Below are 63,118 nucleotides of genomic sequence, written 5' to 3'. Positions count from 1 at the left end.
TATTTAATCTATCAAAACCCTTCATGATTTTGAACACCTCGATCAAATCTCCCCTTAACCTTCTCTGCTCTGAGGAGAACAATCCCAGATTCTCCAGTCCATCCACATAACTGAAGTCCCTCATCCTTGACCTGCCGTCTCCAAAGATTTGTGTACATTCACCCTCAGGTCTCTCTGTTCCTGTATCCCCTTTAAAATTATATCATTTAGTTTATCTTGTCTCTCCTCATTTTTATTACCAAAATGTATCATTTCACACTTCTCTGTGCTGAATTTCATCTGCCATGTGTCTGCCCATTTCACCAGTCTGTCTATATCCTCCTGAAGTCTGTTACTATCCTCCACATTGTTCACCACATTCCTGAGTTTCGTGTCATCTGAAAACATTGAAATTATCCCCTCTATACCCAAGTCCAGGACATTAATATATATTAAAAAAGCAATGGTCCTAATACTGACCCCTGGGGAACACCACTGTATACTTCCCTCCAGTCTGAAAAACAACCGTTCACCACTACTCTCTGCTTTCTGTCCCTTAGCTAATTTTGTATCCACGCTGGGACTGACCCTTTAATTGTTAATTATGAAGTTGAAAGGATTCACCTCTTCACATCAGACGACAGGACCAACTGAACTGGAGTGAGGAGAGATTCCAGTTTCTGTGAACGGTCGGAGATCTGGAGAAAGCAGAGTTTTCTCAACAGCAAAACATTTGTTTCCATGGTGCAATGGTGAGCACTCTGGACTTTAAATCCAGTGATTTGAGTTCAAATCTCCGTAGAATATGAGTTCTTGTTTTCCCAGCTGTTTGGGACAAAGAAGCTGCTGCTGGACAGTTTCCTGCCTTAATCAATGAGGATCGAGCTCCTGGTCGAGATTTCAGATCATAATCTCAGCCTGTCTTTCCCTTTCCCCAATCAGCAGCAGAGAAAGTTGTTTTTCGTGCAATGCTGCGTTTCACTGCACAAAAGAATGGTGTTTGCTGAACTTTTCTCTGCAATCTGCATTCAGCAGGAAAAATTGTCGAAATTCAAAGCACTGTTTCTTGAAATGCAGGAATTGCTTGGATCGTGTTCGTGCCCTCGAGCAAAGCCCTCGAGAGTGGATTAATAAAGGAAAGACAGCACGGATTTGTTAAAGGCAAATTGTGTTTAGCTAATTTGATTGAGTTTTTTGATGAGGTGACAGAGAGGGTCGATGAGGGCCATGCGGTTGATGTTGTGTATATGGACTTTCAAAAGGCATTTGATAAAGTGCCACATAATAGGCTTATCAACAAAACTATTAACCCATGGAATAAAAGGGGCAGTGGCAGCATGGATACAAAATTGGCTAAGTGACAGGAAACAGAGAGCAGTGGTGAACGGTTGTTTTTCAGACTGGAGGGAGGTGTACAGTGGTGTTCCCCAGGGATCAGTATTAGGACCACTGATATCCTTGATATATATTAATGGTCTGGACTTGGTTATCGAGGGTATAATTTCATAGTTTGCAGGTGACACGGGGAATGTAACAAACAATGTGGAGGATAGTAACAGACTTCAGGAGGATATAGACAGACTGGTGAAATGGGCAGACACATGGCAGATGAAATTTAATGCAGAGAAATGTGAAGTGACACATTTTGGAAGAAAGAATGAGGAGAGGCAATATAAACTAAATGGTACAATTTTAAAGGGTGTACAGGAACAGAGAGACCTGGGGGTGAATGTACACAAACCTTTGAAGTTTGAAGCAAAGTTGAGAAGGCTGTTAAAAATGCAAATGAGATCCTGGGCTTTATCAACAGAGACATAGAGAACAAAAGCAAGGAAATTGTGCTTAAATTTAATAAAACACAGGTTAGGCCTCAGCTGGAGTATTGGGTTCAATTCTGGGCACCGCACTTTAGGAAGGATGTGAAGGCCTTGGAGAGGGTGTGGAAGAGATTTACTAGAATGGTTCCAGGGATGAGGGACTTCAGTTATGTGGAGAGACAAGAGAATCTGGGATTGTTCTCCTCAGAGCAGAGAAGGTTTCAACGATCTGGACTGAGAGCTCCAGTAACATGGATTGCAGTAGCAGCTCACGTGGCTGGAGGATTTTTGAATGTTATACTCAGGAATCGATCTGTGTGCACATTTTAAAAAGTGACTCCTTTCACATGGGAAACAATCTAAAACAGGCTCCACTGAGATTTTAACTCAGATCACTGGATTCAAAGTCCAGAGTGCTCCCCATTACACCATGGAAAACACACAGCAATTAAGTTGATCTCCCACCATTCAAAGACACTTGGCTCTTTTCTCAGCACGGCAATGTCGATACATCACTGACCCCTCGAGGCTGCTGGCAAACCTCTCCCACCAGCAAAACTGCAAGCACTGGACAATTCCATCTCCACACTTCCACTTTGGCTCGGCCCTTTCTCATCCATACCTTCAGCTTCCCCACTCTCCCCTCTGCTCAGTATCGATGCTCAGACAATCACACAGCTATCGTCAAGTCTATCACTTCCCTCGTCACTGCTCCTGTTTCACACTGCTCAGCGCAGCTCGTATTACAGTCTTGCCGGATAATCAGTGTATAAACGTTGTGATAACAGAACACTTGGAAGGCATTAATGGGATTGGACAAAGTCAGCATGGGTTTATGAAAGGGAAATCATGCTTAACAAATCTACTGGAGTTTTTTGAGGATGTAACTAGTAGAATAGATAGGGGAGAACCAGTGGATGTGGTGTATTTGGATTTTCAGAAGGCTTTTGATAAGGTCCCACACAAGAGGTTAGTGTGCAAAATTAAAGCACATGGGATTGGGGGGAATATACTGGCATGGATTGAGAATTGGTTGACAGACAGGAAACAGAGAGTAGGAATAAACGGGTCTTTTTCCGGGTGGCAGGCAGTGACTAGTGGGGTACCGCAGGGATCAGTGCTTGGGCCCCAGATATTCACAATATATATCAATGATTTGAATGAGGGAACGGAATGTAACATTTCCAAGTTTGCAGACGACACAAAGCTGGGGTGGAATGTGAGCTGTGAGGAGGATGCAAAGAGGCTCCAATGTGATTTAGACAAGTTGGGTGAGTGGGCAAGAACATGGCAGATGCTGTATAACGTGGATAAATGTGAGGTTTTCCACTTTGGTTGTAAAAGCAGAAAGGCAGATTATTATCTGAATGGTGATAGATTGGGAAAAGGGGAGGTGCAACGAGACCTGGGTGTCCTTGTACACCAGTCGCTGAAAGTGAGCATTCAGGTGCAGCAAGCAGTTAGGAAGGCGAATGGTATGTTGGCCTTCATTGCAAGAGGATTTGAGTACAGGAGCAGGGATGTCTTACTGCAGTTGTACAGGGCCTTGGTGAGACCACACCTGGAGTATTGTGTGCAGTTTTGGTCTCCTTATCTGAGGAAGGATGTCCTTGCTACGGAGGGAGTGCAACGAAGGTTTACCAGACTGAATCCTGGGATGGCAGGACTGACGTATGAGGAGAGATTGGGTCGACTAGGCCTGTATTCACTAGAGTTTAGAAGAATGAGAGGTGATCTCATCGAAACATATAAAATTCTAACAGGACGAGACAGACTAGATGCAGGGAGGATGTTCCCGATGGCTGGGGAGTCCAGAACCAGGGGTCACAGTCTCAGGATACGGGGTATGCCATTTAGAACCGAGATGAGGAGAAATTTCTTCACTCAGAGGGTGGTGAACCTGTGGAATTCTCGACCACAGAAGGCAGTGGAGTGGGAACAGGGTACTGAGTTGGATGATCAGCCATGATCAATTTGAATGGTGGAGCAGGCCCGAAGGGCCGAATGGCCTTCTCTTGCTCCTATTTTCTATGTTTCTATGATTCTATCACTTCCCTCATCACTGCTCCTGTTTCACACTGCTCAGCGCAGCTCGTATTACAGTCTTGCCGGATAATCAGTGTATAAACATTGCAAGGCACTGATGGAGAAAGTTTGGAGTGAAAAGGAAATGTAAACAATTCCTTCATTTCAAGAAACAGTGTTTTGAATTTCTACAAGTTTTCCTGCTGAATGCAGATTGCAGAGAAAAGTTCAGCAAACACCATTCTTTTGTGCAGTGAAACGCAGCATTGCACAAAAAACAACTTTCTCTGCTGCTGATTGGGGAAAGGGAAAGCGGAGTGACCATTGACATCACACATGGGGCAAGTGCACTCGATGTTGGTCCGTGCATGGGCACTCGTGAACTCCTCACTGAGTGTGGTTCCATGGTGTAATGGGGAGCACTCTGGACTCTGAATCCAGTGATCTGAGTTCAAATCTCAGTGGATCCTCTTTCCAATATAAACAAAATCACAATTTAAAAAATGTCTGCAGGTCAATCAATAGAATCATAAAATTTACAACACACAGTGAAGCCATTCAGCCCATTGTGGCTGTGCTGGCCAGAAAAACACAAATCCCAGTATCCAAGAATGTTATAGCACAAATGGAGGCTCATTGTTCCTGTGCTGCTCTTTGAGAGACCGATCCTATTGTTTCTTTCCATCCAATTCCCTTTTGAAAGTTACTATTGAATCTGCTTCCACCACCTTTTCAGGCAGTGAATTCCAGATCAGAACAACTCGCTGTGTAAAAAAATGTTTCCTCATGTCGCCTCTGGTTCTTTTGCCGATCACCTTAAATCTGTGTCCTCTGGTTACCGACCCTTCTGTCACTGGAAACAGTTTCTCTTTATTTACTCGATCAAAACCCTTCATGTTTTGAAAACCTGTATCAAAAATTCTCTTAACCTTTTCTGTTCTAAGGAGACAGTCAGCAGGGATTTGTTACGGGAAGGTCATATCTCACTAGCTTAATTGAATTTTTTGAGGAGGTGACAAGGAGGGTCGATGAGGGTAGTGCGTTTGATGTTGTCCACATGGATTTTAGCAAGGCTTTCGACAAGGTCCCACATGGCAGACTGGTCATAAAAATACAAGCCCATGGGATCCAAGGGAGAGTGGGTAGTTGGATCTATAATTGGCTCAGTGGCAGGAAGCAAAGGGTAATGGTCGACGGGTGTTTTTTGTGACTGGAAGGCTGTTTCCAGTGGGGTTCCACAGGGCTCAGTACTGGGTCCCTTGCTTTTTGTGATTTCTATTAATGATTTGGACTTAAATGTCAGGGGCATGATTAAGAAGTTTGCAGATGATACAAAAATTGACCATGTGGTTGATAGTGAGGAGGAAAGCTGTAGATTGCAGGAAGATATCAATGGACTGGTCAGGTGGGCAGAAAAGTGGCAAATGGAATTCAATCCAGAGACGTGAGAGGTAATGGATTTGGAGAGGGCAAACAAGGCAAGCGAATAGACAATAAATGGGAGGATACTGAGAGGTGTAGAGGAACAGAGGGACCTTGGAGTGCATGTCCACAGATCCCTGAAGGTAGCAGGGCAGGGAGATAAGGTGGTTAAGAAGGCATATGGAATACTTTCCTTTATTAGCCGAGGCATAGAATATAAGAGCAGGGAGGTTATGCTGGAACTGTATAAAACACTGGTTAGGCCACAGCTTGAGCACTGTGTACAGTTCTGGTCACCACATTACAGGAAAGATGTGATTGCACTAGAGAGGGTACAGAGGAGATTTACGAGGATGTTGCCAGGACTGGAGAATTTTAGTGATGAGGAAAGATTGGATCGGCTGGGGTTGTTTTCCTTGGAACAGAGGAGGCTGAGGGGAGATTTAATTGAGGTGTATTATGAGGGGCCTCGATAGAGTGGACAGGAAGGACCTATTTCCCTTAGCAGAGAGGTCAATAACCAGGGGGCACAGATTTAAAGTAATTGGTAGAAGGATTAGAGGGGAGCTGAGGAGAAATGTTTTCATGCAGAGGGTGGTGGGAGTCTGGAAATCACTGCCTGAAAGGGTGGAAGAGGCAGAAACCCTCAACTCATTTAAAAGGTACTTGGATATGCACTTGAAGTGCCGTAAACTACAAGGCTACGGACCAAGAGCTGGAAAGTGGGATTCGGCTGGGTTCCTCATTTTCTGCCGACACGGACATGATGGGCCGAATGGCCATTCTCTGATTCTATAATTCCAAGTTTACATCTTACAGAGAATTACATAGAAGGTACAGCACAGAAACAGGCCATTCGGCCCAACAGCTCCATGGTGCCTCCTCCCTCCACACTTCATCTCACCCTATCAGCAAATCCTTCTATTCCTTTCTCCCTCACGTGTTTATCTAGTTTCCCCTTCAATGCATCGATACGAGTCGCCTCAACTATTCCTTGTGATCGCGAGTTCCACATTCTCACCACTCTCTGGGTAAAGAAGTTTCTCCTGAAATCCCGATTGGATTTATTAATGACTATCTTATAATTCAGGTGTCATGTCCAAATGATCTGGAGTCAGGAAAGATTCCAGTTTCTGTGAATCGTGGGAGAGCTGGAGAAAGCAGAGTTTTCAGGATCAGGTAGTGTTGTTTCCACAATGTAATGGTGAGCAGTCTAGACTCTGAATCCAGTGATCTGAGTTCAAATCTCAGTGGAACCTGAATTCTTCTTGTTCCAGCTATTTGGGACGAAGAAGTATAAAAACACCTGGAAACCAATCACTGATGCTCGGTGTTTTTCTGCCTGAATCAATGAGGATCGAGCTCCTGGTCCAGATTTCAGATCATAATCTCAGCCTGTCTTTCCCTTTCCCCAATCAGCAGCAGAGAAAGTTGTTTTTTGTGCAATGCTGCGTTTCACTGCACAAAAGAATGGTGTTTGCTGAACTTTTCTCTGCAATCTGCATTCAGCAGGAAAACTTGTAGAAATTCAAATCCCTGTTTCTTGAAATGCAGGAATTGCTTGGATCGTGTTCGTGCCCTCGAGCAAAGCCCTCGAGAGTGGATTAATAAAGGAAAGGCAGCACGGATTTGTTAAAGGAAAATTGGGCGTTAAATTGGACCGTGTAACGCCCGTTGTTTCAGTGCGACACGTCCTCTCCGACATCCACGATGGCGTCTTGGATCCGCACGCACGTTTCCAGCGTGACGTGCGCCAGACGCCATCTTGGTATCGGAGTTAGTGCAGGCGCAGATAACGAACGCTGGAATCATGTAAAGTCGGGAGAAAATGGCTTCAATCAGTTTACAACGCTGATTTAAAGTGATAGACACCATTTTGGGACTTAACGCTCAACTCAACGCACAGTCTTAACCCCGACCATCTGAACGTGTCTCAGAGTGTCTGGAGGACCCCCCACCGGGGCTATTTAAAGGGACCATGCAGGATTTACAGGTTAGTGGCTGGATTATTGCTTCTGGCTGCCCAGACATTTGTAACTGTTTTTGGAGGTCTCCGAGACTCCAATACTGGGACACGGGGACATAGCCGAACATTTAGAGCCAGGACGTGCAGGAGTGAAGTTAGGAAATGATTCTACACACAAAGGGTGGGAGATGTTTGGAACACTCTTCTGTGAACGGCAGTTGATGCTCGCTCAATTGAGAATGTTAAATCTGAGATTGATAGATTTCTGTGAACCAAGGGTATTAAGGGATATGGGGCTAAGGCGGGTTTATGGAGTTAGGTCACAGGTCCACCCTGATCTGATCGAATGGTGGAACAGGATCGAGGGGCAAAATGCCATGGCCACTTGCTGACCCCTGATATGTGCCAGCTTCTCCTGCAAGAAAGCGGGACGTGTGTCTGGGTGATGTGCCTATCATGGTTGAATAGCTGCCAATGTGTGTGGCCTGTGAGTTGTGGGTGGGCGGCTTGAAACAGTGGTAATGTGTAAGGGTGAGAGGGTTGAGTACTGATGGAAAGAGTTTATTGGTATGTGGGTGATGGGGGTGTAGTGTGTGGTGCAGTTGGTAGGAGACGCCACTTGACAGTTGACCTCACTCACCTTGACCACTCATGTCAAAGCATTGAACTTCTTCCTGCACTGCATCCATGTTCATGATGCTGTGGGCCTGGCATTGACTTCGTCCCCCGCTGCCTCCCACTGCCTTTTGATGAATGTCTGGAGGGCCTCTTGCTCCCCCCTCCCTCCCCTACCCCTGCAGATATAGGATGTCCCTCCTTCTGTCCACCTCTTGCACCAAGGTCTGTAGTGCATCAGCAGAGAACCTTGGTGCACGGACTCTCATAGGCCTGGTACCCACTCAGATTGGCAGATTGGTGAGGCCTGCTGTGCAGATTGGAGGATGTGGGATTTAGCAGTGTGCAACCTTTATTCAATGTTTTGACATAACTCATCAGTGTGGGAGCTGCATCTGTGTTCTCCGTGTGCGATGTCTGATCTCCGTTCAGACTCCGTGCAGACAGCAGGCTGTTATTTTCAGCAAATAACAGGTACCAGCTCCCTTTAAGAGATTTTTCAGAGACAGTCTGACTTTAAGGGGTTGGAGCTCCCCCTGCTGGTGGAAAGTGTGAATTGCATGGAATCCTCGGCCTGATTTCCAATGCTGATTGGACGTCAGTCCTCAGGCCTGAGCAAAGTCTGGTCCTGCCTGCACCGGGACCATTGGTCGTGGGGTAATCGGGCATCGTGCTACCCCCGCCCAATAACAGGCCCGATCCAATGTTTCCATCCTATGAGTAGAAATGGGATTGAGGAGCAAAGGGAGAGACACAAATCATTAAAAGTAGAGACGCAGGTTAATAAGGCCGTAAAAAGGCAAACCAAACACTGGGGTTCATTTCAAGAGGGATAGATTTGAAAAGCAGGGAAGTTATGTTAAACTTGTATCGAACCTTGGTTAGACCACACTTGGAGTATTGGGAACAGTTCTGGTCTCCATATTATAGAAAGGATAGAGAGGCACTGGAGAAGGTGCAAAAAAGATTCACAAGGATGATACCAGAACTGAGAGGACATCCTGATCAGGAAAGGCTGAACAGACTGGGGCTCTTTTCTCTAGAAAAGAGAAGACTGAGGGGTGACCTGATCGCGGTCTTTAAGATTATGAAAGGGTTTGACAGGGTAGACGTGGAGGAGATTTTTTCACTTTTGGGGGAGACCAGAACTAGAGGTCATGTTTTCACATCTAGATCAGACACTAAAGTGACTGAGGACTGCTTTTCAAAGCAGGTCATGTCAATATTAACAAGGCAGGTAATGCCCATGAGCGTGAGAGAGAATCTGATTGGACGACTTGCATTTCTATCGCCCTTTAACATCGAAAAATGTCCCAGGGTGCTTCACAGGAGCGTAATCAAAAATATGGGATGTTGAACCAAGGGAGGAGATGTGAGGAGGGGGGGTGACCGAGAGCTCGGTCATAGAGGTTGCTTTTAAGGAGGGTCTGAAAGGAGGGGAGGGAGGTGGAGAGGCGGAGAGGTTTAGGGAGGGAACGCGAGAGCGTGGGGCCTAGGCGGCTGAAGAAAGGAAGGACCTGCATTTATATAGCACCTTTCAAGGCCTCAGGACGTCCCAAGGCAATTCACTGCCAGTGAATTACTTTCGAAGTGTCGTCACTGTTATAAACGCAGCAAGATCACAAAACAGGAATGAGGCAATGAATTTATTTGGTGATGTTGGTTGAGGGATAAATATTGGCCTGGATCCCGTGGAGAACACCCCTAACCTCCTTCGAAATATTGTCATGGGATCTTTTCCGTCCACCTGAGCGAGCAGAGGAGGCCTCAGTTTAACATCTCATCCAAAAGACGGCACCTCTGACAGTGCAGCACTCCCCCAGTACTGCACTGGGAGCGTCAGCCTGGATTAGTGTGCACAAGTCTATGGAGTGGGACATGAACCCAGAACGTTGTGGTTCAGAAAGTGTCCTGTCCACCCAAGCACAGGTCATTAATCTATAACAAAACGTGCAGTGGTCCTAATACTGACCGCTGGGGAACACCACTGTATACTTCCCTCCAGTCTGAAAAACAACCGTTCACCACTACTCTCTGCTTTCGATCCTGAAGACAATTTTGTATCCACACTGGAACTGTCCCTTTAATTGTTTAATTGATCCCAGTGACTGTGAAGAGGTCACAGAGTTGGAGAAAACACAGTAGTCATTGAAGGTTCCATGGTGTAATGGTGAGCACTCTGGACTCTGAATCCAGTGATGTGAGTTCAAATCTCAGTGGAACCTGTTTTGGATCAATCCCTGTGTTTCCCATATGAAAGGCGTCACTTTTCAAAATGTGTCCACAGATCGATTCCTGAGGAAAACATTCAAAAATCCTCCAGCCACGTGAGCTGCTCCTGCAATCCATGTTACTGGAGCTCTCAGTCCAGATCATTGCACGATGACAGATTTATTTCTTGTCTGCATCAAAGGGTCACAGAATCATAGAATGTAACAGCACAGAAGGAGGCCATTTGGCCCATCGAGCCTGTGCTGCTCTTTGAGAGACCTATCAAATTAGTCCCTCTCCCCTGCTCTTTCCCCATAACCCTGCAAATTCATCTCTTCAAATATTTATCCAATTCCCTTTTGAAAGTTACTATTGAATCTGCTTCCACCACCTTTTCAGGCAGTGAATTCCAGATCAGAACAACTCGCTGTGTAAAAAAATGTTTCCTCATGTCGCCCCTGGTTCTTTTGCCGATCACCTTAAATCTGTGTCCTCTGGTTACTGACCCTTCTGCCACTGGAAACAGTTTCTCTTTATTTACTCTATCAAAACCCTTCATGATTTCGAACACCTCGATCAAATCTCCTCTTAACCTTCTCTGTTCTAAGGAGAACAATCCCAGCTTCTCCAGTCTCTCAAAATGCGGTGCCCAGAATTGAACCCAATACTCCAGCTGAGCCGAACCAGTGTTTTATAAAAGTTTAGCGTAACTTCCTTGCTTTTGTACTCTATGCCTCTATTAATAAAGCCCAGGATCCCGAATGCTTTTTTAACCACTTTCTCAACCTGTCCTACCACCTTCAAAGATTTGTGTACATTCACCCCCAGGTCTCTCTGTTCCTGCACCTCCTTTATAATTGTACCCTCTGGTGTATTTTGCTTCTCCTCATTTTTCCTACCAAAATCTGTCACTTCTCACTTCTCTGCGTTAAATTTCATCTGCCTCATGTCCGCCCATTCCACCAGCCTGTCTATATCCTCTTGAAGTCTATCACTATCCTCCTCATTGTTTACTACACTTCCAAGTTTTGTGTCATCTGCAAATGTTGAAATTGTGCCCTGTACACCCAAGTCCAAGTCATTAATATATATCAAGAAAAGCAGTGGTCCCAGCACTGACCCCTGGGGAACACCACTGTACACCTCCCTCCAGTCCGAAAAACAACCGTTCACCACCACTCTCTGTTTCCTGTCACTCATTCACTTTCATATCCATGCTGCCACTGCCCCTTTTATTCCATGGGCTTTATCCTTGCTGACAACCTATTATGTGGCACTTTATCAAATGCCTTTTGAAAGTCCAGATACACAACATCAACCGCATTGCCCTCATCGACCCTCTCTGTTACCTCATCAAAAAACTCAATCAAGTGAATTAAACACGATTTGCCTTCAACAAATCCGTGCTGCCTTTCCTTAATTAATCCACACTTGTCCAAGTGACTGTTAATTCTGTCCCGGATTATTGTTTCTAAAAGTTTCCCCACCACTGAGGTTAAACTGACCGGCCTGTAGTTGCTGGGTTTATCCTTACACCCTTTTTTGAACAAGTGTGTAACATTTGCAATTCTCCAGTCCTCTGGAACCACCCCAGTATCTCAGGTCAGATCAGGAATCAGACCTCAGGTGAAAGGACCAACTGATCTGGAGTCAGGACAGTTTCCAGTGACTGTGAATGGTCAGAGAGATGGAGCAAGCAGAAATACAACAGTTATTGGTTCCATGGTGTAATGGTGAGCACTCTGGCATTTAAATCCAGTGACTTGAATTCAAATCTCAATCAAACCTCTGTTTGACTTGTCCCAACTGATTGGCACAAGTAATAAGGCATCTAAAAGCCAATCACTGTTGCTGGGCAGTTTTCTGCCTTAATCAATGAGGATCAAGCTCCTGGTCTCGATTTCAGATCATAATCTCAGCCTGTCTTTCCCTTTCCCCAATCAGCAGAAGAGAAAGTTGTTTTTTGTTCAATGATGTGTTTCACTGCAGAAAATGACAGATTTTTTTCTTGTCCGTGTCATAGAATCACAGTATCACAGAATGTTCCAGCACAGAAGGAGGACATTCGGCCCATCGTGCCTGTGCTGCTCTTTGAAAGAGCTACCCAATGGCAGCATGGAAATGAAATTGGCTATGGGACAGAAAGCAGAGAGTAGTGGTGAACGGTTGTTTTTCAGACTGGAGGGAAGTATACAGTGGTGTTCCCCAGGGGTCAGTATTAGGACCACTGCTCTTCTTGATATATATTAATGACCTGAACTTGGGTACAGAGGGTTTAATTTCATAGTTTTCAGATGACACGAAACTCAGGAATGTAGTAAACAATGTGGAGGATAGTAACAGACTTCAGGAGGATAGAGACAGACTGGTGAAATGGGCAGACACATGGCAGATGGAATTTAACACAGAGAAGTGTGAAGTGACACATTTTTGTCGGAAGAATGAGGAGAGGCAAAATAAACTAAATGGTACAATTTTAAAGGGGTTACAGGAACAGAGAGACCTGGGGGTGAATGTACACAAATCTTTGAAGGTGGCAGGACAGGTTGAGAAGACTGTTAAAAAAGGAATATAGGATTCTGGGCTTTATTAATAGAGGCACAGAGTACAAAAGCAAGAAGTTCCGCGAAACATTGAAAAAACACTGGTTGGTCCTCAGCTGGAGTATTGGGTTCAATTCTGGGCACCGCACTTTAGGAAGGATGTGAAGGCCTTAGAGAGGGTGTGGAAGAGATTTACTAGAATGGGACCAGGGATGAGGGACTTCAGTTATTGGATAGACTGGAGAAGCTGGGATTGTTCTCCTCAGAGCAGAGAAGGTTCAGAGGAGATTTGATCGAGGTGTTCAAAATCATGAAGGGTTTTGATAGAGTAAATAAAGAGAAACTGTTTCCAGTGACAGAAGGGTCGATAACCAGAGGACACAGATTTAAGGTGATCGGCAAAAGAACCAGAGGCGACATGAGGAAACATTTTTTTACACAGCGAGTTGTTCTGATCTGGAATTCACTGCCTGAAAAGGTGGTGGAAGCAGATTCAATAGTAACTTTCAAAAGGGAATCGGATAAATATTTCAAGGGAAAGAATTTACAGGGCTCTGGGGAAAGAGCAGGGGAGTGGGACTAATTGGATCGGTCTCTCAAAGAGCAGCACAGGCATGATGGGCCGAATGGCCTCCATTTGTGCTGTTACATTCGATGAAACAATGATATTTGATACAGACAAGAAAAAGATCAGACATTGTGTAATGATGTGGACTGAGAGCTCCAGTAACATGGATTGCAGGAGCAGCTCACGTGGCTGGAGGATTTTTGAATGTTACACTCAGGAATCGATCTGTTGACACATTTTAAAAAGTGACTCCTTTCATCTGGGAAACACAGGGATTGATCCAAAACAGGTCCCACTGAGATTTGAACTCAGATCACTGGATTCAGAGTCCAGAGTGCTCACCATTACACCATGGAACCCACACAGGGATTGAGTTGATCACCCACCATTCAAAGACACTTGGCTCTTTTCTCAGCACGGCAATGTCGATACATCACTGACCCCTCGAGGCTCCTGGCAAACCTCTCCCACCAGCAAAACTGCAAGCACTGGACAATTCCATCTCCACACTTCCACTTTGGCTCGGCCCTTTCTCATCCATACCTTCAGCTTCCCCACTCTCCCCTCTGCTCAGTATCGATGCTCAGACAATCACACAGCTACCGTCAAGTCTATCACTTCCCTCGTCACTGCTTCTGTTTCACACTGCTCAGCGCAGCTCGTATTACAGTCTTGCCGGATAATCAGTGTATAAACATTGCAAGGCACTGATGGAGAAAGTTTGGAGTGAAAAGAAAATGTAAACAATTCCTTCATTTCTAGAAACGGTGCTTTGAATTTCCACATGTTTTCCTGCTGAATGCAGATTGCAGAGAAAAGTTCAGCAAACACCATTCTTTTGTGCAGTGAAACGCAGCATTGCACAAAAAACAACTTTCTCTGCTGCTGATTGGGGAAAGGGAAAGCGGAGTGACCATTGACATCACACATGGGGCAAGTGCACTCGATGTTGGTCTGTGCATGGGCACTCGTGAACTCCTCACTGAGTGTGGTTCCATGGTGTAATGGGGAGCACTCTGGACTCTGAATCCAGCGATCTGAGTTCAAATCTCTGTGGGACCTGTTTTGGATCAATCCCTGTGTTTCCTGTATGAAAGGAATCACTATTTAAAATATGTGTTTCGGTCAATTTATAAAATGCAGAATCTTCCTCCACGGGTGCCATTTGGCCTGTTGTGTCTGTGCTGGACAGAAAAGAGCTTTTCGATCTAATTCCAGCTCTTGGTCCGTTGCCTTGTAGTTTACGGCACTTCAAGTGCATATCCAAGTGCCTTTTAAATGAGTTGAGAGTTTCTGCCTCTTCCACCCTTTCAGGCAGTGAGTTCCAGACTCCCACCACCCTCTGGGTGAAAACATTTCCCTCTAATCCTTGTACCAATTACTTTAAAATCTATGCCTTCTGCTCACTGATGTCTCTGCTAAGGGAAATAGGTCCTTCCTGTCCACTCTATCGAGGCCCCTCATAATACACCTCAATTAAATCACCCCTCAACTGCATGCCTTTTCAACCACCTTATCTACCTGTCCTGCTACCTTCAGGGATCTGTGGACATGCACTCCAAGGTCCCTCTGTTCCTCTACAGCTCTCAGTATCCTCCCATTTATTGTCCATTCCCTTGCCTTGTTTGCCCTCCCCAAATTCATTACCTCACACTTCTCTGGATTGAATTCCATTTGCCACTTTTCTGCCCACCTGACCAGTCCATTGATATCTTCCTGCAGTCGACAGCTTTCTACCTCACTATCAACCACATGGTTCATCTGCCATGTGTCTGCCCATTTCACCAGTCTGTCTATATCCTCCTGAAGTCTGTTACTATCCTCCACATTGTTCACTACATTCCCGAGTTTCGGGTCACCTGCAAACTATGAAATTATACCCTCTATGCCCAAGTCTTGGTCATTAATATACATCAAAAAGAGCAGTGGTCCTGATATCCACTCTTGGGGAACACCACAGTCTATAACCGTTCACCACTACTCTCTGCTTTCTGTCCTTTAGCCAATTTTGTATCCACGCTGGGACTGTCCCTTTAATTGTTAATTCTTAAGTTGAAAGGATTCATCTCTTCACATCAGACGACAGGACCCACTGATCTGGAGTCAGGAGAGATCAGTGACTGTGAATGGTCAGAGAGATGGAGAAAGGAAACTCTTTACAGTTTGTGGTTCCATGGTGTAATGGTGAGCTCACGAAACTCTGAATCCACCGATCTGAATTCAAATCTCGATGGACCCTGAGTTGGATCAATCCCAAACTTCCCCTTCAGTGTGGATTAATAAAGGGAATCTGAATGGCCTCATTCTGTGCTGTAACGATTCTATGATTCTTTGATTTGAAGTTTATATCTTATAGAGAATTACATAGAAGGTACAGCAGAGAAACAGGCCATTCGGCCCAACAGGTCCATGGTGCCTCCTCCCACCCGAATTCAGCTCACCCTATCAGCATATCCTTCTATTCCTTTCCCCTCATGTGTTTATTGAGCTTCCCCCTTTAAATGCATCGATACGAGTCACCTCAACTACTCCTTGTGGGAGCAAGTTCCACATTCTCACCACTCACTGGGTAAAGAAGTTTCTCCTGAATTCCCTATTGGATTTATCAGTGACTATCTTATATTTATGGCCCCGAGTTCTGGTCTCCCCACAAGTCAGAACATTTTGTCTACATTTACCCTGTCAAACCCTTTCATAATCTTAAAGACCTCTATCAGGTCACCCCTCAGTCTTCACTTTTCCGGAGAAAAGAGTCCCAGCCTGTTCAATCTTTCCTGATAGGTATAACCTCTCAGTTCTTGGATCATTCGAGTAAATCTTTTTTTCACCCTCTCCAATGATTCTATACACTTTTTATAACATGGAGACCAGAACTGTTCCCAATGCTCCAAGTGTGGTCTAACCAAGGTTCTATCCAAGTTTAACATAACTTCCCTGCTTTTCAATTCTATCCCTCTAGAAATGAATCCCAGTGCTCGATCTTCCTCTCTCTCCAAACTTTCTTCATCAGTGCCTTGCAATGTTTATACACTGATTATCCGGCAAGACTGTAATACGAGCTGCGCTGAGCAGTGTGAAACAGAAGCAGTGACGAGGGAAGTGATAGACTTGACGGTAGCTGTGTGATTGTCTGAGCATCGATACTGAGCAGAGGGGAGAGTGGGGAAGCTGAAGGTATGGATGAGAAAGGGCCGAGCCAAAGTGGAAGTGTGGAGATGGAATTGTCCAGTGCTTGCAGTTTTGCTGGTGGGAGAGGTTTGCCAGTCGCCTCGAGGGGTCAGTGATGTATCGACATTGCCGTGCTGAGAAAAGAGCCAAGTGTCTTTGAATGGTGGGAGATCAACTCATTCCCTGTGTGGGTTCCATGGTGTAATGGTGAGCACTCTGGGCTCTGAATCCAGTGATCTGAGTTCAAATCTCAGTGGAACCTGTTTTGGATCAATCCCTGTGTTTCCCATATGAAAGGAGTCACTTTTTAAAATGTGCACACAGATCGATTCCTGAGAAAAACATTCAAAAATCCTCCAGCCACGTGAGCTGCTCCTGCAATCCATGTTACTGGAGCTCTCAGTCCACATCATTGCTCGATGACAGATTTCTTTCTTGGCTGTGAATTTTAATTCTTAAGTTGAAAGGATTCACCTCTTCACGTCAGACATCAAGTCCCACTGAACTGGAGTGAGGAGAGATTCCAGTTTCTGTGAATGTTCGGAGAGCTGGAGAAAGTAGAGTTTTCTGAAGACATAAAGTCTCAGTTCCACGGTGTAATGGTGAGCACTCTGGACTCTGAATCCAGTGATCTGAGTTTAAATCTTGGTGGAATCTGAGTTCTTCTTGTCCCAGCTGTTTGGGATAAATCAGTAAAAGGCACCTGGAAGTCAATCACTGCTGCTGGCAGTTTTCTGCCTTAATCAATGATGATCGAGCTCCTGGTCTCGATTTCAGATCATAATCTCAGCCTGTCTTTCCCTTTCCCCAATCAGCAGCAGAGAAAGTTGTTTTTTGTTCAATGTTGTGTTTCACTGGAGAAAATGACAGATTTTTTTCTTGTCCGTGTCATGGAATCACAGTATCATCGAATATAACAGCACAGAAGGAGGACATTCGGCCCATCGTCCTTTGCTGGCTCTTTGAGAGACCTGTCCAATTAGCCCCACATCCCTGCTCTTTCTCCAGAGCCCTGTCAATTCTTTCCCTTTGATTATTTTTGATGAGATAACAGAGAGGGTCGATGAGGGCAATGCGGTTGATGTTGTGTATATGGACTTCCAAAAGGCATTTGATAAAGTGCCACATGATAGGCTTGTCAGCAAATTTGAAGCCCAAGGAATAAAAGGGGCAGTGGGAGCATGGATACAAAAGTGGTGAAGAGTCAGGAAACAGAGAGTAGTGGTGAACGGTTGTTTTGCAGACTGGAGGGACGTGTACAGTGGTGTTCCCCAGGGGTCAGTATTAGGACCACTGCTCTTCTTGATATATGATGTGGACCAGCCATGGGGACCAAATTTGCACCCCAATACGCCAACATTTTCATGCACAAGTTCGAGCAGGACTTCTTCACTGCACAGGACCTCCAACCAACGCTATACACCAGATACATCGACGACATTTTCTTCCTATGGACCCATGGCGAAGAATCACTAAAGAGACTACACGATAACATCAACAAGTTCCATCCCACCATCAAGCTCACCATGGACTACTCCTCAGAATCGGTTTCATTCTTGGACACACGAATCTCCATCAAAGACGGGCACCTCAGCACCTCACTCTACCGCAAGCCCACGGACAACCTCATGATGCTCCACTTTTCCAGCTTCCACCCTAACCATGTCAAAGAGGCCATCCCCTATGGACAGGCCCTACGAATACACTGGGTCTGCTCAGACGAGGAGGAACGCAATGGACACCTACAGACGCTGAAAGACGCCCTAGTAAGAACGGGATATGACGCTCGACTCATCGATCGACAGTTCCGACGGGCCACAGTGAAGAATCGCATAGACCTCCTCAGAAGACAAACACGGGACGCAACCAACAGAGCACCCTTCATCGTCCAGTACTTCCCCGGAGCGGAGAAACTATGCCATGTTCTCCGCAGCCTTCAACATGTCATTGATGACGACGAACACCTCGCTATGGCCATCCCCACACCTCCACTACTCACCTTTAAACAGCCACCCAACCTCAAACAGACCATCGTTCGCAGCAAGTTACCCAGTTTTCAGGAGAACAGCGTCCACGACACCACACAACCCTGCCACAGTAACCTCTGCAAGACATGCCAGATCATCGACACAGATACCACCATCACACGAGAGGACACCACCCACCAGGTACATGGTTCATACTCCTGTGACTCGGCCAACGTTGTCTACCTCATACGTTGCAGGAAAGGATGCCCCAGAGCATGGTACATTGGCGAGACCATGCAGACACTGCGACAACGGATGAACAGACACCGCGCAACAATTGCCAGACAGGAGGGTTCCCTCACAGTCGGGGAACGCTTTAGCAGTCAAGGACATTCAGCCACCGATCTTCGGGTAAGCGTTCTCCAATGCGGCCTTCAAGACACACGACAACGCAAAATCGTCGAGCAGAAATTGATAGCCAAGTTCCGCACCCATGAGGACGGCCTCAACCGGGATCTTGGGTTCATGTCACGCTACATGTAACCCCACCAGCAGGAAAAAAAAAGTTATCTGTTTTTACAACTGGACATTCTCTCTCTCTCTCACTGCCTTTCGGGTCTCTTTCTCTCTTTGTCTGTGTAATTTGACCCATTGTGTATTCAGTGTACTGGGATGTAATGTTTTCCGTGGCTAACCTGTCTGAACACCAACGACACCTTTGATTGGTGTGATTGTGTCCCAGCTTAATATAAGATATGCGATTTGAGAACCTCTCATTCACTCACTCACCTGACGAAGGAGATAATCTCCGAAAGCTTGTGATTTTCAAATAAAACTGTTGGACTCTATCCTGGTGTTGTAAGATTCCTTACTTCTTGATATATATTAATGGCCTGGACTTGGGTATAGAGGGTATAATTTCATAGTTTGCTGATGACATGAAACTCGGGAATGTAGTAAACAATGTGGAGGATAGTAACAGACTTCAGGGGGATATCGACAGACTGGGGAAATGGGCAGACACATGGCAGATTAAATTTAACACAGAGAAGTGTGAAGTGATAAATTTTGATAGGAATAATGAGGGGAGGCAACAGAAATTAAATGGTCCAATTTTAAAGTGGGTACAGGAACAGAGAGACCTGGGGGTGTGTGTACACAAATCTTTGACGTTTTCAGGGAAAGTTGAGAAGGCTGTTAAAAGGCAAATGATATCCTGAGCTTTATTAATAGAGGCATAGAGTACATAAGCAAGGAAGTTACGCTAAACTTTTATAAAACACCGGTTAGGCCTCAGCTGAAATATTGGGTTCAATTCTGGGCACCGCAGTTTAGGAAGGATGTGAAGGCCTTAGAGAGGGTGCAGAAGAGATTTACAAGAATGGTACCAGGGATGAGGGACTTCAGTTATGTGGATAGACTGGAGAAGCTGGGGTTGTTCTCCTTAGAGAAGAGAAGATTTCAATGATCTGGACTGAGAGCTCCAGTAACATGGATTGCAATCGCAGCTCACGTGGCTGGAGGATTTTTGAATGTTGTACTCAGGAATCGATCTGTGGACACATTTTAAAAAGTGACTCCTTTCATATGGGAAACACAGGGATCGATCCAAAACAGGTTCCACTGAGATTTGAACTCAGATCACTGGATTCAGAGTCCAGAGTGCTCACCATTACACCATGGAACCGACACAGTGCGTTTACTGAACTTTTCTCTGCAATCTGCATTCAGCAGGAAAACTTGTAGAAATTCAAAGCACTGTTTCTTGAAATGAAGTGGAGATGCCGGTGATGGACTGGGGTGTACAAATGTCAGGAATCTGACAACACCAGGTTATCGTCCAACAAATTTATTTGAAAATCACAAGCTTTCGGAGGCTATCTCCTTCACCTGACGAAGGAGAGAGCCTCCGAAAGCTTGTGATTTTCAAATAAATTTGTTGGACAAAAACCTGGTGTTGTAAGATTCATTACAGTCTTCAAATGAAGGAATTGTTTACATTTTCTTTTCACTCCAAACTTTCTCCATCAGTGCCTTGCAATGTTTATACACTGATTATCCGGCAAGACTGTAATACGAGCTGCGCTGAGCAGAATGAAACAGGAGCAGTGACGAGGGAAGTGATAGACTTGACGGTAGCTGTGTGATTGTCTGAGCATCGATACTGAGCAGAGGGGAGAGTGGGGAAGCTGAAGGTATGGATGAGAAAGGGCCGAGCCAAAGTGGAAGTGTGGAGATGGAATTGTCCAGTGCTTGCAGTTTTGCTGGTGGGAGAGGTTTGCCAGGAGCCTCGAGGGGTCAGTGATGTATCGACATTGCCGTGCTGAGAAAAGAGCCAAGTGTTTTTGAATGGTGGGAGCTCAACTCAATTTCTGTGTGGGTTCCATGGTGTAATGGTGAGCACTCTGGGCTCTGAATCCAGCGATCTGAGTTCAAATCTCAGTGGAACCTGTTTTGGATCAATCCCTGTGTTTCCCATATGAAAGGAATCACTTTTTAAAATGTGTCCACAGATCGATTCCTGAGTACAACATTCAAAAATCCTCCAGCCACGTGAGCTGCTCCTGCAATCCATGTTACTGGAGCTCTCAGTCCAGATCGTTGATCGATGTCTGATTTCTTCCTTGCCTCAGATTGTTAATTCTGAATTTGAAAGGATTCACCTCTTCACGTCAGACATCAAGTCCCACTGAACTGGTGTTCCCCAGGGGTCAGTATTCGGACCACTGCTCTTCTTGATATATATTAATGACCTGGACTTGGGTACAGAGGGTATAATTTCCAAATTTGCCAATGACATGAAACTCAGGAATGTAGTAAACAATGTGGAGGATAGTAACAGACTTCAGGAGGATAGAGACAGACTGGTGAAATGGGCAGACACATGGCAGATGGAATTTAACACAGAGAAATGTGAACTGACACATTTTGGTAGAAAGAATGAGGAGAGGCAAAATAAACTAAATGGTACAATTTTAAAGTGGATGCAGGAACAGAGAGACCTGGGGGTGAATGTACACAAATCTTTGATGTTTGCAGCAAAGTTGAGAAGGCTGTTAAAAAGGCAAATGTCATCCTGGGCTTTATGAATAGAGGTATAGAGAACAAAAGCAAGGAAATTGTGCTCAAATTATAGAGAACATTGGAGTGGCTACAGCTGGAGTACTGGGTTCAATTCTGAGCACCGCACTTTAGGAAGGATGTGAAGGCCTTAGAGAGGGTGGAGAGGAGATTTACTAGAATGGGACCAGGGATGAGGGACTTCAGTTTTGTGAATAGACTGGAGAAGCTGGGATTGTTCTCCTTGGAGCAGAGAAGGTTCAATGATCTGGACTGAGAGCTCCAGTAACATGGATTGCAGTAGCAGCTCACGTATACAGTCAGAGAACAATGCCTGGTGATTGCAGATAATCTTTCCACTGCCCGTTATCACACCTCGGCAGAGAGGTAATCACAGCAATCAAAGGAGTGGATGGTGTTCAGACAGGGGAACATTACATACAGGACTACTGAATACACAATCGGTCAGAACACAAAGACAGAGAGAGAGAGAGAGAGATACACCCGAAAGGCAGAGAAAGAGAGAAAATGACCAGTTGTATTAAAAACAGATAACTTTTTTCCCCTGGTGGGGTTACGTGTAGCGTGACATGAACCCAAGATCCCGGTTGAGGCTGTCCTCATGGGTGCGGAACTTGGCTATCAATTTCTGCTCGACGATTTTGTGTTGTCGTGTGTCTCGAAGGCCATCTTGGAGAACGCTTACCCGAAGGTCAGTGGCTGAATGACCTTTTCTGCTGAAGTGTTACCCGACTGGGAGAGAACCCTCCTGTCTGGCGATTGTTGCACGGTGTCCGTTCATCCATTGTCGCAGTGTCTGCATGGTCTCGCCAATGTACCATGCTCCGGGGCATCCTTTCCTGCAACGTATGAGGTAGACAACGTTGGCTGAGTCACAGGAGTATGAACAATGCACCTGGTGGGTGGTGTCCTCTCGTGTGATGGTGGTATCTGTGTCGATGATCTGGCATGTCTTGCAGAGGTTACCGTGGCAGGGTTGTGTGGTGTCGTGGACGCTGTTCTCCTGAAAGCTGGGTAATTTGCTGCGAACGATGGTCTGTTTGAGGTTAGTTGCCCACCTGACCAGTCCATTGATATCTTCCTGCAGTCTACAGCTTTCCTCCTCACTATCAAACACATGGCCAATTTTTGTATCATCTGCAAACTTCTTAATCATGCCCCTGACATTTAAGTCCAAATCATTAATATATATCACAAAAAGCAAGGGACCCAGTACTGAGCTCTGTGGAACCCCACTGGAAACAGCCTTCCAGTCACAAAAACACCCGTCGACCATTACCCTTTGCTTCCTGCCACTGAGCCAATTTTGGGTCCAACTACCCACTCTCCCTTGGATCCCATGGGCTTGTATTTTTTTGACCAGTCTGCCATGTGGGACTTTGTCAAAAGCCTTGCTGAAATCCATGTAGACAACATCGAACGCACTACCCTCATCGGCCCTCCTTGTTCCCTCCTCAAAAAATTCAATCAAGTTCGTCAGAGATGACGTTTCCCATAACAAGTCCAAGCTGACTGTTTGCTTAGAACCGAAAAGGTTAAGATAATTTTTGATACAGGTTTTCAAAATCATAAACGGTTTTGATAGAGTAAATAAAGAGAAACTGTTTCCAGTGACAGAAGGGTCGGTAACCAGAGGACACAGATTTAAGGTGATCGGCAAAAGAACCAGAGACGACATGAGGAAACATTTATTTACACAGCGAGTTATTTTGATCTGGAATTCACTGCCTGAATTTGCAGGTATCTGGGGAAAGAGCAGGGGAGCTGGACGAATTGGATAGGTATTTCAAAGAGCCAGCACAGGCTGATGGGCCGAATGACCTCCTTTTGTTCTTGGAGGAGGGGACCAAGTGTAATATATCAAAGTTTGCAGATGATACAAAGATGGGAGGGAAAGTAGAGAGTGAGGAGGACATAAAAAACCTACAAGGGGATATAGACAGGCTGGGTGAGTGGGCGGAGATTTGGCAGATGCAATACAATGTTGGAAAATGTGAGGTTATGCACTTTGGCAGGAAAAAACAGAGAGCAAGTTATTATCTTAATGGCGAGAAACTGGAAAGTACTGCAGTACAAAGGGATCTGGGGGTCCTAGTGCAAGAAAATCAAAAAGTTAGTTTGCAGGTGCAGCAGGTGATCAAGAAGGCCAACAGAATGTTGGCTTTTATTGCTAGGGGGATAGATTATAAAAACAGGGAGGTATTGCTGCAGTTATATAAGGTATTGGTGAGACCGCACCTGGAATACTGCATACAGTTTTGGTGTCCATACTTAAGAAAAGACATACTTGCTCTCGAGGCAGTACAAAGAAGGTTCACTCGGTTAATCCCGGGGATGAGGGGGCGGACATATGAGGAGAGGTTGAGTAGATTGGGACTCTACTCATTGGAGTTCAGAAGAATGAGAGGCGATCTTATTGAAACATCTAAGATTGTGAAGGGGCTTGATCGGGTGGATGCGGTAAGGATGTTCCCAAGGATGGGTGAAACTAGAACTAGGGGGCATAATCTTAGAATAAGGGGCTGCTCTTTCAAAACTGAGATGAGGAGAAACTTCTTCACTCAGAGGGTGGTGGGTCTGTGGAATTTGCTGCCCCAGGAAGCTGTGGAAGCTACATCATAAAATAAATTTAAAACAGAAATAGACAGTTTCCTAGAAGTAAAGGGAATTAGGGGTTTCGGGGAGCGGGCAGGAAATTGGACATGAATTTAGATTTGAGGTTAGGACCAGATCAGCCATGATCTTACTGAATGGCGGAGCAGACTCAAGGGGCCGATTGGCCAACTCCTGCTCCTATTTCTTTTGTTCTTATGTAACATTCTTTGATACTGGGATTAGATAGAATAGTGCTTTTCTGGCCAGCTCAGACACAATGTGCTGAATGGCTTCACTGTATGCTATAAATTTTATGATTCTATTAATTGATCTGTGTACATATTTTAAACTGTGATTCTTTTGACACAGGAAACCCAGGGATTGATCCGAAACAGGTCCCACTGAGATTTGAACTCAGATCACTGGATTCAGAGTCCAGAGTGCTCCCCATTACACCATGGAACCACACTCAGTGAGGAGTTAACGAGTGCCCATGCACGGACCAACATCGAGTGCACTTGCCCCATGTGTGATGTCAATGGTCACTCCGCTTTCCCTTTCCCCAATCAGCAGCAGAGAAAGTTGTTTTTTGTGCAATGCTGCGTTTCACTGCACAAAAGAATGGTGTTTGCTGAACTTTTCTCTGCAATCTGCATTCAGCAGGAAAACTTGTAGAAATTCAAAGCACTGTTTCTAGAAATGAAGGAATTGTTTACATTTTCTTTTCACTCCAAACTTTCTCCATCAGTGCCTTGCAATGTTTATGCACTGATTATCCGGCAAGACTGTAATACGAGCTGCGCTGAGCAGTGTGAAACAGGAGCAGTGACGAGGGAAGTGATAGACTTGACGGTAGCTGTGTGATTGTCTGAGCATCGATACTGAGCAGAGGGGAGAGTGGGGAAGCTGAAGGTATGGATGAGAAAGGGCCGAGCCAAAGTGGAGTGTGGAGATGGAATTGTCCAGTGCTTGCAGTTTTGCTGGTGGGAGAGGTTTGCCAGTCGCCTCGAGGGGTCAGTGATGTATCGACATTGCCGTGCTGAGAAAAGAGCCAAGTGTCTTTGAATGGTGGGAGCTCAACTCAATCCATGTGTGGGTTCCATGGTGTAATGGTGAGCACTCTGGACTCTGAATCCAGCGATCTGAGTTCAAATCTCAGTGGAACCTGTTTTGGATCAATCCCTGTGTTTCCTCAATGAAAGGAGTCACTTTTTAAAATGTGTCCACAGATCGATTCCTGAGTCGAACATTCAAAAATCCTCCAGCCACGTGAGCTGCTCCTGCAATCCATGTTACTGGAGCTCTCAGTCCACATCATTACACAATGTCTGATCTTTTTCTTGTCAGTATCAAATATCATTGTTTCATCGAATGTAACAGCACAAATGGAGGCCATTCGGCCCATCATGCCTGTGCTGCTCTTTGGGAGACCGATCCAATTAGTCCCACACCCCTGCTCTTTCCCCAGAGCCCTGTAAATTCATCCCTTCAAATATTTATCCAATTCCCTTTTGAAAGTTACTATTGAATCTGCTCCCACCACATTTTCAGGCAGTGAATTTCAGATCAGAACAACTCGCTGTGTAAAAAAATGTTTCCTCATGTCGCCTCTGGTTCTTTTGCCGATCACCTTAAATCTGTGTCCTCTGGTTACTGACCCTTCTGTCACTGGAAACAGTTTCTCTTTGTTTACTCGATCAAAACCCTTCATGATTTAGATCAACTCGATCAAATCGCCTCTTAACCTTCTCTGTTTGAAGGAGAACAACCCCAGCTTCTCCAGTCTATTCACATCACTGAAGTCCTTCATCCCTGGAATCATTCTCGTCAATCTTTCTGCACCCTCTCTGAGGCCTTCACATCCTTCCTAAAGTGCGGTGCCCAGAATTGAACCCAATACTCCAGCTGAGGACTAACCAGTGTTTTTTCAATGTTTTGCGGAACTTCTTGCTTTTGTACTCTGTGCCTCTATTAATAAAGCCCAGAATCCTATATTCCTTTTTTAACAAACTTCTCAACCTGTCCTGCCACCTTCAAAGATTTGTGTACATTCACCCCCAGGTCTCTCTGTTCCTGTAACCCCTTTAAAATTGTACCATTTAGTTTATTTTGCCTCTCCTCATTCTTCCGACAAAAATGTGTAATTTCACACTTCTCTGTGTTAAATTTCATCTGCCATGTGTCTGCCCATTTCACCAGTCTGTCTATATCCTCCTGAAGTCTGTTGCTATCCTCCACATTGTTTACTACATTCCTGAGTTTTGTGTCATCTGCAAACATTGAAATTATACCCTCTATACCCAAGTCCAGGTCATTAATATGTATCAAAAAGAGCAGTGGTCCTAATACTGACCCCTGGGGAACACCACTGTATACTTCCCTCCAGTCTGAAAAACAACCGTTCACCACTACTCTCTACTTTCTGTCCCTTTGCCAATTTCATTTCCATCCTGCCATTGGGTAGCTCTTTCAAAGAGCAGCACAGGCACGATGGGCCGAATGTCCTCCTTCTGTGCTGGAACATTCTGTGATACTGTGATTCTATGACACGGACAAGAAAAAAATCTGTCATTTTCTGCAGTGAAACGCAGCATTGAACAAAAAACAACTTTCTGTTCTGCTGATTGGGGAAAGGGAAAGACAGGCTGAGATTATGATCTGAAATCTGAACCAGGAGCTCGATCCTCATTGATTAAGGTAGAAAACTGCCCAGCATCAGTGATTGGCTTTTAGATGCCTTATTACTTGTGCCAATCAGTTGGGACAAGTCAAACAGAGGTTTGATTGAGATTTGAATTCAAGTCACTGGATTTAAATGTCAGAGTGCTCACCATTACACCATGGAACCAATAACTGTTGTATTTCTGCTTGCTCCATCTCTCTGACCATTCACAGCCACTGGAAACTGTCCTGACTCCAGGTCAGTTGGTCCTTTCACCTGAGGTCTGATTCCTGATCTGACCTGAGATACTGGGGTGGTTCCAGAGGACTGGAGAATTGCAAATGTTACACCCTTGTTCAAAAAAGGGTGTAAGGATAAACCCAGCAACTACAGGCCGGTCAGTTTAACCTCGGTGGTGGGGAAACTTTTAGAAACAATAATCCGGGACAGAATTAACAGTCACTTCGACAAGTGTGGATTAATTAAGGAAAGCCAGCACGGATTTGTTGAAGGCAAATCGAGTTTAATTAACTTGATTGAGTTTTTTGATGAGGTAACAGAGAGGGTCGATGAGGGCCATGCGGTTGATGTGGTGTATCTGGACTTTCAAAAGACATTTGATAAAGTGTCACATAATAGGTTGTCAGCAAGGATAAAGCCCATGGAATAAAAGGGGCAGTGGCAGCATGGATATGAAAGTGACTGAGTGACAGGAAACAGAGAGTAGTGGTGAACGGTTGTTTTTCGGACTGGAGGGAGGTGTACAGTGGTGTTCCCCAGGGGTCAGTGCTGGGACCACTGCTTTTCTTGATATATATTAATGACTTGGACTTGGGTGTACAGGACACAATTTCAACATTTGCAGATGACACAAAACTTGGAAGTGTAGTGAACAGTGAGGAGGATAGTGATAGACTTCAAGAGGATATGGACGGGCTGGTGGAATGGGCGGACATGAGGCAGATGAAATTTAACGCAGAGAAGTGAGAAGTGACAGATTTTGGTAGGAAAAATGAGGAGAAGCAAAATACACCAGAGGGTACAATTATAAAGGAGGTGCAGTAACAGAGAGACCTGGGGGTGAATGTACACAAATCTTTGAAGGTGGCAGGACAGGTTGAGAAAGTGGTTAAAAAAGCATTCGGGATCCTGGGCTTTATTAATAGAGGCACAGAGTACAAAAGCAAGGAAGTTATGATGAACCTTTATAAAACACTGGTTCGTCCAAAACTGGAGTATTGTGTCCAATTCTGGGCACCGCACTTTAGGAAGGATGTGAAGGCCTTAGAAAGGGTGCAGAAGAGATTTACTAGAATGGTTCCAGGGATGAGGGACTTCAGTTCCGTGGATAGACTGGAGAAACTGGGATTGTTCTCCTTAGAACAGAGAAGGTTAAGAGATTTGATCGAGGTGTTCAAAATCATGAAGGGTTTTGATAAAGTAAATAAAGAGAAACTGTTTCCAGTGACAGAAGGGTCAGTAACCAGAGGTCACAGATTTAAGGTGATCGGCAAAAGAACCAGAGGCGACATGAGGAAACATTTTTTTACACAGCGAGTTGTTCTGATCTGGAATTCACTGCCTGAAAAGGTGGTGGAAGCAGATTCAATAGTAACTTCCAAAAGGGAATTAGATAAATATTTGAGAGTTAATTACTTTCAGGGCTCTGGGGGAAGAGCAGGGGAGTGGGACTAATTGGATAGCTCGTTCAAAGAGCCGGCACAGGCACGATGGGCTGAATGGCCTCCATTTGTGCTGCAACATTCTATGATTCTGTGATTCTTTGATGCAGACAATACAAAATCTGTCTTTGTGTAATGATCAAGACTGAGAGCTCCAGTAACATGGATTGCAGGAGCAGCTCACGTGGCTGGAGGATTTTTGAATGTTATACTCAGGAATCGATCTGTGGACACATTTTAAAAAGTGATTTTTTTTCATTTGGGAAACACAGGGATTGATCCAAAACAGGTTCCACTGAGATTTGAACTCAGATCACTGAATTCAGAGTCCAGAGTGCTCACCATTACACCATGGAACACACACAGGGATTGAGTTGATCTCCCACCATTCAAACAATCACACAGCTACCGTCAAGTCTATCACTTCCCTCGTCACTGCTTCTGTTTCACACTGCTCAGCGCAGCTCGTATTACAGTCTTGCCGGATAATCAGTGTATAAACATTGCAAGGCACTGATGGAGAAAGTTTGGTGTGAACAACAAACAATTTCTCTGCTGCTGATTGGGGAAAGGGAAAGACAGGCTGAGATTATGATCTGAAATCTGGACCAGGAGCTCGATCTTCATTGATTCAGGCAGAAAACTGTCCAGTGTCAGTGACTGGTTACAAGTGTCTTTTCTTGTTTGTCCAAAATTTGCAAACAACAGTGACACCATAAATTGAAGTTTCACTGAGATTTGAACTCAAATCAGTGGATTCAGAGTCCAGGAGTGCTCACCATCACACCATGGAAACTGTCACATCGAACGATTACATTCCTGTGTTCTCCAGCTCTCTGACCATTCACAGTCACTGATCTCTCCTCACTCCAGTTCAGTGGGTCCTGTCGTCCGATGTGACGAGATGAATCCTTTCAACTTAAGAATTAACAATTAAAGGGTCAGTTCCAGCGTGGATACAAAATTGCTTTCGGGACAGAAAGCAGAGAGTAGTGGTGAACGGTTGTAGACTGTGGTGTTCCCAAAGAGTGGATATCAGGACCACTGCTCTTTTTGATAAATATTAATGGCCTGGACTTGGGTATCGAGGGTATAATTTCAAAGTTTGCAGATGACATGAAACTCGGGAATGTCGTAAACAATGTGGAGAATAGTAACAGACTTCAGGAGGATAGAGACAGACTGGTGAAATGGGCAGACACATGGCAGATGGAATTTAACACAGAGAAGTGTGAAGTGACACATTTTGGTAGGAAGAATAAGGAGAGGCAAAATAAACTAAATGGTACAATTCTAATGGGGTGCAGGAACAGAGAGACCTGGGGGTGAATGTACACAAATCTTTGAAGGTGGAAGGACAGGTTGAGAAGGCTGTTAAAAAAGCATACGGGATCCTGGGCTTTATTAATAGAGGGATAGAGTACAAAAGCAAGGAAGTTATGATGAACTTTTATTTAACACTGGTTGGGCCTCAGCTGGAGTATTGGGTTCAATTCTGGGCACCGCAGTTTGGGAGACTGGAGAAGCTGGGATTGTTCTCCTTCGAACAGAGAAGGTTAAGAACAGATTTGATCGAGGTGTTCAAAATCATGAAGGGTTTTGATAGAGTAAATAAAGAGAAACTGTTTCCAGTGGCAGAAGGGTCGGTAACCAGGGGACACAGATTTAAGGTGATCGGCAAAAGAACCAGGACCCACTGAACTGGAGTGAGGAGAGAACAGTGACTGTGAATGGTCAGAGAGCTGGAGAACACAGGAATGTAATCGTTATATGTGACAGGTTCCATGGTGTGACGGTCTGTAAAGGGTTTTGTTTCCGGGGCTTATTGTAGGTCAGCCAGTTATGTTTTCCTGAGCTGCCCTGCCCGCTGTGCGGTTTCGAATCGCTTTCCCCTTCCTGATTCTGAGCTCAGGACTTATCGAGCGGTAATAAGGACAGACGAACAGACCAGTGGATTGGTGCAAGGAAAACCAATGTTTATTAACAAGAAAACTAAAACTACAAGATAAACAGTATTATACAGAAGATAAAAGGAATCGCTCTGGATGCAATACAGTCTTACACTTAACGGGGTGGAAGAAACGGACGCATCGAGGGAAAATTCTAAAATCACAATTTTAGCAATACCCCTTTAACTCCCACCCTTACACCTAGCTCGGTTGTCTTGTGGCAGCCAGGAAAAAATAATGCTCACCGGTGAAACAGATGAAAAGGCCTGGCCCCTGTGCCCTGCTGCTGCCTTCGACACGTGGTTGCGATGTTTACTGGACGGCCTTCCTTCTTGGTTGCTAGCAGGCAAGCAGGACGCTGGGCCGAGGCGAAGAGAGAGAGAGGTTCTGGGATGTCCCCAGTTATACCCTCCTGGTAATGAGTTCATTTTGTGTCTCATTTGTTTGCTCCATTGTCCGATTTGGGCTGAAAACGTAAGACAATAGGGCCCCGATCTTGGCCCATTTCCATTAATGGCCGGTACTTGTACCGATCTGTTCCATAACTGCTTCCCATTGTTCCCAATGTTCCTTCATGGGTCACCTTAGTCCTGGGATTATTCCTGCTTGAATTTTGATGTGTAGGCAGGCAACGTTGATGGCTTGCCTCAGGGCGTGAATGCAAGTGCATTGTTCAAAGAGCCCTGTCTGCACCTGTGGAAAGGTGTTTACAGACGTGTTAAACATGGAGCTGCCAAGCTGTCAGAAAATCCAATTTCAAATGCTGCAGGCCCTTGGCCATGTGTCTGACCGCAGCCATTTTGAGAGACCCTGGATTTTTTAAAACACAGTCACACCAGGGTTTCTTTAATAACTCCAATAAATCTTCAGGGAGGGCGCGGGGACATGTGAAATTTTGCGAATCCCTTCAGGTGAGCACTCTTGGGCTTCGAATCCTGTGATCTGAATTCTCCTCTCGGTGGAACTGCAATTTATGAAGTTCCTGCTGTCTCAAAATTTGAGGCAAACGATTAAAAGACACCTGGAAACCAATCACTGCTGGACAGTTTTCTGCCTCAATCAATGAGGATCGAGCTCCTGGTCCAGGTTTCAGATCATAATCTCAGCCTGTCTTTCCCTTTCCCCAATCAGCAGCAGAGAAAGTTGTTTTTTGTGCAATGCTGCGTTTCACTGCACAAAAGAATGGTGTTTGCTGAACTTTTCTCTGCAATCTGCATTCAGCAGGAAAACGTGTGGAAATTCAAAACACTGTTTCTTGAAATGAAGGAATTGTTTACATTTTCATTTCACACCAAACTTTCTCCATCAGTGCCTTGCAATGTTTATACACTGATTATCCGGCAAGACTGTAATACGAGCTGCGCTGAGCAGTGTGAAACAGGAGCAGTGACGAGGGAAGTGATAGACTTGACTGTAGCTGTGTGATTGTCTGAGCATCGATACTGAGCAGAGGGGAGAGTGGGGAAGCTGAAGGTCTGGATGAGAAAGGGCCGAGCCAAAGTGGAAGTGTGGAGATGGAATTGTCCAGTGCTTGCAGTTTTGCTGGTGGGAGAGGTTTGCCAGTCGCCTCGAGGGGTCAGTGATGAATCGACATTGCCGTGCTGAGAAAAGAGCCAAGTGTCTTTGAATGGTGGGAGCTCAATTCAATCCCTGTGTGGGTTCCATGGTGTAATGGTGAGCACTCTGGGCTCTGAATCCAGTGATCTGAGTTCAAATCTCAGTGGGACCTGTTTTGGATCAATCCCTGTGTTTCCCAAATGAAAGGAGTCACTTTTTAAAATGTGTCCACAGATCGATTCCTGAGTAAAACATTCAAAAATCCTCCAGCCACGTGAGCTGCTCCTGCAATCCATGTTACTGGATCTCTCAGTCTACATCATTGAAATCTCCTTTTAACCTCCTCTGCTCTGAGGAGAGCATCTTTTGGAAGTCCATATGTGTGGAGTCGGAAGATGTAGAAGGGGTTCTAAATGAATTTTTGCATCTGTTTTCACGATGGAGAAGGACGACGGAGACATAGAAATACGACAGGGGGACTGTGATATACTCGAACATATTAACATCGAGCGGGAGGAGGTATTGGCGGTTTTAGCAGGCCTAAAAATGGATAAATCCCCAGGCCCGGACGAAATGTATCCCAGGCTACTGTGTGAGGCAAAGGAGGAGATTGCGGGGGCTCTAACACATATATTCAGAACCTCTCTGGCCACAGGGGATGTGCCAGAGGACTGGAGAACCGCTAATGTAATACCATTATTCAAGAAGGGGAGTAGGGAAAAACCGGGGAACTACAGGCCAGTGAGACTAACATCAGTGGTAGGAAAATTATTGGAAAAAATTCTGAAGGACAAAATTAGTCTCCACTTGGAGAAGCAAGGATTAATCAGGGATAGTCAACATGGCTTTGTCAAGGGAAGATCATGTCTGACTAATTTGATTGAATTTTTTGAGGGGGTGACTAGGCGTGTGGATGAGGGTAACGCAGTGGACGTGGTATATATGGATTTCAGTAAGGCCTTCGATAAAGTCCCGCACAGGAGACTGGTCAAGAAGGTACGAGCCCATGGAGTCCAGGGTGCCTTGGCACTTTGGATACAAAACTGGCTTAGTGGCAGAAGGCAGAGGGTGATGGTCGAAGGTTGTTTTTGTGACTGGAAGCCTGTGGCCAGTGGGGTACCACAGGGATCTGTGCTGGGTCCCTTGCTGTTTGTGGACTACATTAACGACTTGGATATGAATGTAAAAGGTATGATCAGTAAGTTCGCTGATGATACAAAAATTGGTAGGGTGGTAAATAGCGAGGAGGATAGCCTCAGTCTGCAGGACGATATAGATGGGTTGGTCAGATGGGCGGAACAGTGGCAAATGGAATTTAACCCGGAAAAGTGCGAGGTGATGCACTTTGGAGGGACTAACAAGGCAAGGGAATACACAATGAATGGGAGGACCCTAGGCAAGACAGAGGGTCAGAGGGATCTTGGTGTGCAAGTTCACAGATCCCTGAAGGCGGCGGAACAGGTAGATAAGGTGGTAAAGAAGGCATATGGGATACTTGCCTTTATTAGCCGAGGCATAGAATATAAGAGCAAGGAGGTTATGATGGAGCTGTATAAAACATTGGTTAGGCCACAGCTGGAGTACTGTGTGCAGTTCTGGTCGCCACACTACAGGAAGGATGTGATCGCTTTGGAGAGGGTGCAGAGGAGATTCACCAGGATGTTACCAGGGCTGGAGCGCTTCAGCTATGAAGAGAGACTGGGAAGATTGGGTTTGTTTTCCTTGGAGCAGAGGAGGCTGAGGGGGGACATGATTGAGGTGTACAAAATTATGAGGGGCACAGATAGGATGGATACTGAGGAGCTTTTTCCCTTCGTTGAGGGTTCTATAACAAGGGGACATAGATTCAAGGTAAAAGGCGGGAGGTTTAGAGGGGATTTGAGAAAGAACTTTTTCACCCAGAGGGTGGTTGGAGTCTGGAACTCACTGTCTGAAAGGGTTGTGGAGGCAGGAACCCTCGCAACATTCAAGAAGCATTTGGATGAGCACTTGAAATGCCATAGCATACAAGGCTACGGACCAAATGCTGGAATATGGGATTAGAGTAGACAGGGCTTGATGGCCGGCGCGGACACGATGGGCCGAAGGGCCTCTATCCGTGCTGTATAACTCGATGACTCTAACATCAACCGCATTGCCCTCATCGACCCTCTCTGTTACCTCATCGAAAATAATCGAAGGGGATAAATTGACAGGGCTCTGGAGAAAGAGCAGGGGTGTGGGGCTAATTGGATTGGTCTTTCAAGGAGCAGCACAGGCACGATGGGCTGAATGGCCTCCTTCTGTGCTGTTACATTCTGTGATACTGTGATTCTATGATACAGACAAGAAAAGAATCTGTCATTTTGTGCAGTGAAACGCAGCATTGAACAAAGAACAAACTTTCTGTTCTGCTGATTTGGGAAAGGGAAAGACAGGCTGAGATTATGATTTGTCATTCATCAATGATATGGACTGAGAGCTCCAGTCACATGGATTGCAGGAGCAGCTCACGTGGCTGGAGGATTTTTGAATGTTATACTCAGGAATCGATCTGTGGACACATTTTAAAAAGTGACTCCTTTCATATGGGAAACACAGGGATTGATCCAAAACAGGTTCCACTGAGATTTGAACTCAGATCGCTGGATTCAGAGTCCAGAGTGCTCACCATTACACCATGGAACCCACACAGGGATGGAGTTGAGCTCCCACCATTCAAAGACACTTGGCTCTTTTCTCAGCACGGCAATGTCGATGCATCACTGACCCCTCGAGGCAACTGGCAAACCTCTCCCACCAGCAAAACTGCAAGCACTGGACAATTCCATCTCCACACTTCCACTTTGGCTCGGCCCTTTCTCATCCATACCTTCAGCTTCCCCACTCTCCCCTCTGCTCAGTATCGATGCTCAGACAATCACACAGCTACCGTCAAGTCTCTCACTTCCCTCGTCACTGCTCCTGTTTCACACTGCTCAGCGCAGCTCGTATTACAGTCTTGCTTGATAATCAGTGTATAAACATTGCAAGGCACTGATGGAGAAAGTTTGGATTGAAAAGAAAAAGTAAATTTTGCTCAAGGACAAGAACACAATCCAAGCAATTCCTGTATTTCAAGAAACAGTGCTTTGAATTTCTACAAGTTTGCCTGCTGAATGCAGATTGCAGAGAAACTAATGGCCAACATTCCATTTGCCTTCCGAATCGCTTGCTGTACCTGCATCCTAACTTTCTGTGTTTCTTGTACGAGGACACCAAAGTCTCTCTGAACACCAACATTTAATAGTTTCTCACCATCTATAAAATATTCTGTTTTTCTATTCTTCCTACCAAAGTGAATAATCTCACATTTCCCCACATTATACTCCATCTGCCACCTTCTTGCCCACTCACTTAACCTGTCTATATCCCTTTGCAGACTCTGTGTGTCCTCCTCACAGCTTACTTTCCCACCCAGCTTTGTATCGTCAGTAAACTTGGATACATTACACTCGGTCCCTTCATCTAAGTCATTAATATAGATTGTAAATAGCTGAGGCCCAAGCACTGATCCTTGCGATACCCCACTAGTTACAGCCTGTCAACCCGAGAATGACCCGTTTATCCCTACTCTCTGTTTCCTGTCCGTTCACCAATCCTCCATCCATGAGAATATATTACCCCAACCCCATGAGCCCTTATCTTTTGTAAGAACCTTTTATGTGGCACCTTATCGAATGCCTTTTGAAAATCCAAATATACTCCATCCACTGGTTCCCCTTTTATCAACCTTGTTAGTTACATCCTCAAAAAACTCTAATAAATTTGTCAAATACGATTTCCTTTTCATAAAACCATGTTGACTCTGCCTGATCATATTATGATTTTCTAAGTGCCCTGTTACCACTTCCTTGATAACAGAGTCCAGCATTTTCCTGACGACTGATGTCAGGCTAACTGGCCTGTAGTTCCCTGTTTTCTCTCTCCCTCCTTTCTTGAATAGTGGGGTTACATTTGCTACCTTGTGATCTGGTGGGACCGTTCTAGAATCTAGAGAATTTTGGAAGATCACAACCAATGGATCCACCATCTCTGCAGCCACCTCTTTTCGAACCCTTGGATGTCGACCATCAGGTCCAGGGGATTTATCAGCTTTTAGTCCCATTAGTTTCTCAATGACTATTTCCTACTGATATTAATTACTTTCGGTTCCTTTGCTGGTTTCTAAAACTCTCCCAATCCTCAGGCTTACTACTCTTCCTGGCAACATTATAGGCCTCTTCTTTAATCTAATACTATCCTTAACTTCTTTCGTTCGGCAGGGATGGATCACTTTTCCCGTGGAGATTTTATTTCTCAATGGAATTCACTGCCTGAAAAGGTGGTGGAATCAGATTCAAGAGTAACTTTCAAAAGGGAATTGGAGAAATATTTGAAGGGAAAGAATTGACAGGACTCTGGGGAAAGAGACGAATTGGATAGTTCTTTGAAAGAGCAGCAGAAGAACAATGGGCCGAATGGCTTCCTTCTATGCTGTTACATTTGACGATACTGTGATTCTAACATTTTCTGCAGTGAAACACAGCATTGAACAGAAAACAACTTTCTCTTCTGCTGATTTGGAAAAGGGAAAGACAGGCTGAGATTTTGATCTGAAATCTTGATTCTCATTGAGTAAGATGGAATGAAACTGCCCAATATCACAAATTGGTTTTCAAAGTGCTTTTTATTTGATAGTCCCAAACAGTTGAGACAAAAAGAACACAAGTTCCACTGAGATTTGAACTCAGATCACTGGATTCAGAGTCCAGAGTGCTCCCTATTACACCATGGAACCCCGGTGCAGCTTGCTCCTCCAGTTCTCCAACCGTTCACAGTCACTGACCTCTCCTGACTCCAGTTCAGTTGGTCCTGTCGTCTGATATGAAGAGGTGAATCCTTTCAACTTCAGAATTAAAAATTAAAGGGTCAGTTCCAGCGTGGATACAAAATTGTCTCAGGGACAGAAAGCAGAGAGTAGTGGTGAACGGCTGTTTTTCAGACTGGAGGGAAGTATACAGTGGTGTTCCCCAGGGGTCAGTATTAGGACCACTGCTCTTTTTGATACATATTAATGACCTGGACTTGGGTACAGAGGGGATAATTTCAAAGTTTGCAAATGACACAAAACTTGGGAATGTAGTGAACAATGTGGAGGATAGTAACAGACTTCAGGAGGATATAGACAGACTGGTGAAATGGGCAGACACATGGCAGATGAAATTTAATGCAGAGAAGTGTGAAATTACACATTTTAGTAGGAAGAATGAGGAGAGGCAATATATTCACTCCGAATGACATCAAGAAACGGTTGAGTGCACTGGATACAACAAATGCTATGGGCCCCAACAACTTCCCGGCTGTAGTGCTGAAGACTTGTGCTCCAGAATGAGCCACACATCTAGCCCAGCTGTTCCAGTACAGCCACAACACTGGCATCCACCCAACAATGTGGAAAATTGCCCAGGTATGTCCTGTCCACAATAGGCAGGACAAATCCAATCCAGCCAATTACCGCCCCATCAGTCTACTCTCAATCATCAGCAAAGTGATGGAAGGTGTCGTCGACAGTGCTATCAAGCGGCACTTACTCACCAATAACCTGCTCACCGATGCTCAGTTTGAGTTCCAACAGGGCCACTCGGCTCCAGACTTCTTTATAGCCTTGGTCTAAACACGACTAAAGAGCTGAATTCCAGAGGTGAGGTGAGAGTGACTGCCCTTGACATCAAGGCAGCATTTGACTGAGTGTGGCACCAAGGAGCCCAAGTAAAATTGAAGTCAATGGGAATCAGGGGGAAAACTCTCCAGTTGCTGGAGTCATACCTAGAACAAAGGAAGATGGTAATGGTTGTTGGAGGCCAATCATCTCGGCCCCAGGACATTGATGCAGGAGTTCCTCAGGCCAGTGTCCTAGGCCCAACCATCTTCAGCTGCTTCATCAATGACCTTCCCTCCATCATAAGGTCAGAAATGGGGATAGTCGCTGATGACTGCACAGTGTTCAGTTCCATTCGCAACCCCTCAGATAATGAAGCAGTCCGTACCCACATGCAGCAAGACCTGGACAACTTCCAGGCTTGGCTCATGAATGGCAAGTAACATTCACGCCAGACAAGTGCCAGGCAATGACCATCTCCAACAAGAGAGAGTCTAACCACCTCCCCTTGACATTCAACGGCATTACCATCGCCGAATCCCCCACCATCAACATCCTGGGGGTCACCATTGACCAGAAACTTAACTGGACCAGCCATATAAATACTGTGGCTACAAGAGCAGGTCAGAGGTTGGGTATTTTACGGGAGTGACTCACCTCCTGACTCCCCAAAGCCTTTCCACCATCTAAAAGGCACAAGTCAGGAGTGTGATGGAATAAACTCCACTTGCCTGGATGAGTGAAGCTCCAACAACACTCAAGAAGCTCGACACCATCCAGGACAAAGCAGCCCGCTTGATTGGCACCCCATCCACCACCCTAAACATTCACTCCCTTCACCACCAGCGCACTGTGGCTGCAGTGTGTACCATCCACAGAATGCACTGCAGCAACTCGCCAAGGCTTCTTCGACAGACCTCCGAAACCCCAACTCTATCACCTAGAACGACAAGGGCAGCAGGCACATGGGAACAACACCACCTGCACGTTCCCCTCCAAGTCACACATCATCCTGACTTGGAAATATATCGCCGTTCCTTCATCGTCGCTGGGTCAAAATCCTGGAACTCCCTTCCTAACAGCACTGTGGGAGAACCTTCACCACACGGACTGCAGCGGTTCAAGAAGGCGGCTCACCACCACCTTCTCAAGGGCAATTAGGGATGGGCAATAAATGCCGGCCTTGCCAGCGACGCCCACATCCCATGAATATAGTTTCATAGTTTGCAGATGACACGAAAATCAGGAATGTAGTGAACAATGTGGAGGATAGTAACAGACTTCAGGAGGATAGAGACAGACTGGTGAAATGGGCAGACACATGGCAGAATAATCATGTGGTTGACAGTGAGGAGGAAAGCTGTAGACTGCAGGAAGATATCAATGGACTGGTCAGGTGGGCAGAAAAGTGGCAAATGGAATTCAATCCAGAGAAATGTGAGGTGATGGATTTGGAGAGAGCAAACAAGGCAAGGGAATAGACAATAAATGGGAGGATACTGAGAGGTGTGGAGGAAGTGAGGGACCTTGGAGTGCATGTCCACAGATCCCTGAAGGTAGCAGGACAGGTAGATAAGGTGGTTAAGAAGGCATATGGAATACTTTCCTTTATTCGCTGAGGCAAAGAATATAACAGCAGTGAGGTTATGCTAGAACTGTATAAAACTTTGGTTAGACCACAGCTTGAGGACTGTGTACAGTTCTGGTCACCACATTACAGGAAAGATGTGATTGCACTCGAGAGGGTACAGAGGAGATTTACGAGGATGTTGCCAGGACTGGAGAATTTTAGCTGTGAGGAAAGATTGGATTGGCTGGGGTTGTTTTCTTTGGAAGAGAGGAGGCTGAGGGGTGATTTAATTGAGGTGTCTTTTGAGGGGCCTCGATAGAGTGGACAGGAAGGACCTATTTCCCTCAGCAGACAGGTCAATAACCAGGGGGCACAAATTAGAGGGGAGCTGAGGAGAAATGTTTTCACCCAGAGGGTGGTGGGAGTCTGGAACTCGCTGCCTGAAAGGGTGGAAGAGGCAGAAACCCTCAACTCATTTAAAAGGTACTTGGATATGCACCTGAAGTGCCGTAAACTACAAGGTTACGGACCAAGAGCTGGAAAGTGGGATCAGATGCATGGACCTTTTTTGGCCGGCACTGACACAATGGGCTGAATGGCCTCCTTCTGTGCAGTAAATTTCTCAAACTCTATTGATCTGTGTAAATATTTTAAATCACGACCCCTTGTATACAGGAAACACAGGGATTGATACAAAACCAGTTCGACTGAGATTTGAACTCACATCATTGGATTCAGAGCTCAGAGTGCTCCCCATTACACCATGTTTAAAAACTCTGCTTTCTCGAGCTCTCTGACCATTCACAGTCACTGATCTCTCCTGACTCCAGTTCAGTGGGTCCTGTCGTCTGACGTGAAGAGGTGAATCCTTTCAACTGATGAATTAACAATAAAAGGGACAGTCCCAGTGTGGATACAAAATTCGCATAGGGACAGAAAGCAGAGAGTAGTGGTGAACGGTTGTTTTTCAGACTGGAGGGAAGTATACAGTGGTGTCCCCAGGGGTCAGTATTAGGACCACTGCTCTTTTTGATTTATATTAATGACCTGGACTTGGGTATCGAGGGTATAATTTCAAAGTTTGCAGATGACACCAAACTCGGGAATGTAGTGAACAATGTGAAGGATAGTAACAGACTTCAGGAGGATATAGACAGACTGGTGAAATGGGCAGACACATGGCAGATGAAATTTAAAAAGTGTGAAGTGACACATTTTGGTTGGAAGAATGAGGTGAGGCAATATAAATGAAATGGTCCAATTCTGAAGGGGATACAGGAACAGAGAGACCTGGGGATGAATGTACACAAATCTTTGAAGGTGGCAGAACAAGTTGAGAAAGTGCTTCAAAAGCATATGGGATCCTGGGCTTTATGAATAGAGGCACAGAGTACAAAAGCAAGGAAGTTATGCTCAATCTTCATAAAACACTGGTTCGGCCTCTTTCTGTGCACCAAACTTTTGGAAATATGTCAAGGCCTTAGAGAGGGTGTGGAAGAGATTTACTAGAATGGTGCCAGGGATCAGGCACTTCAGTTATGTGGAGAGACTGGAGAAGCTGGGATTGTTCTCATTACAGTCTTGCCGGATAATCAGTGTGTAAACATTGCAAGGCACTGATGGAGAAAGTTTGGAGTGAAAAGAAAATGTAAACAATTCCTTCATTTCAAGAAACAGTGTTTTGAATTTCTACAAGTTTTCCTGCTGAATGCAGATTGCAGAGAAAAGTTCAGCAAACACCATTCTTTTGTGCAGTGAAACGCAGCATTGCACAAAAAACAACTTTCTCTGCTGCTGATTGGGGAAAGGGAAAGCGGAGTGACCATTGACATCACACATGGGGCAAGTGCACTCGATGTTGGTCTGTGCATGGGCACGCGTTAACTCCTCACTGAGTGTGGTTCCATGGTGTAATGGGGAGCACTCTGGACTCTGAATCCAGTGATCTGAGTTCAAATCTCAGTGGGACCTGTTTTGGATCAATCCCTGGGTTTCCTGTATAAAAAGAATCACAGTTTAAAATATGTACACAGATCAATTAATAGAATCATAAAATTTATAGCATCCAGTGAGTCCATTCAGCCCATTGTGTCTGAGCTGGCCAGAAAAGCACTATTCCATCTAATCCCAGTATCAAAGAATGTTACAGAAGAACAAAAGAAATAGGAGCAGGAGTTGGCCAATCGGCCCCTCGAGCCTGCTCCGCCATTCAATAAGATCATGGCTGATCTGGTCCGAACCTCAAATCTAAGTTCATGTCCAATTTCCTGCCCGCTCCCCATAACCCCTTATTCCCTTTACTTCTAGGAAACTGTCTATTTCTGTTTTAAATTTATTTAATGATGTAGCTTCCACAGCTTCCTGGGGCAGCAAATTCCACAGACCTACCACCCTCTGAGTGAAGAAGTTTCTCCTCATCTCAGTTTTGAAAGAGCAGCCCCTTATTCTAAGATTATGCCCCCTAGTTCTGGTTTCACCCATCCTTGGGAACATCCTTACCACATCCACCCGATCAAGCCCCTTCACAATCTTATATGTTTCAATAAGATCGCCTCTCATTCTTCTGAACTCCAATGAGTAGAGTCCCAATCTACTCAACCTCTCCTCATATGTCCGCCCCCTCATCCCCGGGATTAACCGAGTGAACCTTCTTCGTACTGCCTCGAGAGCAAGTATGTCTTTTCTTAAGTATGGTCACCAAAACTGTATGCAGTATTCCAGGTGCGGTCTCACCAATACCTTATATAACTGCAGCAATACCTCCCTGTTTTTATATTCTATCCCCCTAGCAATAAAAGCCAACATTCCGTTGGCCTTCTTGATCACCTGCTGCACCTGCATACTAACTTTTTGATTTTCTTGCACTAGGACCCCCAGATCCCTTTGTACTGCAGTACTTTCCAGTTTCTCGCCATTAAGATAATAACTTGCTCTCTGTTTTTTCCTGCCAAAGTGCATAACCTCACATTTTCCAACATTGTATTGCATCTGCCAAATCTCCGCCCACTCACCCAGCCTGTCCATATCCCCTTGTAGGTTTTTTATGTCCTCCTCACTCTCTACTTTCCCTCCCATCTTTGTATCATCTGCAAACTTTGATATATTACACTTGGTCCCCTCCTCCAAGCACAAAAGGAGGCCATTCGGCCCATCAGCCTGTGCTGGCTCTTTGAAATACCTATCCAATTCGTCCAGCTCCCCTGCTCTTTCCCCAGAGCCCTGCAAATTCAGGCAGTGAATTCCAGATCAAAATAACTCGCTGTGTAAATAAATGTTTCCTCATGTCGTCTCTGGTTCTTTTGCCGATCACCTTAAATCTGTGTCCTCTGGTTACTGACCCTTCTGTCACTGGAAACAGTTTCTCTTTATTTACTCTATCAAAACCGTTTATGATTTTGAAAACCTGTATCAAAAATTATCTTAACCTTTTCGGTTCTAAGCAAACAGTCAGCCTGGATTTGTTGTGGGGAACGTCATGTCTGACGAACTTGATTGAATTTTTTGAGGAGGTAACAAGGAGGGTCGATGAGGGTAGTGCGTTTGATGTAATGTACATGGATTTCAGCAAGGCTTTTGACAAAGTCCCACATGGCAGACTGGTCAAAAAAATACCAGCCCATGGGATCCAAGGGAGAGTGGGTAGTTGGACCCAAAATTGGCTCAGTGGCAGGAAGCAAAGGGTAATGGTCGACGGGTGTTTTTATGACTGGAAGGCTGTTTCCAGTGGGGTTCCACAGAGCTCAGTACTGGGTCCCTTGATTTTTGTGATATATATTAATGATTTGGATTTAAATGTCAGGGGCATGATTAAGAAGTTTGCAGATGATACAAAAATTGGCCATGTGTTTGATAGTGAGGAGGAAAGCTGTAGACTGCAGGAAGATATCAATGGACTGGTCAGGTGGGCACCTAACCTCAAACAGACCATCGTTCGCAGCAAATTACCCAGCATTCAGGAGAACAGCGTCCACGACACCACACAACCCTGCCACGGTAAACTCTGCAAGACATGCCAGATCATCGACACAGATACCACCATCACACGAGAGGACACCACCCACCAGGTGCATGGTTCATACTCCTGTGACTCAGCCAACGTTGTCTACCTCATACGTTGCAGGAAAGGATGCCCCAGAGCATGGTACATTGGCGAGACCATGCAGACACTGCGACAACGGATGAACTGACACCGCGCAACAATCGCCAGACAGGAGGGTTCCCTCCCAGTCGGGGAACACTTCAGCAGTCAAGGACATTCAGCCTCCGATCTTTGGGTAAGCGTTCTCCAAGATGGCCTTTGAGACACACGACAACACAAAATCGTCGAGCAGAAATTGATAGCCAAATTCCGCACCCATGAGGACGGCCTCAACCGGGATCTTGGGTTCATGTCACGCTACATGTAACCCCACCAGGGGAAAAAAGTTATCTGTTTTTAATACAACTGGTCATTCTCTCTCTTTCTCTGCCTTTCGGGTGTCTCTCTCTCTCTCTCTCTCTGTCTTTGTGTTCTGACCGATTGTGTATTCAGTCGTCTTGTATGTAATGTTCCCCTGTCTGAACACCATCCACTCCTTTGATTGCTGTGATTACCTCTCTGCCGAGGTGTGATAACGGGCAGTTGGAAAGATTATCTGCAATCACCAGGCATTGTTCTCTGACTGTATACGTGAGCTGCTACTGCAATCCATGTTACTGGAGCTCTCAGTCCAGATCATTGAAATCTCCTCTTAACCTTCTCTGCTCCAAGGAGAACAATCCCAGCTTCTCCAGTCTATTCACAAAACTGAAGTCCCTCATCCCTGGTCCCATTCTAGTAAATCTCTTCTACACTCTCTCTAAGGCCTTCACATCCTTCCTAAAGTGCGGTGCTCAGAATTGAACCCAATACTCCAGCTGTAGCCTATCCAATGTTCTCTATAATTTGAGCACAATTTCCTTGCTTTTGTTCTCTATGCCTCTATTCATAAAGCCCAGGATGACATTTGCCTTTTTAACAGCCTTCTCAACTTTGCTGCAAACATCAAAGATTTGTGTACATTCACCCCCAGGTCTCTCTGTTCCTGTACCCCCTTTAAAATTGTACCATTTAGTTTATTTTGCCTCTCCTCATTCTTCCTACAAAAATGTGTCACTTCACACTTCTCTGCATTAAATTCCATCTGCCATGTGTCTGCCCATTTCACCAGTCTGTCTATAACCTCCTGAAGTCTGTTACTATCCTTCACATTGTTTACTACATTCTCAAGTTTCGTGTCATCATCAAACGATGAAATTATATCCTCTATACCCAAGTCCAGGTCATTAATATATATCAAAAAGAGCAGTGGTCCTAATACTGACCCCTGGGGAACACCACTGTATACTTCCCTCCAGTCTGAAAAACAACCGTTCACCACTACTCTCTGCTTTCTGTCCCTCAGACAATTTTGTATCCACGCTGGAACTGTCCCTTTAAATGTTAATTCATCAGTTGAAAAGCTTCACCTCTTTGCATCAGACGACAGGACCCACTGAACTGGAGTGAGGAGAGATCAGTGACTGTGAATGGTCAGAGAGATGGAGAAAGCAGCACTGTAACAGTTATTGGTCCCATGGTGTAATGATGAGCACTCTGGACTCTGAATCCATGTTCGCTGAGTTGAAATCTCAATAAAACTTCAGTTCATTTTGTTCCAGCTGTTTGGGAGAAGCAATTAAAAGGCACCTGGAAACCAATCACTGATGCTGGGAATTTTTCTGCCTTAATCAATGAGGATCGAGCTCCTGGTCTTGATTTCAGATCAAAATCTCAGCCTGTCTTTCCCTTTCCCCAATCAGCAGCAGAGAAAGTTGTTTTTTGTTCAATGCTGAGTTTCACTGCAGAAAATGAGAGATTTTTTTCTTGTCCGTGTCATAGAATCACAGTATCACAGAATGTTCCAGCACAGAAGGAGGACATTCGGCCCATCGTGTCAATGCTGCTCTTTGAGAGACCGATCCAATTGGCCCCACACCCCTGCTCTTTGCCCAGAGCCCTGTAAATTCTTTCCCTTCTCACTGCCTGAAAGGGTGGAAGAGGCAGAAACCCTCATCACATTTAAAAGGTACTTGGATATGAACTTCAAGTGCTGGAAACGACAAGGCTACGGACCAAGAACTGGAAAGAGGGATTCGGCAGGATCGCTCTTTTTTGGCCGGGAAGGACACAATGGGCTGAATGGCCTCCTTCAGTGCAGTCAATTTGAAAGATTCTATTGATCTGTGCATTTTAAATCCTGATTTCTTTTCTGTGGGAAACACAGAGATTGACCCAAAACAGGTCCTACTGAGATTTGAACGCAGATCACTGGATTCAGAGTCCAGAGTGCTCCCCATTACACCATGGAACCACACTCAGTGAGGAGTTCACGAGTGCCCATGCACGGACCAACATCGAGTGCACTTGCCCCATGTGTGATGTCAATGGTCACTCCGCTTTCCCTTTCCCCAATCAGCAGCAGAGAAAGTTGTTTTTTGTGCAATGCTGCGTTTCACTGCACAAAAGAATGGTATTTGCTGAACTTTTCTCTGCAATCTGCATTCAGCAGGTAAACTTGTAGAAATTCAAAACACCGTTTCTTGAAATGAAGGAATTGTTTACATTTTCTTTTCACTCCAAACTTTCTCCATCAGTGCCTTGCAATGTTTATACACTGATTATCCGGCAAGACTGTAATACGAGCTGCGCTGAGCAGTGTGAAACAGAAGCAGTGACGAGGGAAGTGATAGACTTGACGGTAGCTGTGTGATTGTCTGAGCATCGATACTGAGCAGAGGGGAGAGTGGGGAAGCTGAAGGTATGGATGAGAAAGGGCCGAGCCAAAGTGGAAGGGTGGAGATGGAATTGTCCAGTGCTTGCAGTTTTGCTGGTGGGAGAGGTTTGCCAGTCGCCTCGAGGGGTCAGTGATGTATCAACATTGCTGTGCTGAGAAAAGAGCCAAGTGTCTTTGAATGGTGGGAGCTCAACTCAATCCCTGTGTGGGTTCCATGGTGTAATGGGGAGCACTCTGGACTCTGAATCCAGTGATCTGAGTTCAAATCTCAGTGGGACCTGTTTTGGATCAATCCCTGTGTTTCCCATATGAAAGGAGTCACTTTTTGAAATGTGTCCACAGATCGATTCCTGAGTATAACATTCAAAAATCCTCCAGCCACGTGAGCTGCTCCTGCAATCCATGTTACTGGAGCTCTCAGTCCAGATCATTGCTCGATGACAGTTTTTTTTCTCAGCTGTGAATGTTAATTCTTAAGTTGAAAAGATTCACCTCTTCACGTCAGACGTCAAGTCCCACTGAACTGGAGTGAGGAGAGATTCCAGTTTCTGTGAACGGTCGGAGAGCTGGAGAAAGTAGAGTTTTCTCAGAGCTAAATGTTCAGTTCCATGGTGTAATGTTGAGCACTCTGGACATTGAATTCAACAAATCGAGTTAAACCTCCCTTTTTGTTCTCCCATCTGTTTGAAAATATGGGACAAACAAATAAAATGCACCTGGAACCCAATCATTGCTCCTGGACAGTTTTCTGCCTTAATCAATGAGGATCGAGCTCCTGGTCTCGATTTCAGAGCATAATCTCAGCCTGTCTTTCTATAGTCTATCATCGGTCCATTGTATCTCTTTGAGAGACCGATCCAATTAGTCCCACTCCCCTGCTCTTTCCCCTCAGGTCTTTAAATTATTTCCCTTCAAATATTTATCCAATTCCCTTTTGAAAGTTACTATTGAATCTGTTTCCACCACCTTTTCAGGCAGTGAATTCCAGATCAGAACAACTCGCTGTGTAAAAAAATGTTTCCTCATCTCGCCTCTGGTTCTTTTGCCGATCACCTTAAATCTGTGTCCTCTGGTTACCGACCCTTCTGTCACTGGAAACAGTTTCTCTTTATTTAATCTATCAAAACCCTTCATGATTTTGAACACCTCGATCAAATCTTCCCTTAACCTTCTCTGCTCTGAGGAGAACAATCCCAGATTCTCCAGTCCATCCACATAACTGAAGTCCCTCATCCTTGACCTGCCGTCTCCAAAGATTTGTGTACATTCACCCTCAGGTCTCTCTGTTCCTGTATCCCCTTTAAAATTATATCATTTAGTTTATCTTGTCTCTCCTCATTTTTATTACCAAAATGTATCAGTGCACACTTCTCTGTGCTGAATTTCATAAAATTTACAGCACACAGTGAAGCCATTCAGCCCATTGTGGCTGTGCTGGCCAGAAAAACACAAATCCCAGTATCCAAGAATGTTACAGCACAAATGGAGGCTCATTGTTCCTGTGCTGCTCTTTGAGAGACCGATCCTATTGTTTCTTTCCATCCAATTCCCTTTTGAAAGTTACTATTGAATCTGCTTCCACCACCTTTTCAGGCAGTGAATTCCAGATCAGAACAACTCGCTGTGTCAAAAAATGTTTCCTCATGTCGCCTCTGGTTCTTTTGCCGATCACCTTAAATCTGTGTCCTCTGGTTACCGACCCTTCTGTCACTGGAATCAGTTTCTCTTTATTTACTCTATCAAAACCCTTCATGATTTTGAACACCTCGATCAAATCTCCCTTTAACCTTCTCTGTTCGAAGGAGAACAATCCCAGCTTCTCCAGTCTCCCAAACTGCGGTGCTCAGAATTGAACCCAATACTCCAGCTGAGGCCTAACCAGTGTTAAATAAAAGTTCATCATAACTTCCTTGCTTTTGTACTCTGTGCCTCTCTTAATAAAGCCCAGAATGCCGTATGCTTTATTAACAGCCTTCTCAACCTGTCCTGCCACCTTCAAAGATTTGTGTACATTCACCCCCAGGTTTCTCTGTTCCTGCATCCACTTTAAAATTGTACGATTTAGTTTCTTTTGCCTCTCCTCATTCTTCCTGCCCAAATGTGTCACTTCACACTTCTCTGTGTTAAATTCCATCTGCCATGTGTCTGCCCATTTCACCAGTCTGTCTATATCCTCCTGAAGTCTGTTACTATCCTCCACATTGTTCACCACATTCCTGAGTTTCGTGTCATCTGAAAACATTGAAATTATCCCCTCTATACCCAAGTCCAGGACATTAATATATATTAAAAAAGCAGTGGTCCTGATATCCACTCTTGGGGAACACCACAGTCTACAACCGTTCACCACTACTCTCTGCTTTCTGTCCCGAAAGCAATTTTGTATCCACGCTGGGACTGACCCTTTAATTGTTAATTCATCAGTTGAAAGGATTCATCTCTTCACATCGGACGACAGGACCCACTGAACTGGAGTCAGGAGAGATCAGTGACTGTGAATGATCAGAGTGCTGGAGAAAGGGAATGGGCATTAGTTATTGGTTCCATGGTGTGATGGTGAGCACTCTTGGCTATAAATACAGTCATCTGAGTTCAAATCTCAATACAACTTCAATTGATGGTGTCACTGTTATTTGCAAATTTTGGACAAATAAGAAAAGACACCTGTAACCAGTCACTGACACTGGACAGTTTTCTGCCTGAATCAATGATGATCAAGCTCCTGGTCCAGATTTCAGATCATAATCTCAGCCTGTCTTTCCCTTTCCCCAATCAGCAGCAGAGAAATTGTTTGTTGGTCACACCAAACTTTCTCCATCAGTGCCTTGCGATGTTTATACACTGATTATCCGGCAAGACTGTAATACGAGCTGCGCTGAGCAGAGTGAAACAGAAGCAGTGACGAGGGAAGTGATAGACTTGACGGTAGCTGTGTGATTGTTTGAATGGTGGGAGATCAACTCAATCCCTGTGTGGGTTCCATGGTGTAATGGTGAGCACTCTGGACTCTGAATCCAGTGATCTGAGTTCAAATCTCAGTGGAACCTGTTTTGGATCAATCCCTGTGTTTCCCATATGAAAGGAGTCACTTTTTAAAATGTGTCCACAGATCGATTCCTGAGTATAACATTCAAAAATCCTCCAGCCACGTGAGCTGCTGCTGCAATCCATGTTACTGGAGCTCTCAGTCCACATCATTGCACAATAGCAGATATTTTCTGGTCTGTATCAAAGAATCACAGTATCACAGAATGTTGCAGCACAAATGGAGGCCATTCAGCCCATTGTGCCTGTGCCGACTCTTTGAACGAGATATCCAATTAGTCCCACTCCCCTGCTCTTTCCCCACAGCCCTGAAAGTAATTAACTCTCAAATATTTGATCAATGCTGCGTTACACTGCAGAAAATGACAGACTTTTTTTCTTGTCCGTGTCATAGAATCACAGTATCACAGAATGTTACAGCACTGAATGAGGCCATTCGGCCCATCGTGCCTGTGCTGCTCTTTGAAAGAGCTATCCAGTGGCAGCATGGTACGAATTTGGCAAAGGGACAGAAAGCAGAGAGTAGTGGTGAACGGTTGTTTTTCAGACTGGAGGGAAGTTTACAGTGATGTTCCCCAGGGGTCAGTATTAGGACCACTGCTCTTTTTGATATATATTAATGACCTGGACTTGGGTATAGAGGGTATGATTTTAAACTTTGCAGAAGACACGAAACTTGGGAATATAGTAAACAATGTAGAGGATAGTAACAGATTTCAGGAGGATATGGACAGACTGGTGAAATGGGCAGACACATGGCAGATGGAATTTAACACAGAGAACTGTGAAGTGACACATTTTTGTGGGAAGAATGAGGAGAGGCAAAATAAACTAAATGGTACAATTTTAAAGGGGGTACAGGAACAGAGAGACCTGGGGGTGAATGTACACAAATCTTTGAAGGTGGTAGGACAGGTTGAGAAGGCTGTTAATAAAGCATACGGGATCCTGGGCTTCATTAATAGAGGCACAGAGTACAAAAGCAAGGAAGTTACGCTAAACTTTTATAAAACACTGGTTCGGCCTCAGCTGGAGTATTGGGTTCAATTCTGGGCACCGCACTTTAGGAAGGATGTGAAGGCCTTAGAGAGGGTGCAGAGGAGATTTACTAGAATGGTTCCAGGGATGAGGGACTTCAGTTATGTGGATAGACTGGAGAATCTGGGGTTGTTCTCATTGGAGCAGAAAAGGTTAAGAGGAGATTTGATCGAGGTGTCCAAAATCATGAAGGGTTTTGATAGAGTAAATAAAGAGAAACTGTTTCCAGTGACAGAAGGGTCGGTAACCAGAGGACACAGATTTAAGGTGATCGGCAAAAGAACCAGAGGCGACATGAGGAAACATTTTTTTACACAGCGAGTTGTTCTGATCTGGAATTCACTGCCTGAAAAGGTGGTGGAAGCAGATTCAACAGTAACTTTCAAAAGGGAATTGGATAAATATTTGAAGGGATGAATCTACAGGGCTCTGGGGAGAGAGCAGGGGAGTGGGACTAATTGGATCGGTCTCTCAAAGAGCAGCACAGGCACGACGGGCCGAATGGCCTCCATCTGTGCTGTAACATTCTGTGATTCTGTGATTCTTTGATGCAGACAAGAAAAAAGTCTGTCATCGTGCAACGATCTGGAATGAGAGCTCCAGTAACATGGATTGCAGGAGCAGCTCACGTGGCTGGAGGATTTTTGAATGTTATACTCAGGAATCGATCTGTGGACACATTTTAAAAAGTGACTCTTTTCATATGGGAAACACAGGGATTGATCCAAAACAGGTTCCACTGAGATTTGAACTCAGATCACTGGATTCAGAGTCCAGAGTGCTCACCATTACACCATGGAACCCACACAGGGATTGAGCTCAGCTCCCACCATTCAAAGACACTTGGCTCTTTTCTCAGCACGGCAATGTCGATACATCACTGACCCCTCGAGGCGACTGGCAAACCTCTCCCACCAGCAAAACTGCAAGCACTGGACAATTCCATCTCCACCCTTCCACTTTGGCTCGGCCCTTTCTCATCCATACCTTCAGCTTCCCCACTCTCCCCTCTGCTCAGTATCGATGCTCAGACAATCACACAGCTACCGTCAAGTCTATCACTTCCCTCGTCACTGCTTCTGTTTCCCACTGCTCAGCGCAGCTCGTATTACAGTCTTGCCGGATAATCAGTGTATAAACATTGCAAGGCACTGATGGAGAAAGTTTGGAGTGAAAAGAAAATGTAAACAATTCCTTCATTTCAAGAAACGGTGCTTTGAATTTCTACAAGTTTTCCTGCTGAATGCAGATTGCAGAGAAAAGTTCAGCAAACACCATTCTTTTGTGCAGTGAAACGCAGCATTGCACAAAAAACAACTTTCTCTGCTGCTGATTGGGGAAAGGGAAAGCGGAGTGACCATTGACATCACACATGGGGCAAGTGCACTCGATGTTGGTCTGTGCATGGGCACTCGTGAACTCCTCACTGAGTGTGGTTCCATGGTGGAATGGGGAGCACTCGGGAACTCTGAATTCAAATCTCAGTGGGACCTGTTTTGGATCAATCCCTGTGTTTCCTGCATGAAAGGAATCACTATTTAAAATATGTGTTTTGGTCAATTTATAAAATGCAGAATCTTCCTCCACGGGTGCCATTTGGCCTGTTGTGTCTGTGCTGGACAGAAAAGAGCTTTTCGATCTAATTCCAGCTCTTGGTCCGTAGCCTTGTAGTTTACATTTTAAAAATTATACCCTCTATACCCAAGTCCAGGTCATGAATATATATCAAAAAGAGCAGTGGTCCTAATACTGACCCCTGGGGAACACCACTGTATACTTCCCTCCAGTCTGAGAAACAACCGTTCACCACTACTCTCTGCTTTCTGTCCCTTCGACAATTTTGTATCCACGCTGGGACTGTCCGTTTTGTTGTTGATTCTTAAGCTGAAAGGATTCACCTCTTCGGGTCAGACGACGTGACCAACTGAACTGGAGACAGGAGAGATCAGTGGCTGCGAAATGTTGGAGAATTGGAGGAACTCGCACTACAGCGGGTTCCATGGTGTAATGGTGAGCACTCTGGACTCTGAATCCAGTGATCTGAGTTCAAATATCAGTCAGACCTCAATTCTTCTTGTCCCATCTGTTTGGGATAATCAAATCAAATAGCAGTTTGAAAACCACTCTCTGACATTGGGTAGTATTCTGTCTTAATCAATAAGGATCAAGCTCCTTGTCTGAATTTCAGATCATAATCTGAGCCTCCCTTTCCCAAATAAGCACAAGAGAAAGTTGTTTTCTGTTCAATGCTGCATTTCACTGCAGAAAATGACAGAATCACAGTAACAATGCAGAAGGAGGCTATTCGGCCCATTGTTCTTCTGCTGCTCTTTCAAAGAACTATCCAATTCGTCTCTTTCCCCAGAGTCCTGTCAATTCTTTCCCTTCAAATATTTCTCCAATTCCCTTTTGAAAGTTACTCTTGAATCTGATTCCACCACCTTTTCAGGCAGTGAATTCCATTGAGAAATAAAATCTCCACGGGAAAAGTGATCCATCCCTGCCGAACTAAAGAAGTTAAGGATAGTATTAGATTAAAGAAGAGGCCTATAATGTTGCCAGGAAGAGTGGTAAGCCTGAGGATTGGGAGAGTTTTAGAAACCAGCAAAGGAACTGAAAGTAATTAATATCAGTAGGAAATCGTCATTGAGAAACTAGTGGGACTAAAAGCTGATAAATCCCCTGGACCTGATGGTCGACATCCCAGGGTTCGAAAAGAGGTGGCTGCAGAGATAGTGGATCCATTGGTTGCGATCTTCCAGAATTCTCTAGATTCTTGAACGGTCCCAGCGGATTGGAAAGTGGCAAATGTAATCCCACTATTCAAGAAAGGAGGGAGAGAGAAAACAGGGAACTACAGGCCAGTTAGCCTGACATCAGTCGTCAGGAAAATGCTGGAATCTATTATTAAGGAAGTGGTAACAGGGCACTTAGAAAATCATAATATGATTAGGCAGAGCCGACATGGTTTTATGAAAGGGAAATCGTGTTTGACAAATTTATTAGAGTTTTTTGAGGATGTAACGAACAGGGTAGATAAAGGGGAACCAGTGGATGGAGTATATTTGGATTTTCAAAAGGCATTTGATAAAGTGACACACAAAAGGTTGTTACACAAGATCAGGACTCGTGGGTTAACAGACAGAAAACAGAGAGTAGGGATAAACGGGTCATTCTCGGGTTGACAGGCTGTAACTAGTGGGGTATCGCAAGGATCAGTGCTTGGGCCTCAGCTATTTACAATCTATATTAATGACTCAGATGAAGGGACCGAGTGTAATGTATCCAAGTTTACTGACGATACAAAGCTAGGTGGGAAAGTAAGCTGTGAGGAGGACACACAGAGTCTGCAAAGGGATATAGACAGGTTAAGTGAGTGGGCAAGAAGGTGGCAGATGGAGTATAATGTGGGTAATGTGAGATTATTCACTTTGGTAGGAAGAATAGAAAAACAGAATATTTTATAAATGGTGAGAAACTATTAATGTTGGTGTTCAGAGAGACTTGGGTGTCCTCGTACAAGAAACACAAAAAGTTAGGATGCAGGTACAGCAAGCGATTAGGAAGGTAAATGGAATGTTGGTCTTTATTTTCTCTGCAATCTGCATTCAGCAGGCAAACTTGTAGAAATTCAAATCCCTGTTTCTTGAAATACAGGAATTGCTTGGATCGTATTCTTGCCCTCGAGCAAAATTTACATTTACTTTTCAGGCCAAACTTTCTCCATCAGTGCCTTGCAATGTTTATACACTGATTATCCGGCAAGACTGTAATACGAGCTGCGCTGAGCAGTGTGAAACAGAAGCAGTGACGAGGGAAGTGAAAGACTTGACGGTAGCTGTGTGATTGTCTGAGCATCGTAAACAATTTTACAACACCAAGTTATAGTCCAGCAATTTTATTTTAAATTCACAAGCTTTCGGAGGCTTCCCCCTTCGTCAGGTGAACGATGTGAAAATGAAATCCTCGAAATGAAATCGCATTTATAATTCACAGAACAATGCTTGGTGAGTACAGACAGTTTTTTCAACTGCCCGTTGCCAAGGCAATCAGTGTGCAGACAGACAGGTGTTACCTGCAAGGTCTCAGAATATACAAATCACCAAAAAAAAACAACAAACAAAAAAATACAGAGATAGACATCATGTCTGAGCATCGATACTGAGCAGAGGGGAGAGTGGGGAAGCTGAAGGTATGGATGAGAAAGGGCCGAGCCAAAGTGGAAGTGTGGAGATGGAATTGTCCAGTGCTTGCAGTTTTGCTGGTGGGAGAGGTTTGCCAGTCGCCTCGAGGGGTCAGTGATGTATCGACATTGCCGTGCTGAGAAAAGAGCCAAGTGTCTTTGAATGGTGGGAGCTCAACTCAATCCCTGTGTGGGTTCCATGGTGTAATGGTGAGCACTCTGGACTCTGAATCCAGTGATCTGAGTTCAAATCTCAGTTGGACCTGTTTTGGATCAATCCCTGTGTTTCCCATATGAAAGGAGTCACTTTTTAAAATGTGTCCACAGATCGATTCCTGAGTATAACATTCAAAAATCCTCCAGCCACGTGAGCTGCTCCTGCAATCCATGTTACTGGAGCTCTCAGTCCAGATCGTTGATTAATGACAAATCATAATCTCAGCCTGTCTTTCCCTTTCCCAAATCAACAGAACAGAAAGTTTGTTTTTTGTTCAATGCTGCGTTTCACTGCACAAAATGACAGAATCTTTTCTTGTCTGTATCATAGAATCTCAGTATCACAGAATGTAACAGCACAGAAGGTGGCCATTCAGCCCATCGTGCCTGTGCTGCTCCTTGAAAGACCAATCCAATTAGCCCCACTCCCCTGCTCTTTCCCCAGAGCCCTCTAAATTTATTCCCTTGGATTATTTTCGATGGGGTAACAGAGAGGGTCGATGAGGTCAATGCGGTTGATGTTGTGTATATGGACTTGCAAAAGGTGCTCTCCTCAGAGCAGAGAAGGTTAAGAGGAGATTTCAATGATCTGGACTGAGAGCTCCAGTAACATGGATTGCAGTAGCAGCTCACGTGGCTGGAGGATTTTTGAATGTTATACTCAGGAATCGATCTGTGGACACATTTTGAAAAGTGACTCTTTCCTGTGGGAAACACAGGGATTGATCCAAAACAGGTCCCACTGAGATTTGAACTCAGATCACTGGATTCAGAGTCCAGAGTGCTCCCCATTACACCATGGAACCCACACAGGGATTGAGTTGAGCTCCCACCATTCAAAGACACTTGGCTCTTTTCTCAGCACGGAAATGTCGATACATCACTGACCCCTCGAGGCGACTGGCAAACCTCTCCCACCAGCAAAACTGCAAGCATTGGACAATTCCATCTCCACACTTCCACTTTGGCTCGGCACTTTCTCATCCATACCTTCAGCTTCCCCACTCTCCCCTCTGCTCAGTATCGATGCTCAGACAATCACACAGCTACCGTCAAGTCTATCACTTCCCTCATCACTGCTTCTGTTTCACACTGCTCAGCGCAGCTCGTATTACAGTCTTGCCGGATAATCAGTGTATAAACATTGCAAGGCACTGATGGAGAAAGTTTGGTGTGAACAACAAACAATGTCTCTGCTGCTGATTGGGGAAAGGGAAAGACAGGCTGAGATTATGATCTGAAATCTGGACCAGGAGCTCGATCATCATTGATTCAGGCAGAAAACTGTCCAGTGTCAGTGATTGGTTACAAGTGTCTTTTCTTGTTTGTCCAAAATTTGCAAACAACAGTGACATCATAAATTGAAGTTTCACTGAGATTTGAACTCAAATCAGCGGATTCAGAGTCCAGGAGTGCTCACCATCACACCATGGAAACTGGCACATTGTGAATGGTCAGAGAGCTGGAGAACACAGGAATGTAATCGTTATATGTGACAGGTTCCATGGTGTGACGGTCTGTAAGGGGTTTTGTTTCCGGGGCTTATTGTAGGTCAGCCAGTTATGTTTTCCTGAGCTGCCCTGCCCGCTGTGCGGTTTCGAATCGCTTTCCCCTTCCTGATTCTGAGCTCAGGACTTATCGAGCGGTAATAAGGACAGACGAACAGACCAGTGGATTGGGGCAAGGAAAACCAATGTTTATTAACAATATAACTAAAACTACAAGGTAAACAGTATTATACAGAAGATAAAAGGAATCGCTCTGGATGCAATACAGTCTTACACTTAACGGGGTGGAAGAAACGGACGCATCGAGGGAAAATTCTAAAATCACAATTTTAGCAATACCCCTTTAATTCCCACCTTTACACCGAGCTAGGTTGTCTTGTGACGGCCAGGAAAAAATAATGCTCACCGGTGAAACAGATGAAAAGGCCTGGCCCCTGTGCCCTGCTGCTGCCTTCGACACGTGGTTGCGATGTTTACTGGACGGCCTTCCTTCTTGGTTGCTAGCAGGCAAGCAGGACGCTGGGCCGAGGCGAAGAGAGAGAGAGGTTCTGGGATGCCCCCAGTTATACCCTCCCGGTAATGAGTTCATTTTGCGCCTCATTTGTTTGCTCCATTGTCCGATTTTGGTGTGAAAACGTAAGATAATAAGGCCCCGATCTTGGCCCATTTCCATTAATGGCCGGTACCTGTCCCGATCTGTTCCATAACTGCTTCCCATTGTTCCCAATGTTCCTTCATGGGTCACCTTAGTCCTGGGATTATTCCTGCTTGAATTTTGATGTGTAGGCAGGCAACGTTGATGGCTTGCCTCAGGGCGTGAATGCAACTGCATTGTTCAAAGAGCCCTGTCTGCTCCTGTGGAAAGGTGTTTACAGACGTGTTAAACACGGAGCTGCCAAGCTGTCAGAAAATCCAATTTCAAATGCTGCAGGCCCTTGGCCATGTGTCTGACCGCAGCCATTTTGAGAGACCCTGGATTTTTTAAAACACAGTCACACCAGGGTTTCTTTAATAACTCCAATAAATCTTCGGGGAGGGTGCGGGGACATGTGAAATTTTGCGAATCCCTTCAGGTGAGCACTCTTGGACTTCGAATCCTGTGATCTGAATTCTCCTCTCGGTGGAACTGCAATTTATGAAGTTCCTGCTGTCTCAAAATTTGAGGCAAACGATTAAAAGACACCTGGAAACCAATCACTGCTGGACAGTTTTCTGCCTTAATCAATGAGGATCGAGCTCCTGGTCCAGGTTTCAGATCATAAGCAGTCCGTACCCACATGCAGCAAGACCTGGACAACTTCTAGGCTTGGCTCATAAGTGGCAAGTAACATTCACGCCAGACAAGTGCCAGGCAATGACCATCTCCAACAAGAGAGAGTCTAACCACCTCCCCTTGACATTCAATGGCATTACCATCGCCGAATCCCCCACCATCAACATCCTGGGGGTCACCACTGACCAGAAACTTAACTGGACCAGCCAGATAAATACTGTGGCTACAAGAGCAGGTCAGAGGTTGGGTATTTTACGGGAGTGACTCACCTCCTGACTCCCCAAAGCCTTTCTACCTTTCTAAAAGGCACAAGTCAGGAGTGTGATGGAATAAACTCCACTTGCCTGGATGAGTGCAGCTCCAACAACACTCAAGAAGCTCGACACCACCCAAGATAAAGCAGCCCGCTTGATTGGCACCCCATCCACCACCCTAAACATTCACTCCCTTCACCACCGGCGCACTGTGGCTGCAGTGTGTACCATCCATAGGATGTACTGCAGCAACTCGCCAAGGCTTCTTCGACAGACCTCCGAAACCCCAACTCTACCACCTTGAAGGACAAGGGCAGCAGGCACATGGGAACAACACCACCTGCACGTTCCCCTCCAAGTCACACATCATCCTGACTTGGAAATATATCACCGTTCCTTCATCGTCGCTGGGTCAAAATCCTGGAACTCCCTTCCTAACAGCACTGTGGGAGAACCGTCACCACACGGACTGCAGCGGTTCAAGAAGGTGGCTCACCACCACCTTCTCAAGGGCAATTAGGGATGGGCAATAAATGCCGGCCTTGCCAGCGACGCCCACATCCCATGAATATAGTTTCATAGTTTGCAGATGACACGAAAATCAGGAATGTAGTAAACAATGTGGAGGATAGTAACAGACTTCAGGAGGATCGAGACAGACTGGTGAAATGGGCAGACACATGGCAGATGAACCATGTGGTTGATAGTGAGGAGGAAAGCTGTAGACTGCAGGAAGATATCAATGGACTGGTCAGGTGGGCAGAAAAGTGGCAAATGGAATTCAATCCAGAGCAATGTGAGGTGATGGATTTGGAGAGAGCAAACAAGGCAAGGGAATAGACAATAAATGGGAGGATACTGAGAGGTGTGGAGGAAGTGAGGGACCTTGGAGTGCATGTCCACAGATCCCTGAAGGTAGCAGGACAGGTCGATAAGGTGGTTAAGAAGGCACATGGAATACTTTCCTTTATTCGCTAAGGCAAAGAATATAACAGCAGTGAGGTTATGCTAGAACTGTATAAAACTTTGGTTAGACCACAGCTTGAGGACTGTGTACAGTTCTGGTCACCACATTACAGGAAAGATGTGATTGCACTCGAGAGGGTACAGAGGAGATTTACGAGGATGTTGCCAGGACTGGAGAATTTTAGCTGTGAGGAAAGATTGGATTGGCTGGGGTTGTTTTCTTTGGAAGAGAGGAGGCTGAGGGGTGATTTAATTGAGGTGTCTTTTGAGGGGCCTCGATAGAGTGGACAGGAAGGACCTATTTCCCTTAGCAGACAGGTCAATAACCAGGGGGCACAAATTAGAGGGGAGCTGAGGAGAAATGTTTTCTCCCAGAGGGTGGTGGGAGTCTGGAACTCACTGCCTGAAAGGGTGGAAGAGGCAGAAACCCTCAACTCATTGAAAAGGTACTTGGATATGCACCTGAAGTGCCGTAAACTACAAGGTTACGGACAAAGAGCTGGAAAGTGGGATAAGATGCATGGACCTTTTTTGGCTGGCATTGACACAATGGGCTGAATGGCCTCCTTCTGTGCAGTAAATTTCTCAAACTCTATTGATCTGTGTAAATATTTTAAATCACGACCCCTTTTATACAGGAAACACAGGGATTGATACAAACCCAGTTCGACTGAGATTTGAACTCAGATCATTGGATTCAGAGCTCAGAGTGCTCACCATTACACCACGTTTAAAAACTCTGCTTTCTCCATCTCTCTGACCATTCACAGTCACTGATCTCTCCTGACTCCAGTTCAGTGGGTCCTGTCGTCTGACGTGAAGAGGTGAATCCTTTCAACTTACAAATTAACAATAAAAGGGACAGTCCCAGTGTGGATACAAAATTGTCTAAGGGACAGAAAGCAGAGAGTAGTGGTGAACGGTTGTTTTTCAGACTGGAGGGAAGTATACAGTGGTGTTCCCCAGGGGTCAGTATTAGGACCACTGCTCTTTTTAATATATGTTAATGACCTGGACTTGGGTATAGAGAGTATAATTTCAAAGTTTGCAGATGACATGAAACTCGGGAATGTAGTAAACAATGTGGAGGATAGTAACAGACTTCAGGAGGATATCGACAGACTGGTGAAATGGGCAGACACATGGCAGATGAAATTTTAAAAGTGTGAAGTGACACATTTTGGTTGGAAGAATGAGGTGAGGCAATATAAATGAAATGGTACAATTCTAAAGGGGATACAGGAACAGAGAGACCTGGGGGTGTATGCAGACAAATCTTTGAAGGTGGCAGAACAAGTTGAGAAAGTGCTTCAAAAGCATATGGGATCCTGGGCTTTATAAATAAAATTCTCTCTCTCTCTCTCTCTGCCATTTTGAGTTTCTTTCTGCCTGCCTGTTAATAGACACAATGTATATCGAGTGTACTGGGACGTGCTGTTCTCCGTGACTGGCCTGTTTGAATAACAACGACACCTTTTGATTGGTGTGATGCTGTCCCAACATAGTATAAGATATGCGATTTGAGAACCTTTTCATTCATTCATCTGACGAAGGAGATAATCTCCGAAAGCTTGTGATTTTAAAATAAATTTGTTGGACTATAACCTGGTGTTGTAAGATTTCTTACATTTATAAATAGAGGCACAGGGTACAAAAGCAAGGAAGTTATGCTCAATCTTCATAAAACACTGGTTCGGCCTCTTTCTGTGCACCAAACTTTTGGAAATATGTCAAGGCCTGAGAGAGGGTGTGGAAGAGATTATCCAGAATGGTGCCAGGGATCAGGGACTTAAGTTATGTGGAGAGACTGGAGAAGCTGGGATTGTTCTCATTACAGTCTTGCCGGATAATCAGTGTATAAACATTGCAAGGCACTGATGGAGAAAGTTTGGAGTGAAAAGAAAATGTAAACAATTCCCTCATTTCAAGAAACAGTTCTTTGAATTTCTACAAGTTTTCTTGCTGAATGCAGATTGCAGAGAAAAGTTCAGCAAACACCATTCTTTTGTGCAGTGAAACGCAGCATTGCACAAAAAACAACTTTCTCTGCTGCTGATTGGGGAAAGGGAAAGCGGAGTGACCATTGACATCACACATGGGGCAAGTGCACTCGATGTTGGTCTGTGCATGGGCACTCGTGAACTCCTCACTGAGTGTGGTTCCATGGTGTAATGGGGAGCACTCTGGACTCTGAATCCAGTGACCTGAGTTCAAATCTTAGTGGGACCTGTTTTGGATCAATCCCTGGGTTTCCCACATGAAAGGAATCTCAATTTAAAATATGTACACAGATCAATTAATAGTATCATAAAATTTATAGCATCCAGTGAGTCCATTCAGCCCATTGTGTCTGAGCTGGCCAAAGAAGCACTATTCTATCTGATCCCAGGATCAAAGAATATTGCAGCACAAAAGGAGGACATTCGGCCCATCAGCCTGTGCTGGCTCTTTGAAATACCGATCCAATTCGTCCCGCTCCCCTGCTCTTTCCCCAGAGCCCTACAAATTCAGGCAGTGAATTCCAGATCGTAACAACTGTCACCCACAGCTGTGTAAAAAAATGTTTCCTCATGTCGTCTCTGATTCTTTTGCCGATCACCTTAAATCTGTGTCCCCTGGTTACTGACCCTTCTGTCACTGGAAACAGTTTCTCTTTACTTAATCTATCAAAATCCTTCATGATTTTGAAAACCTCTATCAAAAATTATCTTAACCTTTTCGGTTCTAAGGAAACAGTCAGCTTGGATTTGTAAAGGGGAACGTCATGTCTGACGAACTTGATTGAATTTTTGAAATGACATAACAAGGAGGGTCGATGAGGGTAGTGCGTTTGATGTAATGTACATGGATTTCAGCAAGGCTTTCGACAAGATCCCACATGGCAGACTGGACATAAAAATACAAGCCCATGGGATCCAAGGGAGAGTGGGTAGTTGGATCTATAATTGGCTCAGTGGCAGGAAGCAAAGGGTAATGGTCGACGGGTGTTTTTGTGACTGGAAGGCTGTTTCCAGTGGGGTTCCACAGGGCTCAGTACTGGGTCCCTTGATTTTTGTAATATATATTGATGATTTGGACTTAAATGTCAGGGGCATGATTAAGAAGTTTGCAGATGATACAAAAATTGGCCGCGTGTTTGATGATGAGGAGGAAAGCTGTCGACTGCAGGAAGATATCAATGGACTGGTCAGGTGGGCACCTAACCTCAAACAGACCATCGTTCGCAGCAAATTACCCAGCTTTCAGGAGAACAGCGTCCACGACACCACACAACCCTGCCACGGTAACCTCTGCAAGACATGCCAGATCATCGACACAGATACCACCATCACACGAGAGGACACCACCCACCAGGTGCATGGTTCATACTCCTGTGACTCAGCCAACGTTGTCTACCTCATACGTTGCAGGAAAGGATGCCACAGAGCATGGTACATTGGCGAGACCATGCAGACACTGCGACAATGGATGAACGGACACCGCGCAACAATCGCCAGACAGGAGGGTTCCCTCCCAGTCAGGGAACACTTCAGCAGTCAAGGACATTCAGCCTCCGATCTTTGGGTAAGCGTTCTCCAAGATGGCCTTCGAGACACACGACAACACAAAATCGTCGAGCAGAAATTGATAGCCAAGTTCCACACCCATGAGGACAGCCTCAACCGGGATCTTGGGTTCATGTCACGCTACATGTAACCCCACCAGGGGAAAAAAGTTATCTGTTTTTAATACAACTGGTCATTCTCTCTCTTTCTCTGCCTTTCGGGTGTATCTCTCTCTCTCTCTCTCTGTCTTTGTGTTCTGACCGATTGTGTATTCAGTAGTCCTGTATGTAATGTTCCCCTGTCTGAACACCATCCACTCCTTTGATTGCTGTGATTACCTCTCTGCCGAGGTGTGATAACAGGCAGTTGGAAAGATTATCTGGAGTCACCAGGCATTGTTCTCTGACTATATACGTGAGCTGCTACTGCAATCCATGTTACTGGAGCTCTCAGTCCAGATCATTGAAATCACCCCTTAACCTTCTCTGCTCCAAGGAGAACAACCCCGGCTTCTCCAGTCTATTCACAAAACTGAAGTCCCTCATCCCTGGAACCATTCTAGTAAATCTCTTCCACACCCTCTCCAAGGCCTTCACATCCTTCCTAAAGTGCGGTGCCCAGAATTGAACCCAATACTCCAGCTGTAGCCACTCCAATGTTCTCTATAATTTGAGCACAATTTCCTTGCTTTTGTTCTCTATGCCTCTATTCATAAAGCCCAGGATGACATTTGCCTTTTTAACAGCCTTCTCAACTTTGCTGCAAACATCAAAGATTTGTGTACATTCACCCCCAGGTCTCTCTGTTCCTGCATCCACTTTAAAATTGTACCATTTAATTTATATTGCCTCTCCTCATTCTTTCTACCAAAATGTGTCAGTTCACATTTCTCTGTGTTAAATTCCATCTGCCATGTGTCTGCCCATTTCACCAGTCTGTCTATATCCTCCTGAAGTCTGTTACTATCCTCCTCATTGTTTACTACATTCCCGAGTTTCATGTCATTGGCAAATTTGGAAATTATACCCTCTGTCCCCAAGTCCAGGTCATTAATATATATCAAGAAGAGCAGTGGTCCTAATACTGACCCCTGGGGAACACCAGTTCAGTGGGACTTGATGTCTGACGTGAAGAGGTGAATCCTTTCAAATTCAGAATTAACAATCTGAGGCAAGGAAGAAATCAGACATCGATCAACGATCTGGACTGAGAGCTCCAGTAACATGGATTGCAGTCGCAGCTCACGTGGCTGGAGGATTT

At 45.0% G+C, this 63,118-nt stretch overlaps 20 non-coding genes across 20 annotated transcripts; 12 read left to right on the top strand and 8 right to left on the bottom strand.

Moving 5' to 3' along the window:
- The first annotated feature begins 4,219 nt into the window (after positions 1 to 4,219).
- trnaq-cug (transfer RNA glutamine (anticodon CUG)) lies at positions 4,220 to 4,291 on the top strand. The gene has a single exon. It is a non-coding gene; the product is annotated as a tRNA-Gln (tRNA).
- Positions 4,292 to 9,977: 5,686 nt separating this feature from the next.
- trnaq-cug (transfer RNA glutamine (anticodon CUG)) lies at positions 9,978 to 10,049 on the top strand. The gene has a single exon. It is a non-coding gene; the product is annotated as a tRNA-Gln (tRNA).
- A 3,384-nt stretch (positions 10,050 to 13,433) lies between these two features.
- On the bottom strand, positions 13,434 to 13,505 carry trnaq-cug (transfer RNA glutamine (anticodon CUG)). The gene has a single exon. It is a non-coding gene; the product is annotated as a tRNA-Gln (tRNA).
- Positions 13,506 to 14,136: 631 nt separating this feature from the next.
- trnaq-cug (transfer RNA glutamine (anticodon CUG)) lies at positions 14,137 to 14,208 on the top strand. The gene has a single exon. It is a non-coding gene; the product is annotated as a tRNA-Gln (tRNA).
- Positions 14,209 to 16,504: 2,296 nt separating this feature from the next.
- Positions 16,505 to 16,576, top strand: trnaq-cug (transfer RNA glutamine (anticodon CUG)). The gene has a single exon. It is a non-coding gene; the product is annotated as a tRNA-Gln (tRNA).
- Positions 16,577 to 19,896: 3,320 nt separating this feature from the next.
- Positions 19,897 to 19,968, bottom strand: trnaq-cug (transfer RNA glutamine (anticodon CUG)). Its single transcript has one exon. It is a non-coding gene; the product is annotated as a tRNA-Gln (tRNA).
- Positions 19,969 to 20,660: 692 nt separating this feature from the next.
- On the top strand, positions 20,661 to 20,732 carry trnaq-cug (transfer RNA glutamine (anticodon CUG)). Its single transcript has one exon. It is a non-coding gene; the product is annotated as a tRNA-Gln (tRNA).
- A 3,618-nt stretch (positions 20,733 to 24,350) lies between these two features.
- trnaq-cug (transfer RNA glutamine (anticodon CUG)) lies at positions 24,351 to 24,422 on the bottom strand. Its single transcript has one exon. It is a non-coding gene; the product is annotated as a tRNA-Gln (tRNA).
- A 630-nt stretch (positions 24,423 to 25,052) lies between these two features.
- On the top strand, positions 25,053 to 25,124 carry trnaq-cug (transfer RNA glutamine (anticodon CUG)). The gene has a single exon. It is a non-coding gene; the product is annotated as a tRNA-Gln (tRNA).
- Positions 25,125 to 28,588: 3,464 nt separating this feature from the next.
- trnaq-cug (transfer RNA glutamine (anticodon CUG)) lies at positions 28,589 to 28,660 on the bottom strand. Its single transcript has one exon. It is a non-coding gene; the product is annotated as a tRNA-Gln (tRNA).
- A 3,247-nt stretch (positions 28,661 to 31,907) lies between these two features.
- On the top strand, positions 31,908 to 31,979 carry trnaq-cug (transfer RNA glutamine (anticodon CUG)). The gene has a single exon. It is a non-coding gene; the product is annotated as a tRNA-Gln (tRNA).
- Positions 31,980 to 34,402: 2,423 nt separating this feature from the next.
- trnaq-cug (transfer RNA glutamine (anticodon CUG)) lies at positions 34,403 to 34,474 on the bottom strand. Its single transcript has one exon. It is a non-coding gene; the product is annotated as a tRNA-Gln (tRNA).
- A 2,059-nt stretch (positions 34,475 to 36,533) lies between these two features.
- On the bottom strand, positions 36,534 to 36,605 carry trnaq-cug (transfer RNA glutamine (anticodon CUG)). Its single transcript has one exon. It is a non-coding gene; the product is annotated as a tRNA-Gln (tRNA).
- Positions 36,606 to 40,935: 4,330 nt separating this feature from the next.
- trnaq-cug (transfer RNA glutamine (anticodon CUG)) lies at positions 40,936 to 41,007 on the top strand. The gene has a single exon. It is a non-coding gene; the product is annotated as a tRNA-Gln (tRNA).
- Positions 41,008 to 46,038: 5,031 nt separating this feature from the next.
- Positions 46,039 to 46,110, top strand: trnaq-cug (transfer RNA glutamine (anticodon CUG)). The gene has a single exon. It is a non-coding gene; the product is annotated as a tRNA-Gln (tRNA).
- Positions 46,111 to 48,805: 2,695 nt separating this feature from the next.
- trnaq-cug (transfer RNA glutamine (anticodon CUG)) lies at positions 48,806 to 48,877 on the top strand. Its single transcript has one exon. It is a non-coding gene; the product is annotated as a tRNA-Gln (tRNA).
- Positions 48,878 to 50,644: 1,767 nt separating this feature from the next.
- On the bottom strand, positions 50,645 to 50,716 carry trnaq-cug (transfer RNA glutamine (anticodon CUG)). Its single transcript has one exon. It is a non-coding gene; the product is annotated as a tRNA-Gln (tRNA).
- A 3,573-nt stretch (positions 50,717 to 54,289) lies between these two features.
- On the top strand, positions 54,290 to 54,361 carry trnaq-cug (transfer RNA glutamine (anticodon CUG)). Its single transcript has one exon. It is a non-coding gene; the product is annotated as a tRNA-Gln (tRNA).
- Positions 54,362 to 55,046: 685 nt separating this feature from the next.
- Positions 55,047 to 55,118, bottom strand: trnaq-cug (transfer RNA glutamine (anticodon CUG)). The gene has a single exon. It is a non-coding gene; the product is annotated as a tRNA-Gln (tRNA).
- A 5,352-nt stretch (positions 55,119 to 60,470) lies between these two features.
- trnaq-cug (transfer RNA glutamine (anticodon CUG)) lies at positions 60,471 to 60,542 on the top strand. The gene has a single exon. It is a non-coding gene; the product is annotated as a tRNA-Gln (tRNA).
- The last annotated feature ends 2,576 nt before the right edge of the window (positions 60,543 to 63,118 follow it).

Source organism: Heptranchias perlo, unplaced genomic scaffold (genome assembly GCF_035084215.1).
Source record: "Heptranchias perlo isolate sHepPer1 unplaced genomic scaffold, sHepPer1.hap1 HAP1_SCAFFOLD_526, whole genome shotgun sequence".
In the NCBI taxonomy this organism is placed as follows: Eukaryota; Metazoa; Chordata; class Chondrichthyes; order Hexanchiformes; family Hexanchidae; genus Heptranchias; species Heptranchias perlo.
This window is presented reverse-complemented; position numbering and strand designations above follow the sequence as displayed.